A 72,089-nucleotide genomic window follows, 5' to 3' on the forward strand; every position below is an offset into this window, starting at 1 on the left:
CCACCAGCCATATATGCATGTAGTGATAACAGTTATTCTTGTTCGTTGCTCTACAGTGTTATTTTGCCAGCATATTCCATGTGCTGACCCATTTCGGGCTGCAATGCATTATGTTGTAGACTTTTCAAACAAAGAGTAAGGTGCGGTAGGTCGTTGTTTTGCACTCAGCTATGCCGTTGGTGTTGATGGACTCATTTTGCCTTCGAAGCCTTCCGCTGTTATCTTCATTAGATGGCCTTCAGCCATATTATTGTAATAAGTACTCTCTTGAGATATTCAGTATAATAAGTGTGTGATTGCACTCTGTTATAAATCCTTCAAGTACTGTGTGTGTCAGCATTACCGATCCAGGGATGACACTTATGCATAGAGATTTGACCATTTGAGGTCGGATCGCTACAAGATGGTTGATGACACACAAGTATAGGGGATCTATCGTAGTCCTTTCGATAAGTAAGAGTGTCGAACCCAATGAGGAGCAGAAGGAAATGATAAGCACTTTTCAGTAAGGTATTCTCTACAAGCACTGAAATTATCGGTAACAGATAGTTTTGTGATAAGGTAATTTGTAAAAGGTAACAAGTAATAAAAGTAAATAAGGTGCAGCAAGATGGCCCAATCCTTTTTGTAGCAAAGGACAAGCCTGTACAAACTCTTATATAAAGGAAAACGCTCCCGAGGACACATGGGAATTATTGCCAAGCTAGTTTTCATCACGTTCATATGATTCGCGTTCAGTACTTTGATAATTTGATATGTGGGTGGACCGGTGCTTGGGTGCTGCCCTTCCTTGGACAAGCATCCCACTTATGATTAACCCCTGTTGCAACCATCCGCTGCTACAAAAGAAGTATTAAGGTAAACCTAACAATAGCATGGAACATATGGATCCAAATCAGCCCCTTACGAAGCAACTCATAAACTAGGGTTTAAGCTTCTGTCACCCTAGCAACCCATCATCTACTTATTACTTCCCCATGCCTTCCCCTAGGCCCAAACAATGGTGAAGTGTCATGTAGTCGACGTTCACATGACACCACTAGAGGAGAGACAACATACATCTCATCAAAATATCGAACGAATACCAAATTCACATGACTACTTATAGCAAGACTTCTCCCATGTCCTCAGGAACAAATGTAACTACTCACAAATCATATTCATGTTCATAATCAGAGGGGTATTAATATGCATAAAGGATTAGAACTTATGATCTTCCACCGAATAAACCAACTAGCATCAACTACAAGGAATAATCAACACTACTAGCAACCCACACATACCAATCTGAGGTTTTGAGACAAAGATTGGATACAAGAGATGAACTAGGGTTTGAGATGAGATGGTGCTGGTGAAGATGTTGATGGAGATTGACCCCCTCCCGATGAGAGGATCGATGGTCATGACAATGGTGATGATTTCCCCCTCCCGGAGGGATGTTTCCCCAGCAGAACGGCTCCGCCGGAGCCCTAGATTGGTTCCGCCAAGGTTCTGCCTCGTGGCGGCGGAGTTTCGTCCCGTGAGCTTGCTTTTGATTTTTTTTCCAGGGCGAAAGACCTCATATAGCCAAATATGGGAACCGGAGGCCTGCCATGGGGCCCACGAGACAGGGGGCGCACCCAGGGAGTTAGGGCGCTCGCCCACCCTCAAGGCCAGGGTGTGGGCCCCTCTGGTTGATTCTTTCGCCAGTATTTTTTATATATTCCAAAACATGCTCCCGTGAAGTTTTAGGACTTTTGGAGTTGTGCAGAATAGGTCTCTAATATTTTTCTCCTTTTCTAGCCCAGAATGCCAGCTGCCGACATTCTCCCTCTTCATGTAAACCTTGTAAAATAAAAGAGAATAGGCATAAGTATTGTGACATAATGTGTAATAACAGCCCATAATGCAATAAATATCGATATAAAAGCATGATGCAAAATGGACGTATCAACTCCCCCAAGCTTAGACCTCGCTTGTCCTCAAGCGGAAGCCGATGTCAAAAAATATGTCCACATGTTTAGAGATAGAGGTGTCGATAAAATAAAGTACGGACATGAGGGTATCATGATCATTCTTATGACAGCAATATATATATATATATATTGTCATATGATTTCTTATGCTAAAGTAACAATTCATTCACAATTTCAAGTATGAATCAAAAACTTGATTGAAAACTAACAAACTATAATCTCAGTCATTGAAGCAATTGCAATTTATCATAACATTGGAAAGAGCCAATGTAAGAGCTTTTTAGCAAGTCCACATACTCAACAATCATTTAGTCTTTCACAATTGCTAACACTCACGCAATATTTATGGGTATGAAGTTTTAATCGGACACGGAGAAAGATATGGGCTTATAGTTTTGCCTCCCAACCTTTTACCTCAAGGGTAATGTCAGCGGTAATAGTTCATGAAAACTCACATCCAATTAGCTTTATATATCAGGATCTTTCCAACACAAGGTGCTTGCCAAAGGATAAAATGTAAAAATGAAAGGTGAAGATCACCATGACTCTTGTATAAAGTATAAGACAAGGATAAAAGATAGGCCCTTCGTAGAGGGAAGCAGAGGTTGTCATGTGCTTTTATGGTTGGATGCACGAAATCTTAATGCAAAAGAACATCACTTTATATTGCCACTTGTGATATGGACCTTTATTATGCAATCCGTCGCTTTTATTTCTTCCACATCACAAGATCGTATAAAGCTTATTTTCTCCACACTAATAAATCATACATATTTAGAGAGCAATTTTTATTGCTTGCAACAATGACATCTTACCTGAAGGATCTTACTCAGTCCATAGGTAGATATGGTGGACTCTCATGGCAAAACTGGGTTTAAGGATATTTGGAAGCACAAGTAGTATCTCTACTTGGTGCAAAGAATTTGGGCTAGCATGAGAGGGAAAGGCAAGCTAAACATGTTGAATGATCCATGACAACATAATTTATTTCGGATGTAAGAAAACATAACCCATTTGTAAGTGCATCTAGTGCCACCCCTAGTTGGTTTTGGAGTATTGATGGAAAACCTAGTTGAGGGACTAATGTGTTTGTGAGAATTACAGGAAAACACAGGTAGAAGTCCCTCATTGATTCGGTTTTACTACCAGAGATGACCCCTAAAAATGTACGAAGACATTGAAGACAATGGTGGTTTATGAAGATATTCATATTGAAGACAATGACATGAGAAGACTCCCTATGAAGCTTATGGAACTCGAAGACTTAGATCCTTTGTAGTTTTATTTCATTTATGTTGTGTCATAGGAATCACCGTACTGTTAAGTGGGGTCCAAGAGAACCAGTCAAAATGACTGAAGTGATGCCTAATTCAAATCCTATGTCTTCGAGCGAAGACTTTGAGAGAAAATCTTGTCCAGAGTCAGACAAGTCAGCTTTACTTGTAGCCCAAGTAAAGTTGTCGTGTGAGTTCAAAATTCGACCATTGTTACACGTGTCAGTTCCTTAGTGACCCAGGGTCATTTCGGACAGATCAGGTCGGGTTGCCAAGTGGCTATAAATAGTCCACTCCCACAACCATAAACGGTTGGCTTCTCAGATTTCAGTGCACGGCTTTTGTCGTTTGAGAGCAACCCACCTCGAAGCCTTTGAAAGAAAAATTCCTAGTGAGGAGAAAAGCCCTAACCACCCAGAGCCAGAGTAAATTGGGCATCACTTAAGTCTTCGTGTCTGTGTGATCTGAAGACTTATTACACTTGAGGACTGTGCATCCTCCAGACGGTTAGGCGTCGCGTTCTGAGCATCCAAGAGAAATTGTGGATTGCCGGTGAACAAAGTCTGTGAAGGTTTGGGAGTCTACCTTGAAGACTTACCAGAGTGATTGGGCGAGGTCTGTGTGACCTTAGCTCAAGGAGAAAACGGTGAGGACTGGGTGTCTTGGACTAAGTGTCCTTGACTGGGTGTCCGGGACTGTGTGTCCTTTGGTTTAAATACCTAGCCGCTCCAACCAGACGTACAGTTGTCACAGCAACTAGAACTGGTCCAACAAATCATTGTCTTCAACGTGTCACTGGTTTCATCTTCACTTCCTTTTACTTACAGTTATTCATTGTGAAGCCATTGCATGCTTGCTTTATCTTTTGTCTTCACAACATGAATATATGATCTGTTTGGCTTCATAACTTCTTCCTACCTGATCCTTATTACACTGAAGCTGTTTGTCATTGCGCTTTCACTCTATTGAATACATGACCATGGCTGGCCTAGTGTAATCTAACTTCCGCTGCATAGTAATAGGCATAATCTTCACTGTTTGTCTTCATAACTCTCACGTTTTGAAGACTTCCATAAAAATCGCCTATTCACCCCCCCTCTAGTCGATATAACGCACTTTCACCCATTACGTTGTCTTCCTTGTCCAACATCAACTTTTTAGCATGTCATATTTTAATGAGTGCTCACAATCATAAAAATGTACAAGATAGTATATTTATATGTGAGAACCTCTTCTTTATTACTTCCTATTAATTGCAATGATGACCAAAACTATGTTTGTCAACTCTCAACAACTTTTATTCATCATACTCTTTATATGTGAAGTCATTACTCTCCATAAGATCCATATGATCTCTTCATTTCTTTTTATTCTTTCTCTTCTCTTTTATTTTTATTCCCTCCAGATCATGGCAAGATAATCAGGCCCTTGACTCATAACTAATTTTTATTATATATAGCTCATGGACTCGATTACATAGAAGGATCATAAAGTAAAACTCAAAAACTAGATCATACTAAAACTTTTATTCTACTAGATCAAAATATCACTAAAAGGATCGAACTAAGAAAAACAATAAAGATAGGAGTGTGGAGGTGATACGATACCGGGGCACCTCCCCCAAGCTTGGCAGTTGCCAAGGGGAGTGCCCATACTCGTGTATTTATGTCTCCTTCCTCGGAGGTGGTGATGATGGAGTTGTTGATGATGTAGGCTTGTCGTCCATCTTCCAAGGCATAGGCTCACCAGCATAGAAGGAAGATCGAGTCTCCGGAATCCTCGAATCTGCAGCCAAACTCATCCTCTTGAATCTATATTCATACTCACAGTTTGGTTTCACAGGTCATAGATCTGGGCTTGGAGATGCTCGATTTTCTCATGAAGCCTGAAGATGGTCTCCCCGATGTTCCTGGCATCTAGCTTGGTGTTGTTGATGAAATGCATGATCATTATGTGGCTGGCATCAAGTCCATGTTCCACCGTGTCCTGGCACTTGAAAACTTGTTGCTCCACTGCTTCGAGTCTTGTCTACACGCTTCCGGTCCTCCTTGGTCCCTCAACATCGCAGATGTGCAGCAACCCCTCACGCTTCTCAATGGTTTGAGGATGTTGCAGCACTTCCGCGAGGTAGGGGTTGATGACCTTCTCGAAGAACTTATCCTTGGGGGTACTTGGAGATGTCATGGTGATCTAGATCTGTCAGAAAAACAGCTCGAAAAAAAATAGAGGATATTTGCGTGGTACGGTGGTCAAAACCTCCGGGAGATTGTATAGTGAATTTCTATAGACCGAAAGAAGTATCGTGCAAGAAAACGGAGTCCGGAGAGCACACGAGGTGCCCACGAACCAGGGGCGCGCCCTCCACCCTCGTGGAAGCCTCGTGTCCTTCCCGAACAGCTTCTTATTTTCCTATTTTTTTTAAATATTCCAAAACAGAGAAAAATTAATATTAGAACTGTTTTGGAGTCGGTTTATGATACGTCCATTTTGCATCATGCTTTTATATCAATATTTATTGCATTATGGGCTGTTATTACACATTATGTCACAATACTTATGCCTATTCTCTCTTATTTTACAAGGTTTACATAAAGAGGGAGAATGCCGGCAGTTGGGATTCTGGGCTGGAAAAGGAGAAAATATTTGAGACCTATTCTGCATAGCTCCAAAAGTCCTGAAACTTCATGGAAGTCCTTTTCGTAATATATAAGAATTACTGAGCGCAAGAAGTTCCAGAGGGGGGCCACACCCTGCCCACGAGGGTGGGGGTGCGCCCTACCCCCTTGGCATGCCCCCCTGCCTCGTGGGCCCCCTTGTGGCCCTCCGATGCCCATCTTCTGCTATATGGAGTCCTTCGATGAGAAAATAATCATAAGCATGCTTTCGGGACGAGACTCCACCGCCACGAGGCGGAACCTTGGCAGAACCAATCTAGGGCTCTGGCGGAGCTGTTCTTCCGGGGAAACTTCCCTCCAGGAGGGAGAAATCATCGCCATCGTCATCACAAACGATCCTCTCATCGGGAGGGGGTCAATCTCCATCAACATCTTCACCAGCACCATCTCCTCTCAAACCCTAGTTCATCTCTTGTATCAAATTCTTCTCTCTAAGTCTGGGATTGGTACCTATGGGTTGCTAGTAGTGTTGATTACTCCTTGTAGTTGATGCTAGTTCGTTTATTTGGTGGAAGATCATATGTTCAGATCCTATATGCATATTAATACCCCTCTGATTATGAACATGAATATGCTTTGTGAGTAGTTACGTTTGTTCCTGAGGACATGTGAGAAGTTTTGCTATTAGTAGTCATGTGAATTTGGTATTCATTCGATATTTTGATGAGATGTATGTTGTCTCTCCTCTAGTGGTGTTATGTGAACGTCGACTACATGACACTTCACCGTTATTTGGGCCTAGAGGAAGGCATTGGGAAGTAATAAGTAGATGATGGGTTGCTAGAGTGACAGAAGCTTAATGTAACACACCGGATATGATTTACCCAATATGTAATCCAACTCTTGCCGTTTCCGGCGTTAAGTTATTTTATTTTCTCGGGTTAGGTTTTTTGTCTCCGTGTGTTGTTGTTGTTGTTGTCATGCATCTCATATCATGTCATCATGTGCATTGCATTTGCATACGTGTTCGTCTCATGCATCCGAGCATTTTCCCCGTTGTCCGTTTTGCATTCCGCCATTCCGTTCTCCTCCGGTGGTCATTACTACCTTCCTTTCGTGTGTGGGGGTTAAACATTTCCGAATTGGACTGAGACTTGCCAAGCGGCCTTGGTTTACTACCGGTAGACCGCCTATCAAGTTTCGTACCATTTGGACTTCGTTTGATGCTCCAATGGTTAACCAAGGGACCGAAAAGGCCTCGTGTGTGTTGCAGCCCAACACCCCTCCAATTTGGCCCAAAACCCACCAAAACCCTCTCCATCATCTAGAGCGTTCGATCACGATCCCGTGGCCGAAAACCGCACCTCATTTGGACACTCCTAGCTCCCTCTATGCCTATAAATACACCCCCCTCCGAAATTCCCGTTTCCCCTCTCCCGAAACCCTAAATCCACTTCATCCGCCGCCGCCGGACAAAATCGCCGGGCCGGACATTGTCCGACCCGCGCCGCCACCGCCACGTGTTAGCCGTCCGTTGGATTGCGCCGCCGCCCCACTTCATCGCCGCCGCCGGCCCGGGAGGCCCAGGAGGGGCCCCCGAGGCCCATCTTCTCCCGCCGCCGCCCGGGGCCCTCTTCCCCGAGGCCGGCCACATCGCCGGTCGCCCCTCCGCCGCGCTGCCCAACTCCGGCGCGGCTCAGCGCCCAAGCTCCGGCAGGGCCCCGCCGGGCCGCTCCCGCGTCCGGCCGCCGTCCCACTCCGGCCTCCTCCTCCACGCCCGCACCCCCTCCGGCCGGTCTCCTTCGTCTCCGGCGAAGCTCCGGCGTCCTCGGCTTCCGCGCATGAACAGTAACTCCGGCGAGATCCCGATCTGGATCTGAGATCCGAAATCTCGGGGTTGACTTTTTCGTCCCTAACCCTAATTATTTTGCTATGTTCATCGTGTCGTAAATTTGCATCCGTAGATCGGTTTTGGGCATATAGCATATCAAAATGTTCGCCTCAGAGAGCACATCATTTCATCTCATTGCATCATTTTCATTTGAGTTCATCTTGATGCCCGAAATGCTGTTGGAAGAATGCTATTTGAGATAATTGTCAGATCTGCTGCTCCAAATAGCTATTTGTCATTTTTGTCATGATTAATGTGTGCATGATATGCTCATGAGCTCTACATGCGTTTTGTTATATGCTTTGCCATCTTTCCAGAGGTGCTATCCATGTATTTTTGTGATGTGTGTGGTGACTAGCACAAGCTTGCAAAGTGGTGCATTCGTTAATGCTGATTTCAGGGACCTATCAAAGTATCGAACGCGAATCATATGATCGTGATGAAACCTAGCTTGACGATATTCCCATGTGTCCTCGGGAGCGCTTTTCTCTATATAAGAATTTGTCCAGGCTTCTCCCTTGCTACAAAAAGGATTGGGCCACCTTGCTGCACTTTATTTACTTTTGTTACTTGTTGCTCGTTACAAATTATCTTATCACAAAACTATCTATTACCTATAATTTCAGTGCTTGCAGAGAATACCTTGCTGAAAACCGCTTATCATTTCCTTCTGCTCCTCGTTGGGTTCGACACTCTTACTTATCAAAAGGACTACGATAGATTCCCTATACTTGTGGGTCATCAAGACTCTTTTCTGGCGCCGTTGCCGGGGAGTGAAGCGCCTTTGGTAGGTGGAATTTGGTAAGGAAAAAAATTTATATAGTGTGCTGAAATTTACTGTCACTTGTTACTATGGAAAGTAATCCTTTGAGGGGCTTCTTCGGGGTATCTTCATCCCGACCAGTAGAGCATAGAGTTGCTCCTCAACCTACTCAACCTACTGAACCTACTGAAAATGAAAATGTCTGGTTTGAATTTCCTTCGGGTATGATAGAAAAACTGCTAGCTAATCCTTTTGCAGGAGATGGAACACTACATCCTGATGAGCACCTAATATATGTGGATGAAGTTTGTGGATTATTTAAGCTTGCAGGTATGCCCGATGATGTTATGAAGAAGAAGGTCTTCCCTTTATCTTTGGAGGGAGACGCATTGACATGGTATAGGCTATGTGATGATATGGGATCATGGAACTACAAACAATTGAAATTGGAATTTCATCAGAAGTTTTATCCTATGCATCTTGTAAATCGTGATCATAATTATATATATAATTTTTGGCCTCACGAAGGAGAAAGCATCGCTCAAGCTTGGGGGAGGGTTAAGTCAATGTTATATTCAGGCCCCAATCATGAGCTCTCAAGAGAAATGACTATTCAAAAAATTTATGCTGGGCTTTCTGATAACAACCGCACCATGCTCGATACTTCTTGTGTTGGCTCTTTTATGATGAAGACTATTGAATTCAAATGGGATTTATTCGAAATAATTAAACGCAACTCTAAAGATTGGGATCTCGACGAAGGTACGGAGTCAGGTATGACACCTAAGTTTGATTGTTTAAATCTTTTATGGATACTGATGTTTTCCGTAAATTTAGCACTAAATATGGACTTGACTCTGAAATAGTAGCTTCTTTCTGTGAATCTTTTGCTACTCATATTGATCTCCCTAAAGAGAAGTGGTTTAAATATCATCCTCCCATAGAAGTAAAAGTAGCTGCACCTATTAAAGTTGAAGAAAAGACTGTCACTTATAATGGTCCTATTGTTCCTACTGCTTATGTTGAGAAACCACCATTTCCTGTTAGGATAAAAGATCATGCTAAAGCTTCAACAGTGGTTTGTAAAAGCAATATTAGAACCTATACATCTCCTGAGAAAGTTAAAGTTGAACCTAATATTGCTATTGTCAAGGATCTCTTGGCTGATAATATTGATGGGCATGTTATTTATTTTCTGTGATGGAACTGCTAGAATAGCAAAACCTTGTGCTAAAGATAAACATAGACATGTGGTACGCATGCTTATTATTTCTGTTAAAATAGGATATCATTGTTATCATGGCATGTGTGATATGGGTGGTAGTGCTAGTGCAATACCTATTGACATGTACAACGAGATTATGCATGATATTGCACCTGCTGAGTTAGAAGATATTGATGTCACAATTAAACTAGCCAATAGAGATACTATTTCACCAATTGGGATTGTTAGAGATGTTGAAGTCTTGTGTGTGAAAACAAAATATCCTGCTGATTTTCTTGTTCTTAGTTCCCCACAAGATAGCTTTTGTCCCATTATATTTGGTAGACCCTTCTTAAACACTGTTAATGCTAGGATAGAATGCAAGAAGGATGTTATTACTATTGGTTTAGGTGATATGTCTCATGAGTTCAACATTTCTAAATTTCGTAGACAACACCGTGAAGAAGAATTGCCTAGTAAAGATGAAATTATTGGTCTTGCTTCTATTGCTGTACCTCCTAGTGATCGTTTAGAACAATATTTGCTAGACCATGAAAATGATATGTTTATGAATGAAAGAAGGGAAATAGATGAAGTGTTCTTTAAACAGGGACCTATTCTGAAACACAACTTGCCTGTTGAAATCTTAGGGGGTCCTCCTCCACCCAAGGGTGATCCCATGTTTGAGCTTAAACCATTGCCTAATACACTTAAATATTCTTATCTTGATGAAAAGAAGATATATCCTATTATTATTAGTGATAACCTTTCAGAGAAGGAGGAAGAAAGATTATTGAAAACTCTGAAGAAGCACCGTGCTGCTATTGGATATACTCTTGATGATCTTAAGGGCATTAGTCCCACTCTATGTCAACACAAAATAAATTTGGAAAAAGATGCCAAACCAGTTATTGATCACCAACGACGACTGAATCCTAAGATGAAAGAAGTTGTAATAAAAGAGATACTAAAGCTCCTTGAGGCAGGTATAATTTATCCCGTTGCTGATAGTCAGTGGGTAAGTCATGTCCATTGTGTTCCTAAGAAGGGAGGTATTAATGTCGTTCCTAATGATAAAGATGAATTGATTCCGCAAAGAATTATTATAGGTTATAGGATGGTAATTGATTTTCGCAAATTAAATAAGGCTACTCAAAAATATCATTACCACTTACCTTTTATTGATCAAATGCTAGAAAGATTATCCAAACATACATATTTTTTCTTTCTAGATGGTTATTCTGGTTTCTCTCAAATACCTGTGTCAGATGATGATCAATCTAAGACCACTTTTACTTGCCCTTTCGATACTTTTGCTTATAGATGTATGCCTTTTGGTTTATGTAATGCACCTGCTACCTTTGAAAGATGCATGATGGCTATATTTTCTGATTTTTGTGAAAAGATATGTGAGGTATTCATGGATGATTTCTCCATTTATGGATCCTCTTTTGATGATTGCTTAAGAAACCTTGATCGAGTTTTGCAGAGATGTGAAGAAACTAACCTTTTCTTGAATTGGGAGAAATGACACTTTATGGTTAATGACGGTATTGTCTTGGGGCACAAAATTTCTGAAAGTGGCATTGAAGTTGATAAAGCTAAAGTTGATGCTATTGAAAAGATGCCGTGTCCCAAGGACATCAAAGGTATAAGAAGTTTCCTTGGTCATGCCGGTTTTTATAGGAGGTTCATTAAGGACTTCTCAAAAATTTATCGGCCTCTGACTAATTTATTGCAAAAAGATATACCATTCGTCTTTGATGATGATTGTGTAGAAGCCTTTGAAATACTTAAGAAAGCATTAATCTCTGCACCTATTGTTCAGCCACCTGATTGGAATTTACCTTTTGAAATTATGTGTCATGCTAGTGATTATGATGTAGGTGCTGTTCTAGGGCAAAGAGTTGATAAGAAATTACATGTTATTCAATATGCTAGTAAAACTCTAGACAATGCTTAGAGAAATTATGCTACTACTGAAAAAGAATTCTTAGCAATTGTATTGGCCTGTGATAAGTTCAGACCTTATATTGTTGATTCTAAAATAACTATTCACACTGATCATGCTGCTATTAAATATCTTATGGAAAATAAAGATGCTAAACCTAGACTTATTAGATGGGTTCTCTTGCTACAAGAATTTGATTTGCATATTATAGATAGAAAGGGAGCTGAGAACCCCGTTGCAGATAACTTGTCTAGGTTGGAAAAAGTTCTTGATGACCCACTACCAATTGATGATAGCTTTCCTGATGAACAATTAAATGTCATAAATGCTTCTCATACTGCTCCATGGTATGCTGATTATGCTAATTGCATTGTTGCTAAATTTATACCACCTAGTTTCACATACCACCAAAAGAAAATATTTTTCTGTGACTTAAGACATTACTTCTGGGATGATCCACATCTTTATAAAGAAGGAGTAGACTGTGTTATTAGATGTTATGTACCTGAGCATGAACAGGAATAGATCCTACGCAAGTGTCACTCTGAGGCTTATGGAGGACACCATGCTGGAGATAGAACTGCACACAAGGTGTTGCAGTCCGGTTTTTATTGGCCTACTCTCTTCAAGGATGCCCGTAAGTTTGTCATGTCTTGTGATGAATGTCAAAGAATTGGTAATATTAGTAGACGTCAAGAAATGCCTATGAATTATTCACTTGTTATTGAACCATTTGATGTTTGGGGCTTTGATTATATGGGACCTTTTCCTGCCTCTAATGGATATACACATATTTTAGTTGCTGTTGATTACGTTACTAAGTGGGTAGAAGCTATTCCAACTAGTAGTGTTGATCATAACAACTCTATTAAGATTCTTAAAGAAGTTATTTTTCCGAGGTTTGGAGTCCCTAGGTATTTAATGACTGATGGTGGTTCACATTTCACTACTAGGAAAAGGCCTACTAATGGCGCACCAGTTTTGCCTACTAATGGCGCATCACTGGTGCGCCATTACTAGCACGCCATTAGTAATTTTTACTAATGGCGCACCACTGGTGCGCCATTAGTATCTGGTATACTAATGGCGCACCAATGGTGCGCCATTAGTATAGGCCACGGTGCGCCATTAGTACAGGCCACTGGTGCGCCATTAGTATAGGCCATGGTGCGCCATTAGTATTTTTGAATTTTGAAGGCGGGAAAATAGGAGTGGCGCACCGTCTAATCCCCACCGTGCGCCATTGCTATTTTAGAATTTTGAATTTGGATCTGGATCGCGATTTTTTGCCCATTTTTTGCTCATTTTTTGCTCATTTTTGCACGATATTATTTCAAATTTTGTTCCTGTTTTTGGATCTTGTACGTTCTTTTGCCGGAGAGGAGGAGGAGGAGGTGACTGGAGAGGCGCTCGCCTACATCGCCGGAGAGGAGGAGGAGGTCGCCGGAGAGGAGTTCACCGGAGCATCGGAGAGGAGGAAGGAGAAACCATGAGGAGCTCACCGGAGAGGAGGGAGGAGGAGCTCACCGGAGATGAGGGAGGAGGAGCTCACCGGAGATGAGGGAGGAGGAGGTCACCGGAGAGGAGGGAGGAGGAGCTCACCGGAGAGGAGGGAGGAGAAATCGTGAGGGGAGGGGAGGAGAGGAGGGAGGAGGAGGTCGCCGGAGAGGAGGAGGAGGTCACCGGAGAGGAGGAGATGGAGTGGAGGAGAGGAGAGGAGGGGATGGAGTGGAGGAGAGGAGAGGAGGCGGGAAGATACTAATGGCACACCATGGGCAGGTGCGCCATTAGTATCTTTTTTTTATTTTTTTGACTTATTTTGAATTTTGAAGGCGGGAAGATACTAATGGCGCACCATGGGCAGGTGCGCCATTAGTAACTTTTTTTTATTTTGTTGACCTATTTTGAATTTTGAAGGCGGGAAGATACTAATGGCGCACCCTGGGCAGGTGCGCCATTAGTAAGTTTGAATTTTTTTGAATTTTTTTGCCTCTCGAGATCTTAAAAGCCCCATATCTTTTTTTGGTTAGGTTTTTGACGATTTTGAAAATGTTTAACGGGGTTCCCCCAGTTAAATTCGGATGTAACTTTTCGAGTAGATGATTTTTCATATAAAAAACTTTTTCATCCGAGTTAGTATGCAAAAGTTATGCCCATTTTTACAAATTCTCGAGAGATTTTGCAAATGAAGTCGAAAGTCATATTTACAAATTTTCCCAACAACTAGACCACATATCTCATGGGAAACTTATTTTCTTTTATTTTTTGACATTTTCATCATTTTCTTTTATTTTTTTTAAACTGAAAAGGTGATCCAGGGGGGGGGTGCATTCGGTGGAAGTGGTGGCCAAGTTACTAATGGCGCACCGTGGCATGGTGCGCCATTACTAGTTCAACTAGTAATGGCGCACCACTCCGACGGTGCGCCATTAGTAGTTTTGACAAAAAATTAAAAAAAAATAAAAAAAAAATTTTACTAATGGCGCACCGTGGATGTGGTGCGCCATTACTAGTTCAACTAGTAATGGCGCACCACTCCCACGGTGCGCCATTAGTAGTTTTGAAAAAAATAAAAAAAAATTACTAATGGCGCACCGTGGACGTGGTGCGCCATTAGTGTCTACCACACTAATGGCGTACCAACACATGGTGCGCCATTAGTATATAGTAATGGCGCACCACATGTTTGGTGCGCCATTAGTGTCAACTCCATCTATAGCCCTTTTCCTAGTAGTGTTTTATTCATGGTGCTTTCCGTAAAATGCTTAATAAGTATGATGTTAATCATAGAATTGCATCTCCTTATCACCCACAGTCTAGTGGTCATGTAGAATTGAGTAATAGAGAACTCAAATTAATTTTGCAAAATACTGTTAATAGATCTAGAAAGAATTGGTCCAAGAAACTTGATGATGCATTATGGGCCTCTAGAATTGCATATAAAAATCCTATGGGTATGTCTCTGTATAAAATGGTTTGTGGTAAAGCATGTCACTTACCTCTCGAACTAGAACATAAGGCATATTGGGCTATTAAAGAGCTCAATTATGATTTCAAACTTACTGGTGAGAAGAGGTTATTTGACATTAGCTCACTTGATGAATGGAGAACCCAAGCCTATGAGAATGCCAAATTGTTTAAAGAAAAAGTTAAAAGATGGCATGACAAAAGAATACAAAAGCATGAGTTTAATGCAGGTGATTATGTATTGCTATACAACTCTCGTTTAAGATTTTTTTGTAGGAAAGCTTCTTTCTAAATGGGAAGGTCCTTACGTTATCGAGGTCTATCGATCGTTTCGGTGCCATAAAAATCAACAACTTCGAAGGCATAAATCCGAAGGTGGTGAACAGTCACAGAATCAAACATTATATCTCAGGTAATCCTATAAATGTTAAAACCAATGTTATTGAAACCGTAACCCCGGAGGAATACATAAGGGACACTTTCCGGAATGTTTCAGACTCCGAAAAGGAATAGGTATGTGGTACGGTAAGTAAATCGACTCCAAAACAGTTCTAATGGCAATTTTTCTCAGTTTTGGAATATTTAGAAAAATAGAAAAATAAGAAGCAGTCCGGGAAGGACATGAGGGCTCCACGAGGGTGGAGGGCGCGCCCTACCCCCCTGGGCGCGCCCCCTGTCTCGTGGGCACCTTGTGCGCTCTCCGGACTCCGTTTTGTTGCACGATACGTATTTTGGTCGGTAAAAATTCAGTATATAATCTCCCGGAGGTTTTGACTCCTGTATCACGCAAATATCTCTCATCTTTGTTTTGATTTGTTTTTCTGATAGATCTAGGTCGTCATGTCGTCTTGAAGTGCCCCCAAGGACAAGTTTTTCGAGAAGGTCATCAACCCCTACCTCGCGGAAGTGTTCCAACACCCTCAAACCATTGAGATGCATGAGGGGGTGCTACACATCTGTGATGTTGAGGGACCAAGGAGGACCGGAAGCATGGAGACAAGGCTCGAGGCAATGGAGCAACAAGTTTTCAAGTGCCAGGATATGGTGGAATGCGGACTCGACACCAACCATATGATGATCGCGGAGTTCACCAACAACCACAAGCTGGATGCCAAGAACATTGGGGAGACCATCTTCAAGATTCATGAGAAGATCGAGCAACTCCAAGCCGAAATCTATGACCTGCAAAACCAAAACTGTGAGTATGAATATAGATTCAAGAGGATGAGTTTGCCTGCAGATTTGAGGATCCCGGAGACTCGTTCATCCTTCTATGATGGCGAGCCTATGCCTTGGAAGAGGGACGACAAGCCTACATCATCAACAACTCCACCCTCTCCACCAACAAAGAAGAACTGAGTATTTGGTATGGGCACTCCCCTTGGCAACTGCCAAGCTTGGGGGAGTGCCCTGGTATCGTATCCCCATCACTTTTATCTTTACCGTTTTTCTTAGTTCGATCCTTTTGGTAATATCTTGATCTAGTAGCATAAAGTTTTAGTATGATCTAGTTGTGAGTTTTGCTTTATGATCCTTCTATGTAATCGAGTCAGTGAGCTATATAATAAAGATTAGTGTTGAGTTAAGGGCTTGATTATTTTGCCATGATCTTGAGTGAATAAAAGAAAAGAGAAAAGAATAAAAAGAATAAAAGAGATCATATGGATCTTATGGAGAGTAATGAGCTCACATATAAAGGGTATTATGAATTAAAGTTGTTGAGAGTTGACAAACATAGTTTTGGTCAACGTTGCACTTAATAGGAAGTAATAAAGAAAGAGAGGTATTCACATATAAATACACTATCTTGGACATCTTTTATGATTGTGAGAACTCATTAAAATATGACATACTAAAGAGTTGACGTTGGACAAGGAAGACAACGTAATGGGTTATGTTTTCTTACATCTGAGATAAATTATATTTTCATGGATCATCCAACATGATTGAGCTTGCCTTTCCCCCTTATGCTAGCCAAATTCTTTGCACCAAGTAGAGATACTACTTGTGCTTCCAAACACCCTTAAACCAGTTTTGCCATGAGAGTCCACCATACCTACCTATGGATTGAGTAAGATCCCTCAAGTAAGTTGTGGGAGAAAATAAGCTATATACGATCGTGTGATACAGAAGAAATAAAAGCGACGGACTGCATAATAAAGGTCCATATCACAAGTGGCAATATAAAGTGACGTTCTTTCGCATTAAGATTTTGTGCATCCAACCATAACAGCGCATGACAACCTCTGCTTCCCTCTGTGAAGGGCCTATCTTTTACTTTTATCTCCTACCTTGCATAAGAGTCATGGTGATCTTCACCCTTCCTTTTTACATTTTGTCTTGTGGCAAGCACAACATGTTGGAAAGATCCTGGTATATATGGCTAATTGGATGTGAGTTTTCATAAACTACTATTGTTGACATTACCCTTGAGGTAAAACGTTGGGAGGCAAAACTATAAGCCCCTATCTTTCTCTGTGTCCGATTAAAACTCCATACCAATAAGTATTGCGTGAATGTTAGCAATTGTGAAAGACTATATGGTAGTTGAGTATGTGGACTTGCTGAAAAGCTCTTATATTGACTCTTTCCTATGTTATGATAAATTGCAATTGCTCCAATGGCTGAGATTATAGTTTGCTAGTTTTCAATGAAGTTTACGATTCATACTTGAAATTGTGATTGAATTGTTACTCTAGCATAAGAGATCATATGAAAAGAATTATATAAGTTGTTGTTCTAAGAATGATCATGATGCCCTCATGTCCGTATTTTATTTTTATCGACACCTCTATCTCTAAACATGTGGACATATTTTTAGATTTCGGCTTTCGCTTGAGGACAAGCGAGGTCTAAGCTTGGGGGAGTTGATACATCCATTTTGCATCATGCTTTTATATCGATATTTATTGCATTATGGGATGTTATTACACATTATGTCACAATACGTATGCCTATTCTCTCGTATTTTGCAAGGTTTACATAAAGAGGGAGAATGCAGGCAGCTGGGATTCTGGGCTGGAAGAGGAGCAAATATTAGAGACCTATTATGCACAGCTCCAAAAGTCCTGAAACTTCACGAAAGTCATTTTTAGAATATATAAAAAATACTGAGCACAAGAAGTTCCAGAGGGGAGCCACACCCTGCCCATGAGGGTGGGGGCGCGCCCCCTGCCTCATGGGCCCCCTCGTGGCCCTCCGATGCCAATCTTCTGCTATATGGAGTCCTTCGATGAGAAAAAAAATCAGAAGCAAGCTTTCGGGACGAGACTCCGCCGCCACGAGGCGGAACCTTGGCGGAACCAATCTAGGGCTCTGGCGGAGTGGTTCTGTCGGGGAAACTTCCCTCCGGGAGGGGGAAATCATCGCCATCATCATTATCACCAACGATCCTCTCATCGGAAGGGGGTCAATCTCCATCAACATCTTCACCAGCACCATCTCCTCTCAAACCCTAGTTCATCTCTTGTATCCAATTCTTGTCTCTAAGTTTGGGATTGGTACCTATGGGTTGCTAGTAGTGTTGATTACTCCTTGTAGTTGATGCTAGTTGGTTTATTTGGTGGAAGATCATATGTTCAGATCCTATATGCATATTAATACCCCTCTGATTATGAACCTGAATATGCTTTGTGAGTAGTTACATTTGTTCCCGAGGACATGGGAGAAGTCTTGCTATTAGTAGTCCTGTGAATTTGGTATTCGTTTGATATTTTGATGAGATGTATGTTGTCTCTCCTCTAGTGGTGTTATGTGAGTGTCGACTACATGACACTTCACCATTATTTGGGCCTAGAGGAAGGCATTGGGAAGTAATAAGTAGATGATGGGTTGCTAGAGTGACAGAAGCTTAAACCCTAGTTTATGTATTGCTTCATAAGGGGCTGATTTGGATCCACATGTTTCATGCTATGGTTAGGTTTACCTTAATACTTTTGTTGTAGTTGCGGATGCTTGCAATAGAGGTTAATCATAAGGGATGCTTCTCCAAGTAAGGACAGTACCCAAGCACCGGTCCACCCACATATCAGATTATCAAAGTACCGAACGCGAATCATATGACCGTGATGAAACCTAGCTTGACGGTATTCCCATGTGTCCTCGGGAGCGCTTTTCTCTATATAAGAATTTGTCCAGGCTTGTCCTTTGCTACAAAAAGGATTAGGCCACCTTGCTGCACTTTATTTACTTTTGTTATTTGTTGCTCATTACAAATTATCTTATCACAAAACTATCTATTACCTATAATTTCAGTGCTTGCAGAGAATATCTTGCTGAAAACCGCTTATTATTTCCTTCCGCTCCTCGTTGGGTTCGACACTCTTACTTATCGAAAGGACTACGATAGATCCCCTACACTTGTGGGTCATCAGTTTACTTACCGTACCACATACCTATTCCTTTCGGAGTCTGAAACATTCTGGATAGTGTCCCTTATATATTGCTCTGGTGTTACAGTTTCAATAACATTATTTTCAACATTTATAGGATTACCTGAGATATAATGTTTGATTCTTAGACCGTTCACCACCCTCGGATTTGGGCCTTCGAAGTTATTGATTTTTATGGCACCGGAATGATAGACCTCCTCGATAATGTAAGGGCCTTCCCATTTAGAGAGGAGTTTGCCTGCAAAATATCTTAAGCGAGAGTTGTGTAGCAAAACATAATCACCTACATTAAACTCACGCTTTTGTATCCTTTTGTCATGCCATCTCTTAACTTTTTCTCTAAACAGTTTGGCATTTTCATAGGCTTGGGTTCTCCATTCATCAAGTGAGCTAATGTCAAATAACCTCTTCTTACCAGCAAGTTTGAAATCATAATTGAGCTCTTTAATGGCCCAATATGCCTTATGTTCTAGTTCGAGAGGTAAGTGATAAGCTTTTCCATAAACCATTTCATACGGAGACATACCCATAGGATTTTTATATGCAGTTCTATAAGCCCATAATGCATCATCAAGTTTCTTTGACCAATTCTTTCTAGATCTATTAACAGTCTTTTGCAAAATTAAGTTAAGCTCTCTATTACTCAGTACTACTTGACCACTAGACTGCGGGTGATACGGGGATGCAATTCTATGATTAACATCATACTTAGCAAGCATTTTACGAAAAGGGCCATGAATAAAATGTGAACCGCCATCATTCATTAAGTATCTAGGGCCTCCAAACCTCGGAAAAATAACTTTTTTAAGCATCTTAATAGAGGTGTTATGATCAGCACTACTAGTTGGAACAGCTTCTACCCACTTAGTAACGTAATCAGCAACAACTAAAATATGTGTATACCCATTAGAGGAAGGAAATGGTCCCATATAATAAAACCCCAAACATCAAATGGTTCGATAACAAGTGTCGGGGGTTTGGTGCGACATATGCCAAAGGATGGCTTATCATGCATGGTGGGGGCGAGTAGAACGTCGCCGGTGCCTGGAAATGGGATGAGGCGACGACATGCACGCCGGCGAATCTTACCCAGCTTCAGGGCTCTCCGAGGAGATAATACCCCTACTGCTGCTCTGCGGGGTCTCCGCATGATCACTATGGCAAAGTGTTTACACGGTTGCTCCTTGAGTTGTTTCTTGGAGGTAGGATAGGGCAAGGCTAGCTCTCTCCCTTCTATATGATCTGGCCTAGAGCTAATGGGTTCCAACCCCTTGCATGGGTGCCCTGGGGGGTTTATATAGGCCTACCCCCCAGGGGTACAAGGGTAATCCGGCTGGACGCGGGCCCAGTCGTCAGTGCCTCTGACCTCCGTCTTCTCTGCCGACCGCTGGGGCCCGCCGGCTGGCGGGCCCCGCTGACTGGCCTGGTACGGAGCCGACAGGCCACGTCCATCGCGGGCGGGTCTTGCCGGCTGCTGATTACTGTAGCCGTGCTTCTGATGACGCGGGCTTGATCATGAGGTCGTGGCAACAGCCTCGCTGCCTGGCAGGCGATCACTGTTGCCACTCCCCATCACATCTTGATTAATGGCGCGTGGGCCCCGGAGGAGGGCTCGGCCGACTCCCCCGGGCCGACTCCCGACGGGTCCGACTGGTGGTTCTCCTGCCGTCTCCGGAGGTCTCACTAACTGGTGGGGCCTGCTGCCTCTAGGCCGTATAGACAAGCCGTCGTGGGTGCAGGATTCGGCCCTGCGGTGCTGATGCCAGGGCCGACATGGCAACAGTGCCACGCCGCACGGAGATCTTTCGGGGTACGGCGTGCTGTGGCCATGCCTGCCCTTGGTAAGGGGCGGGGGTGGGCTTCGCTGTAGCCACGCCCCTGCCCCGTCCCCTTTGATGAGGTCATGGGGTTTGTTGGAGTCGCAGGCCAACTCCCCAAAGCCGGCTTCTCTGGAAGTCGCTAGTCAGGAGTCGGCTTTCCCTGAAGTCATCCCTGGGACTCGGCCGTGGGTGGTCAGTTGGCCGTCTTGCCGTCGACTCCTCAGGAGGCGGATCTTCGTCCTGGGGTCTTGAGGGGCGCAGCCTGCCATGATGTCTTGAAAGGTTCTGGGGCTCGGGTTGGCCTACCCGTGGCCCATTACTCCGAAAGTAGTCCCCGAAGCTGGTGAGGCGCCGCGGCCGATCGGCCGAGAAGCCTCAGCAGTTTCTCTTTCCGAGTGCTCAACACATGGTCTTTGATGGACTTCTACTGGGCCGACTAGAAGGAGTCGGACTCGCTCGATTCGGACGTACTCAATTCCGACTCGCACTGTATTTCGAACGTCGCGGCGGGATTTAAGTGGCGTGCTAGCTAAGCCTCTAGGCCGCCGCCCGTTCTAGGCCTGTCACACGATGGCACGTGGCTGGGCTGTCCTGCCAGCCTACGCGCGCGACGGGACAGGCCCATAGGCGGGGCCCGCCACCACCGCGCCTCGCCGCCCGAGCGGATCCGCTGCGGCCCTGGTGGACCGTTGGGATTCCCGTGGAGTTACTGTGCGCAGTAACTTTATCGTGGATAGTGGGGGTCGTGGGGCCGTGGGTGCAGTAAATCCCCATGACCGCCCCCTCGGCTTCGCAGCCCACTGGGCTATAAGTAGGGGGAAGAGGGGGGCACGCGCGCCCCTCCTTCCCACCACTCCTCGCTCTCTTCCTTCACACTGCTCCTTGCTCTCCTCCTTCTTCTTCTTCTTCACTCCGCCGCGCGCCCAAGCTCCGGCGACCGCCACGGTGACAGCTCACGATGAGTTCTTCCTCTGCCGCCACGCCTCCCCCGGTGCACTCCGGCACCTGGGACGACTACGAAGTTCATGAAGACCACATCAAGTTCCTCCGCCGGACTCGTCGGCTCCTCGGCAAGGATCGCGTGCAGGTACGTCTTGCGCCGAAGGGGGAGATTTCCCGCGCGCCCTAGGAGGGCGAGCGGGTTATCTTCTGCTCGCACTGCCTGCGCGGGTTGGGGCTGCCGGCGAGCAGTTTCTTCCGATCCTTCCTAGAGTTCTACGGCCTCCAGCCGCACCACCTCACCCACAACGCAGTGGTGCTACTGTCCGCCTTCGTGGCCTTGTGCGAAGGCTTCCTCGGAGTCCTCCCCACCCTCGAGCTCTGGGGGGGAGTTCTTCTTCTCTAAGCTCGGCACCCAGGCTGCGGGCGTGCCGGCTGAGTGCGGCGCTTTTATCGTCGTGCGAAGGTCGGGGGCCGACAATCCCTTCCCCTCCATCTCGCTGATAAAGTCGGTGAAGATGTGGCAGAGATCCTACTTCTACGTCAGGAACGCCTCCGCGATGGGGGACTGGTCCAACCTGCCAGCTTTCGAAGCCGGCCCGCCAGCTGGGCGACTGCCCAACTGGTCATTCCGGGCCAAGTCGCTGACGCCTGCGGGAGCCGGTGCCATCACGCGACTCCTAGTGCTGACGCAGTCGGAGGGTTTGACTGGTCCAGACCTACTGGCCGCCTTTATGGCGCGCCGAGTTCTCCCACTCCAAGGCCGCCCCCACACGATATGCCGGATGAGCGGGCACCATGACCTGAGTCGGATGTGCACCAAGGACATGCCTCACAAAGAGGTGGCCTTCATGGTGAACTACCTCTCGGACAGCAAGCTCCTGGAGGATTGGCGGTTCGGCAAGGAGGCATACTCCCGCGCCAACCCCCCGCCCGTGGTGAGTTGCCTTTCCTTTTTTTCTTTGGAATGTCTTCTTTCTTGCCGAGTTTGTTTTGACCAGTCAGCTTTGGTCAGAATCCCCTCCTCCACCCGCCAGCCGGCACCTCGGGTCCGGCCCGCGAGTTCCTCGCCGACCGGGTAGTGAGCGACATCGACGACCCCGATCTGGGGGCGCGGCTCTGGAAGACGACGCCGAGGGAGGAGGAGGAACAGCAGGCAACTTCAGGCCTTCGGCCACTTTCGCCGACTGGCCTAACAACGACGCCGAGGGAGAAGTCGCCCCTCGCCATCGGCCAGGAGCCAGCCAGCCTGGCGCGGGCTCTTCTGCCGCGCCGGACGCTCCAGGCGGTGGGAAGAAGCGCAGGGCCGTGCCGACCTTGTTCGGCAGTCGGCCAAAGAAGCCCAAGGGCTCGGCTGCAGCGACCCGGCGGGACGAGGCGGCTGCGAAGGCCATCCGCTTCCGTAAGAAAGTGAAGAAGCCGCCATTGGTCTCCGCGTGAGTATTCTATCTCGATGCTTTATTCTTTCTCTGTGGCTTTGCCTGAGTCTTTGCTTGCTTCCCTTTCTTCAGGGCTCCCCTCACTCTTGAGAGGGTCACCGCCGCCTCCGTCATGGGATCAGCGGAGACGTCCGCCACCACTCGGCGGATTGACCCCGCTGCTGACCTCTGGGAGGCGACGGAGTGGAATGCGCAGGAGAGGCGCAACGAAGAAGAGGCCCTTCGCCTGGAGAAGGCGGAGGCCGACAGGGTGGAGGCCTCCACCAAGAAAAAACTGGTGGAGGCCAAAGCCGCCGCCGCGACGAAGCGGCAGGCTGAGGAAGCCGCACGCCGCTAGTGGGCGGTGCTCGTCACCCTGTTGAACTCTGCGCCGCCGCCTCCGGAGTTCACGGGGCAGAATGGGGAAGCCGGCGGGCAGAACCCCGCTGTGGAGAGGGAAGGCGGTGGCCCCTCTACGCCGGACATGAACGTTCCGCCGCCGCCTCCGCCGCCATCTGAAGGTGCGCAAGGCAAGCAGCCAGCGGACCCTCCGGTGCCGCCGACCGAAGACGAGGCCGTGGCGAGGCTACTCCTCCAAGTCGGCTCACCAACGCGCCACCGTCTGGAGAAGGCGACTTTGGCACCCCGCCCCCTGGAAGTCGGCATCGCCAGCTCGGCGATCCCAGACGCCGAAGCGACGAGCGCCGCGCCCATTGGGTGGGTGCGAGGAGGCGGCACAGGCCGCTGAACCAGGCGCTTCTGGACGTCCAGGCGAAGCTTTGTGCCGAGGGCGACGCTCTCCAGAATTGCACCAAGGCGTACCTGGCGTCGCGGGCAGCCGTCTGGGTATGTTTTTCCTTTGGTCTTTGTTTTCTTGTTCCTCTCTGTGGTGGCGCGCCAGCGCACCCACTGGGTGTAGTCCCCGAGTTTCGGGCTGGCTGCTGAGCAGGCGACCCGGAACTCCAATTGATAAACTCTGGCTATTGACTTTTTGTGTGAAATACTTGACACAGGATTACCACAACCTCCGCGTCACTGCCTTCAACCGTAACGTTGAAGAGCTGGGCAAGCGGACTGCCGATTTGTCGGAGAGCCGGAGTAAGTCTTTTTCCTTCTTTGCGGGGGCGTGCTGGCGCACCCGCGGGCTGTAGTCCCCGAGATTCGGGCCGAATGTTAAGCAGTCGGGCCGGATCTCCCCAGCGACCTTCATTACTGACGACTTAACGCCTTGTTTCTTCCTTCTTTTCAGGGGCCAACGCCGCTCTTCAACAGCAGCTGAGCGACGCCAACTCCGCTTTGCGTGCCAAAGAGGAGGAGTGCAGCAAGCTCGCCATGGAGCGCGGCCTACTGGCCACTCAATTGGCAGAGCAGAAGGAGCTGCTTGTGAAGACGCAGAGGGAGGCGGAGGAGACGGAGACCGCCCTCCTGGCCGAGTTCGCGAGCGAGCGCTCCTCCTAGTCTGATAAGGAGGCGCTGCTGGCCTCCGGCTTCCATGAGATCGAAGACATCGTTGATGGTGAGTTTCATTACTTTCTTTCTTCGAGCTGCCGATTTAAGTCATTCCGACTCCCGGTTTCTGACTTGCTTCTTCGTTTCTTCTTGTCTTTGCAGACTTCTTTCCTGGGCACTCGCAGGCCGCCATCCAAGCCCTCGAGGCTGACCGAGAAGGTCGGAAGGCCGAGGGCGCAGAGATTGCCGCCGACGCCCCCCGAACTCTTGACGAGCACATCCTGAGCATCGAGGCTCGCCTTCGGCCGGCTCACCGGATGCTGCGCCGGCTTCAGCGTGTTGGTGCCCAGGCGATTGCCGCCCTGTGGCCGGACATGCAGGCTCCGCGCACCCCTAGCCTGACAGCCGACTGGCTAGAGGTCGTGGCTGGTCGTCTTGAGGCCTGGAAGGGCTCTTCGGCCCGAGCTGGAGGTACATACTGCATCAACTGTAAAATCTTCGGAGGAGATTTGCATTCCATGGCCGCTCTGTCTCCTTGCCGGTGTCGTCCCTCTTGCGTGCTCGGGGCTTCTGAGCGTCAATCAGGTAGTAGGAGTCGTTGCCCAGTACTTTGCTGATGATGAAAGGGCCTTCCCAAGGCACCGACAGCTTGTGTTGGACGGCTGTTCGCTGGATCAGCCGGAGCACAAGATCGCCTTCTTGGAAAGATCTTGGCCTGACCTTCCTGTTGTGTTATCGGCGCAGGCTCTGCTGGTAGATGCTGGACCGGCTGAGTGCCAACAGCTGGCCCTCTTCCAGCAGGTCGACGCCGTCTTGTCGTGCTTCTTCTGCTTCCTCCTCGGTGTACATGGTGACTCGTGGGGAGTCGAACTCTATGTCCGTTGGGATGACGGTTTCGGCACCGTAGACGAGGAAGAAGGGCGTGAAGTCAGTTGACTTGTTTGGAGTCGTGCGCAGACTCTAGAGGACGGCTGGTAGCTCGTCGAGCCAGCAGCCAGCCGAACGCTCCAAAGGCTCGATCAGCCGAGGCTTGATGCCGGACAGGATGAGGCCGTTTGCTCGCTCCACTTGGCCGTTTGACTGTGGATGGGCGACGGACGCTAGTCAGATGCCCTGTGTTGCATAGACACGGGCCAAGGCGCCTTTGGCGAAATTTGTGCTGTTGTCGATGATGATGCTGTGTGGTATGCCGTACCGAATTATGATATCGGAGATGAAAGTTAAGGCAGTCGGACCGTTCAGCTTCTTGATTGGCTTTGCTTCTATCCACTTGGTGAACTTGTCCACTGCGACAAGTAAGTGAGTTAAACCACCTCGTGCTGTCTTGAATGGTCCCACCATGTCTAGACCCCAAACTACGAAAGGCTAGGCAATGGGGATGGTCTTGAGTGTAGAAGCTGGCTGGTGCGGCTTGGAGCTGAACTTCTGGCACCCTTTGCATTTTTGGACCAACTCCTTGGCCTCTTCCAAGGCAGTTGGCTAGAAGAAACTATGTCGAAAGGCTTTGGCGACGAGTGCTCTTGAAGCCGCATGGTGGCCGCACTCGCCTTGATGGATGTCTTTGAGAATTGCTTGGCCTTGCTCTGGCTCTACGCAGCGCTGGTAGACACCTGTGACGCTGCGCCTGACCAGCTCTCTATTGACTATGGTGTAGGCTGCCGCCCGGCGTTGTATTTGCCGAGCTGAGGTCTCATCAGTCGGCAGCTCTTTGTTCACCAGGAATTTGAGGATGGGCTGGGCCCATGAGGGTGCTACTATTTCTTCGACTGCCAAAACTGCGACTTGGACGAGGGCGGTTGGGCTGGGAGGCGGCGGGTTGGAGTCAACAACCACTTGCTGGTTTAATGAAGTCCCCAAGCTGACTGGCGCGGCCCTTGGGTTGAGTTCTGGAGTCTTCAAGTCCGCTGCCGCAGTCCCCGGGCCGGGTTCGACTGTGGCAGCTTTGGAGTCATCCGCCAAAATCCCCGTACCGACTGCCGGAGCTCTAGAGTCGGATCCGACATCTTCGGGAGGAGCTGGCACAAAAATGGAGTCTGATTCTGGTGAAGGCTTGACAGACGGCTTGAGGAGGCGCTGAAGGGCGATGCTAGATGGTATTGCTTGGCGGGTAGAGCCGATTCGTGCCAAGGCATCTGCTTGGTCGTTGTCGTTTCTTGGCACATGGAGGAACTCGCACCCTTCGAAGTACCCGCTGAGTTGTTGCACGAGGAAACGGTAACTCGCCATGTTTGCATCTTTCGCGTCCCAGTCGCCAGATGATTGCTGGAACACTAACTCCGAGTCGCCATAACACAAGATCTGGCGGATGCCAAGTTCTTTGGCAAGCCGGAGCCCGTGAATGAGCGCCTCGTACTCGGCGACGTTGTTGGAGGCGGCAAAGTGGATTTGCAGCGCGTATTTGAGCTTGTCGCCTTTGGGAGAGGTGAGGACGACGCCGGCTCCCAAGCCAGTGCGCATCTTGGAGCCGTCGAAATGCATCCGCCAATGGGTGGAATCAGGCGCTGGAGGTAGGTACTGGGTCTCGGCCCAGTCGATGAGGAAGTCGGCCAGTGCTTGTGACTTGATAGCGGTGCGGGGCTGGTAGTGGATGGTGTAGGGAGCCAGCTCTATGGCCCATTTGGCCACTCGTCCAGAAGCATCTCGGCTACCAATAATCTCGGCAAGCGGGGCCGTGCAGACCACCGTGATTGGATGCTCTTGAACGTAAGGCTTCAATTTCTTGGCAGCAAAGTGTACGCCATAGCACATCTTCTGGTAGTGGGGGTAGTTTTTCTTGGAGGTCAATAGTACCTCGCTCAGGTAATATACCGGTCTTTGGATATGTAGCGCCTTGCCTTCCTCCTTGCCTTCCACTACAATGACCGTGTTGACTACCTGGCTGGTGGCGGCGATGTATAGGAGCATAGGTTCCTTGGGGGTCGGAGCCGCCAGGACGGGTGGAGTAGTCAGCATCTTCTTCAACTGGAGAAAAGCTTCGTCCGCCTTATGGTTCCACTCGAAAAAAGTGGTCTTCTTCACGAGTTGGTATAAGGGGAGAGCTTTCTCGCACAGCCGACTGATGAATCGGCTGATGGACGCCAAGCAGACGGTGAACTTTTACACATCCAGCAGTCGGCTGGGTACCTCCATTCTCTCAATGGCCTTGATATTTACTGGGTTGCATTCTATGCCGCGTTCAGACACCAGGAAGCCTAGGAGCTGGCCGGGTGGTACTCCGAAGACACACTTCTCGGGGTTGAGCTTGATCTGGAATCGGCGCAGGTTCTCAAAGGTCTCCTTGAGGTCTTCCAGCAGTGTTCACCACCACGTCGTCCACGTAGACATGGGCATTCCTGCCGAGCTGCTTGAGGAGGCACTTCTGCATGCAACACTGAAAGGTGGCGCCGGCATTCCTTAAACCGAACGTCATGGTGAGGTAGCAGAAGGCACCAAACGGCGTGATGAAGGCGGTCTTCAGTCTGTCAGCCGGGTTCAACTTGATCTGGTGATATCCTGAGTATGCATCCAAAAAACTCAATAGCTCGCATCCGGCTGTGGAGTCTATCACCTGATCGATTCTTGGTAGAGCAAATGGGTCCTTGGGGCAGGCCTTGTTGAGGCTCGTGTAGTCAATACACATTCGCCACTGCTTGTTCTTCTTCAGTACCAGGACCGGATTTGCTAGCCATTCTGGAAAGAACACTTCCATAATGAAGCCGGCTGCTAGGAGTCGGGCTATCTCTTCTCCGACAACTCTTCTCTTCTCTTCTGACAGGCGGCGCAGGGGCTGCCTGACCAGCTTTGCATCAGATCGGACATGTAACTTGTGCTCGGCGAATTCCGTCGGTACACCTAGCATGTCTTTGGGGGACCATGCGAAGATGTCCCGATTCTCACGGAGGAAATCGACGAGCTCGCCTTCCTATTTGCTATCGAGGTTTGCTCCTACAACGGCGTACCTCTCTGGGTGCTCCGGATCCAAGGGTATCTTCTTTGTCTCTTTGGCCGGCTTGAACGAACCCTCAGCTTCCGACTCTTTTGGGTTGGGCGATACCTCAGGCTGCTTGCCGGCCATCGCCACAACTCTCTCAAAGAGCCGCTTTTCGGCCACGATTACCAGGGACTCGGCCAGCCGACTGCTCTCAGCCGCGCAAGCATACGACTTCCGGTAGTCGCCAGCCACAGTCAGAATTCCCCGGGAACTGGGCATCTTCATCTTGAGGTAGGCGTAGTGGGGGACTGCCATGAACTTGGCCAAGGCGGGTCGGCCAAGTAGCGCATGGTATGGGCTCTCAAGGTCCACCACCTCAAACCAAACAGACTCTCTGCGGAAGTGATCTTTGTCTCCAAAGAGGACGTCCATCAGGATCTTGCCGATTAGCGAGCAGGAAAGCCCAGGAACAATGCCATGGAACACAGTTCAGCTGTTCTGAAGCTGTCTTTGCTTGGTTCCTAACTTCTCCATGGTGTCCTTGTACAGGATATTGATGATGCTGCCTCCGTCTATCAGAACTCACGAGAAACGCGCGGCTCGTCTATCTGTAGCAAAGGTGGCGTCCAGGACCAAGGCATAGGAACCCGGACTCGGCATCACTTCTCGGTGGTCAGCCCTGCTCCAGCTGATGGGCTTCTCGGACCGGTGCCTAAACTCTAGCGTCTCCGACGCTACTGCATTCACCTCTTGTCACTGCAGCCGCCTGCTGCGTCGATCATCAGCCACACTGGTGAACACCAGTATGCTCCGTGATCTTCAGGGTATTCGTCTTGTACCGCGCCGACTGGCCTGACAGTCGGCTGCTGGGGCGGCAGCGGAGGCGGCTGCCCAGCAGGCGGGGGAGGCAGGAGGCCGTCGCCAGTGGCACTTCCGGGTGGTGTGGTTCAACGGCTTCACGCCGCTATGGAACTTGCAAGGTCCATCCAGGGTCTGTTCGTAGGAGAAGGCCGGCAACCAGTTTGGCTTGCCGCCTTTCTGTCGCTTAGGCGGGGGCTGCTCATCTGGCTGCTGGGCTTCAACGGTCGCGACCTGCCGGCTGCTGGAAGCCGGCTGTGGGGCCTTGCGCTTGTGGTCGTCCTGCTATTGTCGCCGGTTGGCGTCTGCCGCCTGAGTTCTTGGAGCTTGAGCAACCACTTTGCCAGTTGTGCTGATTTGAATCTCCGCCTTCATGGAGGAGTCGGCCGTGGCGTACTTGTCCGCTATGATCAGCAGCTTGTCGAGGGTTTCTGGCTCGTCGCAAAGGAGCTTGTGCTTGAGGAGGGTGCCTTCTCTGCACCCGGTTGTGAAGTACTCGATGGCCTGCACCTCGTGCACGCCCTCGCAGGAGTTCCGGAGCTCGGCCCAACGCGTGAGGTAATCGAGAGTCGACTCGTCGGGGCCTTGCACGCACAAGGAGAGCTGACGAGGCTTGGGAGGGCGCTTGTACGTGCTGGTGAAGTTGCGGACGAACACTTCGATGAAGTCGGCCCAGCTGTTGATGCTGCGGGGCTTTAGGCTATTCAGCCATGTCCGGGCCGTGCCCTGGAGCATGAGCGGAATGTACTTTACGGCGACACGCTTGTTGCCGTTCGCTATGCTGACAGCCATGGAGTAGTCGACTAGCCAGTCTTCCGGCTTCACGGAGCCGGTATACTTGGGCGTGTCTCTTAGGAGCGTGAATCCTCTGGGAAAGGGCTCGTCCCGAATGCGGGGCCCAAAACAAGGCGGACCCAGCTCGTCTTCTTCTTCCAGCGCTAAGGATCGGTGAAGTCGGTCGATCCGGTGGCGGGCGTCATTCTCTCCAACTCCCTCTCGGCGGCCAAGGCGGTCGCCGAGAGTCGGATGGTCAACAGGCGGCAGGGAGACTCGCCTCTCCTTGCGGGGAGGGGGAGGCGGACAGTCGTCCCGTCGTTCCACTGCACTTGGGCGGCCATCTCGGTCGCGCTCTATGGTAATGCGAGTCCGACTGTGGCTGACAGCCGGCTCCTTGTCCCTTCTTCCTCGGGCGCCGCCAGTCGGTGTCCGAGACATCGCGCCTTGATCTCAGTGAAGGTCGTCGTTTGGCCGTTGCGGCACCTCCGTGCGGCAGCTGGCCTCGTTCTGCGCGGCGGTCGCGTCGAGGAGCCGCTGGACTCGCTCCATCATGAGGCGGCGTTCTTCGCCCTCGAAATTGTCCAACTCATCCGCCGCTGCCTGGGTGGCTCGGATGTTCTCCGCTAGTGTAGCATACACAGGGCGGCTTGCCCCAAATAGTTTGGCGATGGCTACGCCGCGCTGCTGGATTGCGCCAAGGCGGCTGGGCCCCACCGGGGCCGGCAAGCCGCCGACGGCGCGATCCATCTCCCGCTGGTAGGGGTGACGACAAGACCGGTGGGGGTGCAACCACTGTGCACTCTCCGCCCCGAAGGCCAAGATCGCCGACTCGCCGGATCCACCTCGACAGCGACTCCACCGCGTCATCAGATCCACGAGCTCGTCGCGATCAGCGCCAAGTTCTTCACGAACGACAGCAAGAAGACGCTCGAACTCGCATCGAGCGCCGAAGAGAAGCGCGACGTCAATCGGACCAGCGCGCTGGGCCCTCTGTTGACATGCATGCGCCAGGGGAACCAGGCGACTTGCCGTACGCGGTAGGTTGCCCTGCGTTCACTCGTGACCTGCGGCGAGTCCAGTGGCCCAGCACGAAGAATTTCAAGCCAGACGTTCCAGAGAAGTACGACGGCAAGACGCATCCGTCGGAGTTCCTCAGCATCTACACCATCGCGGTGCAGGCTGCCGGGGGGCGGGACGACAAGATCCTTGCCAACTACTTCCCGCTGGTGCTCAAGCCCAACGTCAGGTCCTGGCTCATGCACTTGCCAGACAACTCCATATCCTCCTGGGCAGACCTATGCCATCAGTTTGTCGGCGCCTTTACAGGCGGCCACAAACCTCATGGCCAAGAGTGTGACCTTCATCTGCTCGCCCAGAAGGAAGGAGAGCCCCTGCGCAAGTACATTCAGAGGTTCAGCCGTGTACAGTACAACATCCCAGATGTCCACCCCGCCGCGGTCATCAGCGCGTTCCATCAGAAGGTGCGTAACCGTAGGATGCGGGAGGAGATGGCAATGTGTAGGATCAGAGACGTCAGTGAGCTGTATGTCCTGGCCGACAAGTGCGCACGTGCTGAGGAAGGGAGGAAACTCCCCGGAGAGAATACCGGAGCAGAAGGATCTGACAGCGAGGATGCTGCCCCGGCAAAGAAAAACCGGCGGCGGAACAGGAAGAAGAAAGGCAAAGATGTGCTAGTCGTTGAGCAGTCCGGCAACGAAGGTGGCGCCAAGAAAGCCAAAGTTGGTAGCTCCGGCAAGGAGATTGCCGCATGCAACAACTGCCAGGCTGTGGCGGTCGCCGACAAGCAGGACGGCACCGACAAGCAGTACTGCAAGATTCACCGCACCAAGGGCCATGACCTCCAGAGCTGCAAGAAAGTCGAGCAGCTTGTTCAGCAGCAAAAGGCTGAATACGAGCGACGCGACAAGGAGAGGGCCCAAGGAGGTGCTGGAGAATCCAGCAAGAAGCGCGCCGGCCAGGGAGGATGCCGCGGCAAGGCCAAGCAGCGGCAAGGAGACAGACCACCCCGCGGCCGCGACAAGGATGAAGATGACGACGACAACGAAGACATGGACGATGTCGAGACCAGTGAGCAGGAGTTCCAGAAAGCCACAGAGGTCTTGTGCGTTGACGGCGGTGCCTCTCTGCATACTTCGCACCGCCAACTTAAGCAGTGGGTGCGGGAAGTCAATGCGGCGGAACCACCTGTCGAGTCACGCAAGCTTCTGAAATGGTCCAGCACACCTATCATCTTTGATACTGAGGACCACCCTGATCGCACAACTGCGGTCGAGTGCTTGCCGATGTTGGTTTCGCCAACTATCCGCAACCTCAAGGTCACTAAGATGCTAGTTGACGGCGGGGCCGGCTTGAACCTGATCTCCTCCGCTGTACTCCAGAAACTCCAGATCCCTGACAGCGAGCTTGAAGAGACCGGCACATTCCAAGGAATCAACCCGGGAAGAAGCAAGCCGAAGGGGAAGGACACGTTTCCAGTAACATTTGGCAGCGAGTTGAACTTCAGGACTGAGAGGGTCACTTTTGACGTTGCCGATATTCCAATGCCTTACAATGGGATACTTGGCCGTCCAGCGCTCACCAAGTTCATGGCAGCCTCTCACTATGCATACAACATGCTGAAGATGCCAGGCCCGATAAGCGTCATCTCTGTCCCTGGCGACAAGAAGGATGCTCTTATCTGTGCCGACAAGATCTACCGGGAAGCGGCAGCCGCAGCAGATCGCAAGTCACTTGCCGTTGAAGCTCCCGGGGGGAAGAAGACCAAGTCCGGCAAGAGTTCTGATGCCCACTCCGGCAAACACACCTCTTCGGAGTGCTGCGCTGCCGTCGAGGGTGCACCATCGAGCTCCACCAGCAAGTGTAAGAAGACAATGGCAGCTCCGCCAGAGACGAAGAAGGTGTCCGCCAAGGGGGACGGCACTGGTGGTACCTTCACCATTAGTGCCACTCTCGACCCTAAATAGGAAAGCGTGCTCATTGCTTTCCTGCGGGCGAATGTCGACGTGTTTGCGTGGCAACCGTCTGACATCCCCGGTGTTCCCAGGAGAGTAATTGAGCACCATCTTGCCGTTTGTCCTCATGCGCGGCCCGTCAAGCAGAAGGTCAGGAAGCAAGCAGTGGAGCGCCAAGAATTCATTGCAGAAGAGATCAAGAAGTTGGAAGCAGCAGGCCTTGTCACAGGAGTGCTCCATCCTACGTGGTTGGCCAATCCTGTAGTCGTGCGCAAGGCGAACGGGAAATGGAGACTTTGTATCGACTTTACCGATGTTAACAAAGCTTGTCCCAAAGACCCATTTCCTTTGCCGCGCATTGACCAGATTGTTGACTCCACAGCCGAATGTGACTTGCTTTCATTTCTTGACGCATACTCAGGATACCATCAGATCTTCATGGTAGAAGAGGATGAGGAGAAGACCGCATTCATTACTCCATGTGGCACGTACTATTTCATACGGATGCCTTTCGGATTGAAAAATGCCGGTTCAACATTTGCAAGAGTAGTCCATGTCGCTCTTGAGCCACAAATACACAGAAATGTGGAAGCCTATATGGATGACATAGTGGTCAAGAGCAAGGACTAGGCAACTCTGATCCAAGATTTAGAAGAGACCTTTGCAAATCTGCGCAAGATCAGCCTCAAGCTCAACCCAGAGAAGTGTGTGTTTGGAGTCCCCTCCGGCAAGCTTCTCGGGTTCTTCGTGTCTCAGCGGGGAATTGAAGCCAATCCCGACAAGATCAAGGCCATTGAGCAGATTGAAGCACCAAAGTGCGTCAAAGATGTACAAAGACTTGCCGGTTGCGTGGCTGCTCTCAGCAGGTTTATCTCTAGGTCTGCTGAGTGCGCCCTGCCATTTTTCAAATTATTGAAAAAGGCAGGTCCAATGAAATGGACTCCGGAAGCAGAGGCTGCGCTGCAAGACTTGAAGAGACACCTGTCCTCCCCTCCAATACTTGCCGCACCTAAGCCACAAGAGAAGTTGCTACTGTATATAGCGGCAACCAATCAAGTGGTTAGTGCTGCGTTAGTAGCGGAGAGGGAGGCAGATGACGAGCCAGCAACCGCGGTAGGCACATCCAGCGACAAGCAGGGGGCTTCCCCGGCAAGCTCTGGTCCCGACAAGGATGGATCTGCGCAGACGCGCGAGGAGATACAGAAGAAAATGGTGCAGCGCCCAGTTTACTTTGTCAGCTCCCTTATGCAGGGAGCTAGGTCAAGGTACTCTGGCGTGCATAAATTGCTTTTCGGCCTTCTCATGGCCTCGAGAAAGCTGCGCCATTACTTCCAAGCACATGAGATCACAGTTGTCACTCGCTTTCCGCTGAAGAGGATACTACAGAATCCAGAAGCGACAGGCAGGATTGTTGAGTGGGCACTGGAACTGTCAAGCTTTAGCCTCAAGTTTGAGAGTACTTCAACTATCCAGAGCAGAGCATTGGCAGAATTTATAGCAGAATGGATGCCAACACCAGATGAAGAAATTCCAGAAACGAGCATCCCCGACGACAAAGCAAGCAAAGAGTGACTGATGTACTTTGATGGTGCCTTTTTGCTGCAAGGCGCCGGCGCTGGCGTGCTTCTTGTCGCACCCGCCGGAGAGCACCTCAAGTACATAGTCCAGATGCACTTTCCCAAGGAGCAAGCAACAAACAATACTGCAGAGTATGAAGGCTTGCTTGCCGGTCTCAGGATCGCGGCAGACCTTGGGATCAAGAAGCTCATCATCAGGGGTGACTCGCAGCTTGTCGTCCGCCAAGTGAACAAGAGCTATAAAAGTCCGTTGATGGAAGCTTACGTCGACGAAGTGAGAAAGCTAGAAGAGCACTTTGACGGCCTACAAATGGAGCATGTTCCAAGAGCTCAGAACGCCATTGCCGATGGCCTGTCAAAGTGCGCTGCACTTAAGTTACCTGTGGAACCAGGGATCTTTGTGCTCAAGCTGACTCAACCGTCTGTAACGCCATCAACTGAACAGAGCAAGAAGAGGAAGTTGATTTCTGGTGACTATTTTCCGGCAGAGCTTCCAGAAGCCGCCGCCAAGAAGGTCCCCAAGATCAACGCCAAAGGCGCTGAGGAGCAGTCTGCTCCGGCAAGCCCTAGGGTTTGTTCCGTTGAAGCAGAAGCTCCCGGCAAGTTTTGCTCCGGCAAGCTTGTCGGGGAACGTCAAGCTCCGGCAGAGCCATAGCTTCTCGCCGTAGAAGCGAATGTTCCCGTAGCAGTCCCCAAGATCAACGCCAAGAGCGCTGAGGAGCACTCTGCTCCGGCAATCCCTAGGGTTTGTTCCGTTGAAGCAGAAGCTCCCGGCAAGTTTTGCTCCGGCAAGCTTGCCGGGGAACGTCAAGCTCCGGTAGAGCCGCAGGTTCTCGCCGTAGAAGCGGATGTTCCCGCAGCAGCAGATTTGCCTTTAGTCCTTATTGTCGAGCCGCAAGCTCCAGCATGGGCGCAGCAGATTGTCCGTTTCCTTCAGACAGGAGAACTTCCCGAAGAGCAAGAAGAAGCGGAAAGAGTAGCCCGGCAGTCAAGTATGTACCAGTTTGTCGACAAGACACTGTACAGAAGAAGACTGAACGGTGTGAAATTGAAGTGTATTCACCGGGAAGACGGACAAAAGCTGTTGGCAGAGATACATGGGGGCATATGTGGTCACCACATTGGCGCAAGAGCACTTGTCGGCAAAGCATTCCGGCAAGGTTTCTTTTGGCCGGCAGCCCTCCAGGATGCAACTGCACAAGTAACCAAGTGTGAAGCGTGCCAGTTCCATTCCAAGCAGATACACCAACCAGCTCAAGCTCTCCAGACGATCCCTTTATCCTGGCCATTTTCGGTCTGGGGGCTCGACATCCTCGGCCCCTTTCCCCGAGCAGTTGGGGGCTTTGAGTACTTGTACGTTGCAATCGACAAGTTCACAAAGTGGCCGGAAGTGGAACCAGTGAGGAAGGTGACAGCACAGTCAGCAGTCAAGTTCTTCAGGTCGATTGTTTGCCGCTTCGGGATCCCTAACAGGATAATCACCGACAACGGTACACAATTCACGAGCCGCACCTTCATGCAGTACGTCCAAGATCTTGGCGCCAAGGTCTGCTTCGCTTCTGTTGCTCACCCCAGAAGCAACGGTCAAGCGGAAAGGGCAAATGCTGAAGTGCTGTGCGGGCTCAAGACCAGAACTTTCGACAGGCTGCACAAGTGCGGAAGAAACTGGATCGAGGAGCTGCCGGTGGTTCTTTGGTCGATCAGGACGAAGCCAAATCGAGCCACTGGCCAGACACCTTTTGCTCTAGTCTATGGAGCAGAGGCAGTTCTCCCCATGGAACTCGTATACGGGTCACCTCGAGTGCTCGCTTATGATGAGCTCGAGCAAGAGCAGCTGCGACAAGATGACGCGCTGCTCCTTGAGAAAGATCGTCTTCAGGCTGCTGTACGAGCTGCTCGCTACCAGCAAGCTTTGCGCCGCTACCATAGCCGCAAAGTTAACGCCAGAAGTCTCGAGGAAGGCAACCTTGTTCTTTGGCGTGCTCAGTCCGCCAAGAATTCCAACAAGTTGACGCCGAAGTGGGAAGGCCCTTATCGGGTGAAACGAGTCACTAGGCCTGGCGCTGTCCGCCTTGAGACCGAAGATGCCATTCCGGTGAGCAACTCCTGGAACATTGAGCATCTTCGTAAGTTTTACCCGTAAGGCGCGGTTGCCGGAACCTGTTCTGACAACCACCTTTTGTACAAGTCTTGCCGCTGTTGCATGTAATCCTTTGTACAAAGCCGGGCGCAGACCCCGTGCATAAGTAAAGCTCATGTGCTCCGCACATCTTGTCAATTTCATGCTTTTTATTTTTTGGGCATATATGATCTGACACCTTGTGCAGCACCTACTCCCCGGTAAGCAATAACGAGCCATAAGGCTCCATATCTTTATTTTCTCTTCTTTCTTTTTTCTCAAGAAAAGGAAGGTTCCCCTCGCCCACAAGTTTGCCGGGGGGGAAAGGAGAAGATAATGGTATGGACCAGGCGTCGTCCAAGAAAGTTTCGCCCTGCCGGGTAGCAAACAACAGAAAAGCTAAGTTGCCAAAGTTTGAGCAATCAGATTTTTTAAAAATTTTAAGTTATCTCCCTTGAACGACCACACTTTGTATGGAAAACCTGTGCGCGGAGGAACCAACTCGTAGCTAGTTGCGCCCTTACTTTGTTTCGAGTCCGCTCAACAACTTAAGTGAGCTGCAAATAGTTGCGACAAGGCTTCTTGTCTGTAGCGGCACCGCCAGCAGGCTGCTGACGTCCCGCACTCAGCGCTCGCGGCTCAGGTGCCTGCACCGGCAAGTTCCCTAAAAGCGTAGGGTAAAAAGACATACAAAGCGAGGAATCAAGTAAAGGGAATAACATTGCAATCATTACCCAGAATAAAGTTATATTACAAAGATAGCTTGTCGCAGCTCTAACAGATTGTTTTCATAACATGACAAACAGCGACAAGAAAAGAAGAAACGGGCGGCCTAGTCTACCCGATCGCCCTCGATCCTCTTGATCCCGCTCACCTTGTCCACAATGGGTGCGACAATGGTCTTGAGCGCCTCCAGATCAGCATCCGGTGGCAGGGTCTTGAGGACGTTGGTGAGGTTGAGGCCCGAATTGCGGAAGGCCACCTTCACCAACACTTTCTGAAGAGCTCCCGCGCAGATCTTGCGCGACTCGTCGGCCAGCTGCTTTGGAATCTTCTCCCGGAGTCGCTGGAGGGCCGTCGCCACGCCTTTGAAGAACAAGACAAGCTTGGCGCTGGGTTGGAGGTTCTCGTCGGAGGGATACCCGAGATCCTCCATCCCCAGCTGCGCCAGCTTCCTGTCAATGTCTGCGGCGACACTCACAAGACTCTCCGTCCAGTGCTCCACAGTCTCCCTGAAAGCATTCTGGGTGGCGGCAGCACTTTCTAGCAGCGCCTTGTCGGCCTTGATCTCCTCCTTCAAGGCCACCTCCTGCTCCTTGGCGCCGTCCAGCATCTTGGTCAAAGTGGTCAGCTTCAACTCAAGATCCACGTTGGAGACCTTGGCGGCGCTGAGCTCTTTGCCCTTCTCGACGAGATCGGCCTCCAGCTGCGCCACCTTCGTCTCCAGCTCCTTCCTGGCGGTCTCGGCGGCTGCGACAGCATCCTCCGCTTGCTTGAGGGCTCTGCCAAATTTTCCCTCGCGCACGGCAAGCTCCTCCTCGTGGGTGTCAAGATTGACCTTCCGCTGCGCCAGCTCGCCCTCCTGCGCAGACAGTTTCTCAGCGGCAAGCCGCTGTTGCTCTCTAACTTCAGCCTTCTCGAGGAGGAAGGCCTTCTGCGCTTCGGCAAGTTGCTCCCGCTCCTCTGCCAAGGACCGGAGAGCTTCTTGGTGAAGACCCCGGAGCTCCTCCACGCGCTTCTCGATGTCTGCTCCCGCCTTCGCGACAAGCGCCTCGCAGGAGTCCAGTTTGGCTTGCCGCGCGCGGTAGATCGACAACAACTTCCGCAGCAGCCGCTCCTCCTCAGGCTCGTTGCTTCTGCTGCTCGGCGCGTCAACCAGCGTCAGCCCCGCGGAGGCGAGCACCTCCCTGTCGAAGATCTCCCCCTCGACCGGCGCCCTGGAGCTTGACGCCCAGGGGAGGTTGATGAAGACGTCATCGCCGGCCTTCAAGTAGACGCTTGGCTGGGGCTCTTCGGAGCCTGGCGCTGCGGCAGGAGCGGACGGGTCGGCGGTCGGTGTAGCGCCTGGCGCTCCTGCGACCTCAGGGCCATCAGTGCGATCGCCAGACCCATCGCCAGTTGCTGCGGCGGCAGCCTTGGCGGCCTCTGCGCCGGCGGGATCACTAGCACCGGCTGCTTCTTCAGCGGCAACCTCGGTCTCCATCGGCTCCATAGCAGATGGGTCTGACAGCCGGAAAGGGGAGAAGAGTCAAGCAAAAATCCAACAAAAAGAAGATCAAGAGAAGAAGAACCCAAGGGAAGTTTTGAAGCGAAAGGGTTACCTGTACCGGGTTCTGCAGTCGTGGTCTCCGCCGTCGGGGGGCCGCTGGTGCTGTCCCTTGCCGGAGAACCCTCCCTTGCCGGAGACTTCTCCTTTACCGGAAAGCCTTCCCTTGCCGGAGAGTTCTCCCTTGTCGGGGGATTCTCCCTTGGCTCCTGGTGGGGCTGCTCTGCTCCTACGCAAAACAGCAGTCAAATATCAGCAAAGACAGAGTATCCATGCGCACCTCACAAGCGGAAGCAAACCATATACTTACGCTGGGGGCTGCTCTAGAGAAAAGTTGCCATGTCCGGCAAGGTTGTCTCGGGCGCACCTCCTGCTGTCGCAGTAGGTTCGTCCTCGATGACAATCACCGGGACCTTGGCCCTCTTTGCTGCTCTCTGGGCCAGAGTCCTAAAGAGGAACAAGTTCAGAGAAAAGCAAATGAGATACAAGACAAACAGCAAGGATTGAAGAACTACAAGTACAACAAGGGAATCTTACTCTTCTTCTTCCACCTCGTCGGAGCTGAACGCGGAGAAGTCGAAGTCTGGCTCACATCTGGCACGAGGAGGCGGAGGAGTAGCTTCCCTTGGCCGCTTGGCGGGAGCAGTGGCGGTGGTCTGAGACGACCCCGCTCCGGCTGGAGTAGAAGCGGTGGTCCGGGAGGGCCCCGCTCCAGTTGCCGTTGCAGCGTGAGATGCTCCCGCGGCAACAGTGCTTGCCTCGGTGGAGCGTGTCGCGCGGCGCGGCGGCTGTTCACTCGCCTGCCGCTCCGCTACGTCACCGGCCTTGCGGAGACGCCTTCTTGGTGGGGATGGAGGCTCTGCTTGCGGCGAGCTGTCTAAAGATGAAGAGGAAGACGAGTTGAACTCCAGCGAGCCGCTCGTATCCTTGGCGGGCTCGCTCGACCCGACGCCATGTCCGGCAAGTTCTTTCTCGCCGGTGGGCTCCCCTCGCTCGGCACGGCTTGCCGCCTCTGCTGCCTCTGCCTCCTCCACGGTGAATCCAAATTCGCCCGCGGCTGCGGCTGCCGCCGCCTCTTATAGCCTAGTGGCGATGAGTGCCATCTCCGCATCCGTGGTGTCGCGGGTGAGGCTATCCTTCTCGTCGGAGTGGATCGGCACTTCTACCAAGTCATCGAAGAACTGTTGCACGACGTCGTCTGCAGGCTCCTGCCAAGTTGGCACAATTCCATGCGAGTCGCATAGCGGCATCATTGCACGGATGTGGTCGAGCGCGGAATTGTTGCACAGCGGAACGAAGCCCCCCGGCAACCTGAACACTTCGGGATGTTGGGGGTCATACTTGAAGAGCTCCTGGAGCATCACGTTGAGCTCCAAAACAGTGAAGTTGAAGTTGAGGCCCGGCCGCAGCCTCATGATATCCGCCGCATTCTTGAACTCCCAAGTGGGTCTCCCCCGCTCCTGCAGGGGGGCGATGCGGCGGTGAAGAAAATCTGCGCCAACAGCGCCTACAGTGAGCCCGGCAAGCCTGAGGCGTAGGATCCGGGTGACAACAATCTTCAGCTTGTCGTCTTCCGGGGCCACGTCACTCCAATCGCTGCCGCGTGCTACTGGGGTTTGGCGCCGGGTGGTGAATGGCTGCGGGTTCTCCTCGTCAATCCAGCACCAGTCTGCTCTCCACTCCTCCCACTTGCCGCGGAATTCTCCCTCCAGATAAGTTTCCTTCTTGCCGGCCCTTGAGATCCAGGCGATTCCGCCGGATAAAGGCTCTCCTCTCTCTACTCGGTGTATGAAGAAATGGCGAAAGAGGGATACACTGGGGTGGACTCCGACAAAGTTTTCGCAGAGATGTGCGAAAACTGCCATGGTCAGAACGGCATTGGGGGTGAAGTCAAGGAGGTGGAATCCGTAGGTATTCATGATGTCGCAGAAGAACTCAGAGAAAGGCGGGCAGAGCCAGCAGTAGAAGAACAAGGCGAAGAAGGGGTATCCATTTGGGGCCTTCTTCCAAGCGGCGGCGGGAAGTACCTTCGTGCGCGGATGCGCTCGTGTCTCCGTCGACCAGAAGAGGTAGTAGTTCTCCCTCAGCTCCCTCACGGCAAGCTTGGGGGGGAAGACTGCCCGCTCCTTTCGCAGCGCCGCAAGCCGCTGCGCCTCGGTCGACTTCACGACCTTCCCCTTGTCGGCTTTTGGAGCCATGGCGAAAGTGGTGGAGGAGGCCGACGGCGTTGGTGGTGCTGGTGGCGATGGGGGGTGGGGCGCTGCTCTCTTTAGGCTTTGGGGAGACGAGGGAGCAGCGGAGATTTCTGAGATTGGAGCAGCAACGGGCGAATGGGCAAACTGTCCCTGTTTCCCCTGCTTATAAAGGGGGAGGGGGCGGACGTTCCGCATTTCCGAATAAATAAACCACCCACGATCTCTCCCACGACGCCGCATTCAACGCGTGCCGTTCGGGGAGGGCGCGGTGGATACGGAGAGAGATATGGCGTAACCTAGGCCGCGCGTGCCCGTGCCCTGTTTTGGGCCTAGCCCAACAGCGCTTGGCACCGTGTATGGCCCAGGCCCGGGGGCTCCTGTCGGTGTACTAGAGTAGGGGTACCCTAGTATCCCGAACTTGTGCACGGGCAGTGGCAGCATCCCGCGGCAAGGCTTGCCGGGTGACCGCCAAGGTCCTCCGTGGTTCCTTTGGAGCCATTCAAGAACAAAGTATCCAAGCCAAGGAGACAAGACCCCGGCAAGAGGAGCTTGCCGGGAAGGCCACCCAAGGCATCTCAAGGAACTTGCCACGACGCGCCACGCGTCCCGGCAAGGCCCGGTGAGCGACAAGCTCCCGGACGCGACAAGACAACGACCGCGGCAAGGCGCTTGCCGCGGCAAGCCACCACCCCGTGCCCGCGCTCCAGCACATCCACCAACGTGTCGCTCTGGGACCCTTCCAGGCATGCGCGGCGGGAGGCTGCGCAGCCAGCGGTGCGCGGTGGCAAGCGGTGCTGACAAGATTGCCATCGTGGCGAGCGGTGGCGTCCCTGACGGTCCCTTTTGCACTGTTTAGGCGACGCGGACGGGCATTTAATGCCCTTGTCCCCTGCCGTCAGGGTTAGGTATGATACACTGTACCAGGTAGCTGTACCTACCGCAGCACCTTTCCATTTTTACCCTTGTCTATGTTGCCACCTGTCGGTGACCCCTTGAGCATATAAAAGGAGGCCCATGCGCAACGTAGAGGGGGTTAGCTAGTTCGGAGAACACTCACGCTCGGTCTTGTTAGCTGCTGGTGCATACTGTAGCACTCCACGCTCCCGAGCAAGAACTCAATACAAACCACAAAGCAGGAGTAGGGTTTTACGCATCCGTGCGGCCCGAACCTAGGTAAACCGCTCGCGTGCTTCGCCTCGATCCGCTCTTCGTGCGACCTCCGCCCCCGCCAAACCGAAAGGGACCCGGTCCGCCGGTCCCATAGGTGCCCGTGGATCAGTACCCTGGCAGAGGCGGACCTCGCCGACAAGTTCGGCCAAGGAGCTAGCTGCGCAGGCGATCTCAACGCTGCTTAGCGCGTCAGTGCAAACTCCGTCTGGCGTGCCTGGCTGGCGGCGCTCGCCAGGGAGGAAAAGGGTTCCTGTCCAGAACAGATCTCAGGACGGCGGTGCACCAGGCCCCACGGTGGGCGCCAAATGTCGGGGGTTTGGTGCGACATATGCCAAAGGATGGCTTATCATGGTGGGGGCGAGTAGAACGTCGCCGGTGCCTGGAAATGGGATGAGGCGAAGACATGCACGCCGGTGAATCTTACCCAGCTTCAGGGCTCTCTAAGGAGATAATACCCCAACTGCTGCTCTACGGGGTCTCCGCATGATCACTATGGCAAAGTGTTTACACGGTTGCTCCTTGAGCTGTTTCTTGGAGATAGGAGAGGGCAAGGCTAGCTCTCTCCCTTCTATATGATCTGGCCTAGAGCTAATGGGTTCCATACCCTTGCATCGGTGCCCTGGGTGTTTATATAGGCCTACCCCAAGGGGTACAAGGGTAATCCGGCTGGACGCGGGCCCAGTCGTCAGCGCCTCTGACCTCCGTCTTCTCTGCCGACCGCTGGGGCCCGCCAGCCTGACTGGCCTGGTACGGAGCTGACAGGCCGCGTCCGCCGCGGGCGGGTCTTGCCGGCTGCTGATTACTATAGTCGTGCTTCTGATGACGCGGGCTTGATCATGAGGTCGTGGCAACAGCCCCGCCGCCTGGCGGGCGATCACTGCTGCCACTCCCCATCACACCTTGATTAATGGCGCGTGGGCCCCGGAGGAGGGCTCAGCCGACTCCCCCAGGCCGACTCCCGACGGGTCCGACTAGTGGTTCTCCTGCCATCTCCTGAGGTCTCACTAACTAGTGGGGCCTGCTGCCTCTAGGCCGTACAGACAAGCCGTCGTGGGTGCAGGATTCGGCCCTGCGGTGCTGATGTCAGGGCCGGCATGGCAACAGTGCCACGCCGCACGGAGATCTTCCGGGGTACAGCATGCTGTGTCCATGCCTGCCCTTGGTAAGGGGCGGGGGTGGGCTTCGTTGTAGCTACGCCCCTGCCCCGTCCCGTTTGATAAGGTCATGGGGTTTGTTGGAGTCGCAGGCCGACTCCCCAAAGCCGGCTTCTCTAGAAGTCGCTAGTCAGGAGTCGGCTTTCCCTGAAGTCATCCCTGGGACTCGGTCGTGGGTGGTCACTCGGCCATCTTGCCGTCGAGTCCTCAGGAGGCGGCTCTTCGTCCTAGGGTCTTGAGGGGCGCAGCCTGCCCCGATGTCTTGAAAGGTTCTGGGGCTCGGGTTGGCCTACCCGTGGCCCATTACTCCGACAACAAGTGAATAATTCATAGACATTTCTTGATTTCTACTAATATTACCAATTGTTTGACATTCATCACAAGACAAGACAAACTTATGGGCATCTTTGAAGAGAGTAGGCCAATAAAAACCGAATTGCAATACCTTATGTGCAGTTCTATCTCCAGCGTGGTGTCCTCCATAAGCCTCAAAGTGACATTTGCGTAGGATCTATCCTTGTTCATGCTCAGGTACACAACGTCTAATGACACCATCTACTCCTTCTTTATAAAGGCGTGGGTCATCCCAGAAGTAATGTCTTAAATCATAGAAACACTTTTTCTTTTGCTGGTATGTGAAACTACATGGTATGAATTTAGCAACAATGTAATTAGCATAATCAGCATACCATGGAGCAGTACGAGAAGCATTTATGATAGCTAATTATTCATCAGGAAAGCTATCATCAATAGGTAGGGGGTCATCAAGAACATTCTCTAACCTAGACAAGTTGTCTGCAACGGGGTTCTCAGCTCCCTTTCTATCAATAATATGCAAATCAAATTCTTATAGCAGGAGAACCCAGGTTTGGCATCTTTCTTTTCCATAATATATTTAATAGCAGCATGATCAGTGTGAACAGTTACCTTAGAATCAACAATATAAGGTCTGAACTTATCACAAGAAAATACAACTGCTAAACATTCTTTTTTAGTAGTAGCATAATTTTTCTGGGAACTGTCTAGAGTTTTAGTAGCATATTGGATAACATTTAATTTATTATCAACTCTTTGTCCTAGAACAACCCCTACAGCATAATCACTAGCATCACACATAATTTCAAAGGGTACATTCCAATCAGGTGGCTGAACAATAGGTGCAGAAATCAAGGCTTTCTTAAGTATTTCAAATTCTTCTACACAATCATCATCAAAGATAAAAGGAACATCTTTTTGTAAGAGATTAGTCAGAGGCCTAGAAATTTTTTAGAAGTCTTTAATGAACCTCCTATAAAAACTGGCATGACCAAGGAAACTTCTTATACCTTTAATGTCCTTAGGACATGGCTGTCGGTGTCAAAACCGGCGGATCTCGGGTAGGGGGTTCCGAACTGTGCGTCTTAGGTCGATGGTAATAGGAGACAGGGGACACGATGTTTACCCAGGTTCAGGCCCTCTCTATGGAGGTAATACCCTACGTCCTGCTTGATTGATATTGATGAATACGAGTATTACAAGAGTTGATCTACCGCGAGATCGTAATGGCTAAACCCTAGAGGTCTAGCTTGTATGGCTATGATAATGAATATCTCCCCCTCCGGACTAAGTCCTCCGGCTTATATAGACACCGGGAGGATCTACGGTTACACAAGGTCGGTTACAAAGAAAGCAATCTATATATTTGGTCGCCAAGCTTACCTTCCACACCAAGGAGAGTCCCATCCGGACACGGGTGCAATCTTCGATCTTCGTATCTTCACAGCCCATCAGTCCGGCACATGGCTAACAGGCCAGACGCCCGAGGACCCCTTAGTCCAGGACTCCCTCAGTAGCCCCCGAACCAGTCTTCAATGATGAGGTTGTCGGCGTCCTAGGACGGGGGTCCCCAGACTTGCCTACCTGCGGCCCGCAGCATGGCTGAGCCAGCAGGCCGTACGGCTCGTCTTCACCAACAAAGCATCCAAGACCCTCGCGAGGGTCCAAGCCTCGTGAGGCGGACGACGCAAGACCTCCTCGGGAGTAGCCTAGCCAGGCAAGCTCACGAGGAGCGGAGATATCAAGGCGGGGCAAACCTCACGAGACCCTCGTGACGTGAGCCATGACGCACGGCACCAGGCGGGCGCCAGCGTGCGCAGCGTCCTTGTTTCCTCTTTGGTGCTAAGGAGTCCAGCGTGGGCGAAGAGTACCGAGGCATTAGGTAAAGGTTGCTATATTGGTGCAACGAGACCAAGACCAGGAGGACGGCAAGATGGAGGTCATCGTGGAGCCCAAGACGGCGTCACCACCAGAGCCTTTGGCACGCGAAGACCACTTTTGTCAGGATAGCTTGTACTAGTTGTCCCCCTTCGAATTAGCCCGCCATTGTTGGCTCCCTTCCCGCTCGATATTTGGGAAGATGGCTAGGGCCTATATAAGTAGAGCTAGCCACCATAGTAGAGGCATCGCATCTTAGCTTGACCCAACCCGATCGAGAGCCTACTCACAAGAACACCTCAACATCAGGAGGTTGTTCTTCCCTTGTACTATTCATCATCAGCCCTAGAGGCAATCCACCACCACCACACTGGAGTAGGGTATTACACCACAACGGTGGCCTGAACTAGTATAAATCTTGTGTCTTTCTGTGTTGCGAGTTCGTCGAGTTCGTCCACGAGATCTTAGCGAGCTAGGGTGCGGATTAGTAGGAGGGAAAGACTTTGTGCGCACCCTAGTGTTCGCACCTTCAGGGTTTGCCGGAACCCCACATCCGACATTTGGCGCGCCAGGTAGGGGTGCTCCATAGCCTCCCTTCCATCAGTTCGTCGCTCCGTCGTCTCCATGGCGGACGCAAGCCGTGCTCGAGGTGAGCGTCGGGCTTCCCTGACCGCCCGCGTCGCTCAGACGGCTCCCGTTGGCGGGCCACATCGCCGTTCTCCGTTCCCCGCCGCCAATGCTGCCACCGGCCTGTCGGGGAACGAGCAGCAGGCATCTTTGCTCCATCCTTCGGTGCGGCAGGACGGCCGCACCGCCACTCCATCGCTGACTCCTGCCGGTTCTTTGTCTCACGCGCACCGCGCTCCCTTGGAGGCACGGGCCACGCTCCTCGCAGCGAACGAGCTCCTGCACTACCGCCCCATCGACGACCTATACGTGGAGTGGCTCGAATGCGTCGCCGAGCTCGTCAGCGCTGCAGGGGGCTCTCCGGCGCCGTCCCACTCTCTGCCTCCCCCTCAACCAGCCGCGGGCGACAGGGCTCATGGCGCGCCTCCACCACCTCAGCCCCAAGACGTCGCCTTAGCACCAAGGTTCACGGCTCCGTGATGTGATCCGTCGCGCCCGGCGCCCGCGCGTGAAGAGAGAAGCTGCCAAGAAATTTCGCGGCCGCGACAAGCTGCACCTGCGCTCCCCACGCCATCTCATCAAGACCGTGTACCACCCGCAGCGGCGCAGCGCGCACCTGGTCAAGACCAAGCTCCACCTCCGAGGCGGTGTAACACCCACGATGCGGCTATATCTCCCACGTGTCGGAGCACGACTTAGAGGCATAACTGCATTGTAGGCATGTCGCAAGAGGGGTAAATGTTACACATCCCATGTACTGAACAAGAAAGGGATAAAGAGTTGGCTTACAATCGCCACTTCACACAATACATAAATATAGCATTACATCATCCAGATACAATCAAGGTCCGACTTTGGAACCAAAATAAAAGAAGACTACCCCTAATGCTACAAATTCCCGATCGCCCCAACTGGGCTCCACTACTGATCGTCTGGAAAAAAACACAGTATCGTCATGAGTCCTCATCGAACTTCCACTTGAGCTCAGTCGCATCTCCTAGAATGGTATCAACAGCACCTGCAACTGGATTTGGAAGTAATCTATGAGTCACGGGGACTCAGCAATCTCACACCCTCGCGATCAAGACTATTTAAGCTTATGGGTAGGGAAAAGGGTAGTGAGGTGGAGCTGCAGCAAGCACTAGCATATATTGTGGCTAGCCTACGCAGATGAGAGCGAGAAGAGAAGGCAAAGCACGGTCGTGAACTAGAAGTGATCAAGAAGTGATCCTGAAACTACTTACGTTCAAGCATAACTCCAACACCGTGTTCACTTCCTGGACTCCGCCGAGAAGAGACCATCACGACTACACACGCGGTTGATGCATTTTAATTAAGTTAAGTTTCAAGTTTTCTACAACCGGACATTAACAAATTCCCATCTGCCCATAACCGCGGGCACGGCTTTTGAAAGTTCAAAACCATCTGTCCCAACTTAGCCCATCACAAGCTCTCATGGTCAACGAAGGATATTCCTTCTCCCAGGAAGACCCGATCAGACTCGGAATCCTGGTTACAAGACATTTCGACAATGGTAAAACAAGACCATCAAGACCACCCGATGCGCCGACATCCTGATAGGAGCTGCACATATCTCGTTCTCAGGGGAACACCGGATGAACACTACATACAGCTAAAACCAACCCTCAAGTTTCACCGAGGTGGCGCCGCAAGTGGCTCTGTTTCGGACCAACACTTAGACAAGCACTGGCCCGGGGGGTTGAAATAAAGATGACCCCTGAGTCTGCAGAACCCAAGGGAAGGTGATAGGTTGTTAGTGCAAATGGTAAAACCAAGGTTGGGCCTTGCTGGAGGAGTTTTATTCAAGGCGAACTGTCAAGGGGTTCCCATTATAACCCGACCGCGTAAGGAACGCAAAATCAAGGAACATAACACTGGTATGACGGAAACTAGGGCGGCAAGAGTGGAACAAAACACCAGGCATAAGGCCGAGCCTTCCACCCTTTACCAAGAATATAGATGCATTAATTAAATAAGAGATATTGGGATATCCCAACAATAAACATGTTCCAACAAGGAACACACTCCAATCTTCACCTGCAACTAACAACGCTATAAGAGGGGCTGAGCAAAGCAGTAACATAGCCAAACAACGGTTTGCTAGGACAAGGTGGGTTAGGGGCTTGACATGGCAACATGGGAGGCATGATATAGAAAGTGGTAGGTATCGCAGCATAGGCATAGCAATAGAGCGAGCAACTAGCAAGCAAAGATAGAAGTGATTTCGAGGGTAAGGTCATCTTGCCTGCAAAGTTCTCCGAGTAGACGAAAGCTTGATCCTCATAAGCGTACTCAACGGGTACCTCGAACACAAAATCGTCTCCCGGCTCTACCCAAGGCAAGAACACAAGCAAAGGAAACAACAATCAACCACGGTGCAATGCGCAAGCAACATGATGCAAAACATGGCATGATATGCGGGATGTGATATGCAATGCATATGCATGCTCCGGAAGTAAAAGATTGAACCAGGCCTCAACTTGGCAAACCAAGTGTGCCACTAGAAAGATGAGTTGATTTCGGTCGAAACCGATATAAAGATCACCGAAATCGGATGCACGGTTTGCAAATGGCAAGCAAAACAACAATGGCACGATTCTGCGATTAACAGCACGAAGCCATCTAGAATGCAACAAGAAACTAAGCTACTGCACTCCAACATAGCAACAAAGTACATGGTAGTTATCCACTCAAGATGCTTGACAAACGATGAACACTGAGCTATAGCTAATTCACACAATAGCAGGTTCAAACAAGCATGGCAAAAGTGCAAAAGATATCAGTTTCACAGACTTAGTGAAAATAACATGTCAGGATTAACATCAGGAAGCAAAGTTTAGAGCAAGATAACAACATGCTACAGGAACATATCATAGCAATATAAGGCATGGCATGAAACTACTCAAAGCATATAACAAAAGTCCCTTACTGACCATAAGCCAAAAAGGATTAGAAGATATGATGGCACCCATGTAAACATAGCAAGTTACGTTAACAGATTCAGACTTAGCAGAAAACTGGACATGGCAAAAACAGAGTTACATAGGCATGTTTGCGAGCTCGATGCACTCACCACAAGGCATTGCATGACAAGCTAAGCATACTACCAGCAAGAAGACATGTTAAAGAAGTTGACCATGGCAAGAACAATCTCATAGCATGCAAGGATCCACTATGACAACCTCGGCAAAATTGCTTAACACATAAACAATCTGCTAGGATCATTTTATAGCAAAAGTAGAGCAAGATTGAGTCATGCTAGGGCACTCCATAATTGCAAACAAAGACATGGATGGATAGAGCATGAAAATATCTCCAAATCATCCTTACTAAACATGCTCAAAAGGGGCATGGATCACTCTGTAGCAACATGAATACATGGCATAAAAATAATATCAGGGAAATGACTTAGTGAAATTCTAAGTCCCTGAAATCAGCAACATCACGAGAGCTACTTTGCATGCTTTTGCTAGTCACCACATTGATCACAAAAATACATGGCATACACCCCTGTAAGGATGCCATGGCCTATAACAAAACACATGTAGAGCTCAAGTTCATAGGAGGCACACATTAAACATGGCAAAAATGACAAATGTCCATAATCTATTAAGAAACAGATTGTAAAATTACATAGCACTCTTGCAACAGCATTTAGGGCATCAATATGAACTCAAACAAGCATTGTTCAATGGAATGAAATGAACAGGACATCCATATGAACAATTTGATATATGGCACGCGCAAAACGGTGCTACGGATGAGGAGTTATGATGCGTTGAACATGGGCATATAATATATGGATCTGGGGACTTAGAGAAAAAACATGGGCGCAGGATAGCTAAAGTGCGCACGCGCGGGGTTTAGAGGGATGGCTCACCATGGGCCTGGCCCGGAATGGAGAGGAGGCGAGGCAGGCCGGGCCTTGCGCAGGATCTGGGTCGGCTGCGGCCTGGCTGGACCTTGTGGCCCACGAGGTCGAGGCACGGTCGCCGGCCTCTCCTCGAAGCCGAGAAGGCGCTGGAAGGCAAAGGCGGCTCGTCGCCGGCGCCGGAGACGAACGACGGCGGCGGGCGTGGATCGGCGCAGAGGTGGCCGGATCCGGTCGCTCCGGCCCCTTTCCCGGCCGGATCCGTTGACAGGGACGCCGGCGGAGCTTGGGGCGGTGGCGCGCCAGCGTAGCAGACGGCGAGGAGGCACGGGACACCGGCGGCGACCGGCGGAGGGCGGGAGGCGGTGGCCGGCGAACGAAGGATGGCAGCGGACGGCGAGGCAGGCAGAGCGGCGAGGCAGACGGAGCGGCGAGGGCGGCGCGTTCCGGATCGGGCGACGGGGACTCGGGCCTGGCCGGGCCCCGGATGGGCTTCGCGGGCCCGGCGGAGAAGTGGGCGCGGTAGGGACATGTGGCGGCCTTCGGTTGGACGAGGGAGCGGCGGCGATGACGTGGCGAGCCCTGATTGGTTGAAACACGTGGTGGCGGTGGACGCGTCCGACGGCGGACGGACATGTCCGGTGCGGAGAGAGTGTTGGATCTAGGGTTAGACTACGCGAATTTTCGGGGAGGCACACATATATATAGGTAGAGGGAGCTAGGAGAGTCCAAATTAGGTGCGGTTTCCGGCCACACGATCTTGATCGAACGACCGAGAGGATGGAGGGGGTTTAGGTGGGTTAGGGGCTACTTTGAAAGGGTGTTGGGCTGCAACATGAACGAGGCCTTTATGATTCCCCGGTTAACCGTTGGAGTATCAAACGAAGTCCAAATGTCACAAAACTTAACATGCGGTCTACCGGTAGTAAACCAAGGCCGCTTGGCAAATCTCGGTCCAATCTGAGAACGTTTAACACCCGCACACGAAAAGAGGCAAAAGGGACACCAGATGACATAGGAGCGCCGGATTGCAAAACGGACAACGGGGAAAATGCTCGGATGCATGAAACAAACATGTATCCAAATGCGATGCACATGATAACATGATATGAAATGCATAACACACAAGCAAATGACAAGGCAATAGCAGCGAATAACTGGAAGACACCTGGCGCAACGGTCTCAGGGCCTTACAGGTGGGCCCCGGCGACCACGGCTAGCTGTCGCACCTTCACTCCCGAGATGCGTAGCGTCGCCTGGCCGGGCAAGTCAAGCCTGATCTGCCTCCTCGCTATGACGGTACCGCCGACCCAGCGTAGTCCCTGCAGCTCTATGAGCTGAGCATCGAAGCGGCCAACGGCGACGAAAAGGTCATGGCGAACTGGTTTCCCATGGCTCTCAAGGATGGAGCTCGCTCCTGGCTCCTGAACCTGCTGCACGGCTCGATCTCCTCCAAGGATGAGATGCGCGACCGCTTCGTCGCCAACTTCCAGGGCACTCGCGACCGTCCACCGGCCACGGGTGACCTGCGCCGCATCAGGCAGCAGCCAGGAGAGACCCTCCAGAAGTACATCCAGCACTTCAACAACACTCGCCTCAAGATCCCCAAGGTCATGGACGAGGCCATCATCACCGCGTTCTCCGACGGCGTCCGTGAAGTCAAGATGAAGGAAGAGCTCGCCATCCACGAGGAGCTCTGCACATCTCAGGAGCTGTTCAACCTGGCGAACAGGTGTGCAAGAGCTGAGGAGGGTCACCTCTCTCTCCTTGTGCCGCAAGCCATGGGCGCGGAGGAGAAGAAGGCCAAGGGCAAGGACGTAAAGCACAAGGAGGTAGCTGTGCTCACAGCGGAGCCCGACATCAAGCGAGGCAGAGATCAGCCCGAGTCATCCAAGAACGGCCGACCATTCTGCGCCTTCCACAACCTAAACACCCACAATACCAGTGACTGTCAAGAGCTCAGAGCCATACGAGAAGGACGCGACGATCGATGCCCTGAGCGCAACGATTGGGGCTATGGCCGCGGAGGAGGACGTGGAGGCGGACGCTGGGACGACCGTGGCCCACGCCAGGAGTGGCGCGACCGACCTCATGAGGACCATTGGCAGGACCAACCTCGTGAGGGCGCCTGGAGGGACCCGCCTCGTGAGGATCACCCCCAGGGCAATGCCGGTCTTGCCCCGCTGCCGCCACTAAGAAGGAACGACGACCACCACCAGGACGAGGGGGCTGGGGGCTTCCAGGAGCCGCGCGCGGTCGCCTGCATTTTGGGCAGCGCCCAGGCCCCAGCCTCCCAGCGCGTCTTCAAGCAGTTTGCTCATGAGGTGAACGCGGCGCTTCCCAAGCTCGAGGCCACGCACCCGCTCAGGTGGTCCCAATGCACCATCACTTTCAACTCGGCGGATGAACTCAAGTGCGTAGCCACCACTGGCACCCTCCCTATGTTGTGTTTTCCAGTCATCAGCAATGTGTAGGTCACCAAGACCCTCATCGACGGTGGCGCAGGGCTCAACATCCTATCCGTTGACACCTTCAACAACCTTCAAGTGCCATATGAGCAGCTCCAGCCCACCAAGCCTTTCTCGGGAGTGACCGACGGCTCCACCACGCCGATAGGGCAGGTCCTCCTGCCTGTCAGCTTCGTGGAGCTCAAGAACTAACGCACCAAGCTCATCGACTTCGACGTCGCACACATCCTCCTGCCGTACAATGCCATCCTCGGGTATCCAGCCCTGGCCAAGTTCTTGACAGTCACTCATCATGGCTACAATGTTCTCAAGATGCCAGGAAGCGGAGGAATCATCACGGTCCCGTGTGAAGAGAGAGATGTGGTGTGCTCGCCTGAGCGCGCCTTTCAAGCCGCTGCAATCGACGACACCGGCAGCAGAAATGAAGGCCCTCTAGAGACCATCCGCAAGAAGAAGCAGCCGTGCCGCGCAAGACCTCAGGAGGACGGCGTCGCGGCAGAAGCCACGTCAGGACCAGCGCCCGCTCAAGGGGCGCCTCCCTCCGTCGCATAGGAAGGCGTGCCCGGCGCCCTCCTCAGGCAGGGCTCGGGGGCTCTCTTCTGGAGGGCCTCAGACCTTGCCAACCCCACAAGGGAGGCGCTCGGGCACCACTTGGAAGCGTGCTTCACGGCACGTGACCCTTAGGAGAGCACCGGGCAACGAGTGCCCACCACCCAGGAGTCGATCACCAAGACCATCCAGGAATTGCAAGAAGCAAGAGCCATGCGCGGCGACGGCGGCCCGCAAGGCGCAGCCCCGCATCCTAGCGAGGATGCTGGGCTGCGTGTCTGCATTGATGTCCCAGGGCTCGACAGGGCCGCATCTCAGGAGCATTTCTGGCTTCGCGTGTGGGCCGCTGCGAGGGCCCGCCCCACAGCTATGTTCGTATGCCCTTTGGCATGCCGAGCATGGCGTCGGCCTATCAGCGCAACATGCAGCGTGTCCTGGCGGCTCAGGAAGCCAGGTACCACGCCGTTCTAGAGGAGATGTAGACGGTCTTCAGGGAACCTCCCGAACCCTTAGAGCCTCCTGAGGCTCAGGGTTCTGGCGGCTCATGAGGAGTCATTTCTTCAACGCACGCCTTCAGCTGCGCCAACTCTACTTCGTCTATAGAACCAGGTGACATTTTCCAAGCTCGTTTAGCTGGGAGCGCCCCTCAGGCCGCATTATTCCCAGGCCGCGTGGGTCCGCCCCTGCGGCATGTACCCCTTTTGCTTATGTCTTCAGCTTACCTTGTTGGGGGCGCCCCTCGGGCTGCATCATCTCCAAGCCGCTCGGGCTGGACCCGGTGGCATGTATCTTCCTGCATTTATCCAAGCTGATCTGCTCTCCATGCTTAACCTGCCAACTGCTATCACCTGCTCGATCATCGTCGCCCCCCCCGGGACCTCCACACGGGCATGGCGCTGGTGCATGGGTCCGTCCCAGCCACGCCGACAAATCTGAGCGGTCAAGCGCTGCCTTGCGGCACGCCCCGCGCACGTCACCTCACCAGGCCCTCATTGCCTTCTCCTCATCCAGAGCAACCAGAGGCAGGCTGACAGCTGTAACGGAAAACCATGTTTCTTCTTGTGCATGTTCATAGGGACCCCGTGGGAAGGATAGCAGGCGGTACCGCGAGTCTCCTTTTCTCTCGTGCAATTCGCTTGCGCATTAAAAGGGGGGCTCCTGAGCATCGCGACACAGGAGCTCTTACTAGCTCTCCAGCCCTCACCTCCTGGCCTTGACCACGGCATCGCCACTTGGCATACCAGCGGCGGCTGAGCTCGCTCGAGGGTCGGGACTTGAGGACGTAGAGCACTAAGGAGAGCATGAGGGGAGGGAAACTCGTATGGGCCAGCCTAGCTATGCCGCACGAGTAGGCGCGCAGCCCTAGCGCAACGTCAGGAGTCGCCACGAGATCAATAAGATAAGTCTCGCACTCGAATTAGCTAAATGTTTGGGCCTAATGGTACCTCACGCCTTGCTGCAGCCTCGTTGCGGCCATGTAAACTCCCTTTCTCACCTTACCATGGCTGCTTGAGCACTAAGGGGGACCTCCTGAGCATCGCGTCTCAGGGGCTCTTACTGGACCTCGGGAGGCACACCTCCTGGCCTTGACCACGACACGCGACCTGGCATACCAGCGACGACTGTAGCCTGCCTGGGGACCGGGACCTGTCGGTGTAGAGCAACAAGATATCGCGAGGAAAGAAAGGGGAGACCGAGCCTTAACGGGACATGCGTTGACCAAATTTTTAGAACATGGAAGATAAGCACAAAAGACATCATGGACCCTTACATGCCCCCACGGGGTAATTCATGATTCATTGCAGGAAACAAAAGCCGATACTAAGGGGAATCCTATCTACATCCTCCCGCGGTGGACGCCATCATCAACAGTGGGCCACGGGAGGCTAGCGCCAACCCCATCCAAATCAGCGGCGACGACGGCCGGACGCCGCAGCTCTGCTCCGAGCAGGGCAAGAGCTCGGGGGCACGTAGCTGTCGTCACTCGTCTCCGGAGTCTCATAGAGCTCATGAGAGCTGCTGCACTCCCAAGGGCTGCTGCTGGAGTGGTCGCGAGCAGGGCGCGCATCAGCCTCGTGCTCCTCTCCGGAGAAGAACTCCAGGCGGCGGCCCTCGGCATCGAAGACCTTGAAGAAGAGCATGGAGACGCTGTCATACTCGAAGTGGATCGCGAGGGCGCCCCTCGCACGTCAGACCCGCGCAATCTCGCCCCAGCCGTGCATCATGAAGATCTTGCCGGTGGGGACCACTTCGATCTCCGCTCTGGTCGCCGGAGCACTACAGTCGGCGTGCTGCGGCCAAAGCTCGAGAGGCTCCCTCGGCGGCATCACGTCGGAGAAGAACTGCGGGAAGTGGATCCAGGAGCTCGGAGGCATCGGCGCCCACAGCACCAACTCGCGCGAGGAGTCCACGACATGAACCCCAGGGGCAACGGTGCGCGTCGCCGAGGTGCGGCGGCCCTGGATGTGGCGTGGGCAGCGCTGCTCATCACTCCGTTCTCCCGAGCCCTTGGCTTGGGCGTACAAGGGCAGCGGGTACCCCGGAGGAGGCCGCTCGCACCAAGGCCTCGACACCACCTGCATCGTAGCCTCATCACGGTGATGGATCGAACTCTTCTTTGGTAGAAGAGGCCCTGGATCATCGCGGGGAGCCTTTCCTTTCTCTTCGGTAGAAAACTTTTTGATGGGCGCCATTGTTGTTGGCAGTGGAGCAAGGAGGAAGAAGCAAGCAAGCGAGGAAGAGATGGGCAACGGGGGCTCTGCCCCCACTCCCCATTTATAGCAAGAGAAGGCCAACCGGCGTCTCCCACGATCGCTGGTAATGATGGTTTTACTTGCATATCGTAGGGACTTGTCAAGTCATGCAGTTTCCGAGACAACATGGGGAAGCGGAGACGCCCACGTCCAATCAACCGCCACGCGTCAATCGAGGCCGTGGGCTTTTGGGGCCCGCGGTGCTCTGAAATTGGCCCTTGGCTTCGCCACGAAGCCAAGCCCGAGAGCACCTTGGGCCCAGGGGCTACTGTCGGCGTCCTGGGAACGGGGGTCCCTAGACTTGCCTGCCTGCGGCCCACAGCGTGGCTGAGCCAGCAGGCCGTACGGCCCGTCTTCACCAACAAAGCATCCAAGACCCTCGCGAGGGTCCAAGCCTCGCGAGGCGGATGACGCAAGACCTCCTCGGAAGTAGCCTAGCTAGGCAGGCTCATGAGGAGTAGAGATATCAAGGCAGGGCAAACCTCACGAGACCCTCATGGCGTGAGCCATGACGCACGGCACCAGGCGGGCGCCAGGAGGGCGCCAGCGCGTGCAGCGTCCTTGTTTCCTCTTTGGTTCTAAGGAGGCCAGCGCGGGCGAAGAGTACCGAGGCATCAGGTAAAGGTTACTATATTGGTGCAACGAGACCAAGACTAGGAGGACGACAAGATGGAGGTCATCATGGAGCCCAAGACGGCATCACCACCAGAGCCTTTGGTAGGCGAAGACCACTTTCGTCAGGATAGCTTGTACTAGTTGTCCCCCTTCAAATTAGCCCGCCATTGTTGGTTCCCTTCCCGCTCGATATTTGGGAAGAGGATCGGGGCCTATATAAGTAGAGCTAGCCACCATAGTAGAGGCACCTCATCTTCGCTTGACCCAACCCGATCGAGAGCATACTCACAAGGACACCTCAACCTCAAGAGGCTGTTCTTCCCTTGTACTGTTCATCATCAGCCCTATAGGCAATCCACCACCACCACACTAGAGTAGGGTATTACACCACAACGGTGGCCCGAACCAGTATAAATCTTGTGTCTTTCTGTGTTGCGAGTTCGTCGAGTTCGTCCGCGAGATCTTAGTGACCTAGGGTGCGTATTGGTAGGAGGGAAAGACTTCGCGTGCACCCCAGTGTTCGAACCTTAAGGGTTTGCCGGAACCCCACATCCGATAGAGGTGTTCGGCACATAGATTATCTTCAGCATTGCAAGGCGGGTTCCTCCACCAATGACTTCCGAGTAGTGTGTTCGGCCTTCCATTTAATGTTGTACTGCTCGGCTTCTGTGCATCAACAACTTCAGTTTCCACATGTCGAGCGAATGCGAGAGGTCAGGGTATTTTTGCATATATATACCACCCCGACCGTACCACAAAGGCGCCTATTTAAAGAGATGAGATCTCAGATCCATTCTACACCCCGTGAAAAATCCTCAGAGCTTGCTAAGAAGAACTATCCCAACATGGCTAGCGCTCCCAGCTCTTCCTCTCGTCCCCATGGCTCCAAAAAGGGTAATTGGGAGAGATGTTCCGTACCCCACAGTCAGCTGGCGAAGCTGCAAACACAGGGCTTTCTTCCCCCCGCAGACTTAGTCCTTATTCGAGCAGGACTGGCCTCCTTTAACCGGCAAAACTCAGGCGGAGGATTTCCCCAATCCGTCTACGGGAGAACGATTGTGCTTCGTCCCCTTCTTATTAAGAGGTTTCGGATTTCCAATCCATCCCTTCCTCTGAGGTCTGCTGGAGTATTATGGCCTCCAACTGCACAATCTCACTCCCGCCTCTATCCTTCATATTGCGGGTTACGTTGCTCTATGTGAGCTATTCCTGGGCTGTGAGGCCCATTTCGATTTATGGAGAAGACTGTTCTGCCTTGTCCCTCGTAATCATGGTGGGTCAATTTTTGAAGTGGGAGGTGCCGAAGTGTGGTGCATCATCGGGACCGGATACCTGTCCGGCACACCGAAGAAAGCTTCCGAAGGGTGGCCTTCCGAATGGTTCTACATCGACGACGTCGCTCTACCCGGCCCCGTCCGTATGGGCCTCCCAGAGTTTTGAAGTGATCCGCTAAAGAAACACCATAGCTGGCGTCCTCGGAGCCTCGAGGAAGAGATCAGCATGCTGCTGGGCAAGATTACGACGCTTGCCCAGTCCGGATTGTCAATAGTCGAGGTAATGGCGACCTCTATAGCGCGGGGGGTCCAGCCACTCCAATATCAGAGGGCTGCCCATGTGGCATTATAACGGGGAAGACGACGCCTCACGCTATGGTCGGAAGGGCCCGAAGACCCCCGCCGCCCTGGCCAAAATACTGGTCGAGCTGCATAAAGGGGAGAAAGAGGAGTTCACCCATCTCCAATATCGAGATGGATTTTTGATGTATAATCCTCCCAGCTGGGTAAGCTTCTGCTCCACTTTTTTACTCCTATCCCTGAATCATTCTTGACAGGAAGTATCTTATCCGCTTATAACAGGAATGGCGAAAGGCTATCGAGGGGATCCATGACCCTGCTCCTCAGCCGAAGAATCACAATCGGGATCTTGACCCCGGATATGAAGAGGATCTAGACATATTTGTGGAGCTCGAGGATGGAATATTCTATCAGATGAGCTATGACGGTACAGATGTACCCATCATCGCCGATTACCCCAGTCTCCTTCCTGCTTCCCATGTAAGTAATCCGGAGATACCTTGTCCAAGAGAGTTTTCTCATTCCTCCTCACCCACCGCACTGTCCTGTGCTCAAAAGGGGAGGCGTTCGGCGCGCCATGCTGCCCCGGGGGCATCTCCGAAGAGAGCGTCCCCCATACCAGGCAAGCCTTCGAAGAGGAAGGCAAATGAAGATACGGCCGAGCCTTCATCAAAGAGGTATGAATTTGCAAATATGCACCTTGGCAGACACATCCAATTGTGACCTTTCCATTTACCCTATATCAGGAAAAAGGTGTGCCGGACTATATCCGGGGGTCCGGCCGGCCATACTTCCCGCAACCAGGATCCAGATCCTGCCATGAAGCAGGGGCTGATGCGGGGATGACGCCGGACTTTCCTCCAGCCAAGGATTCGAATGACGTATCCGTCACCAACTCGGAAGTGGAGAGCACCATGAATCATCGGCGCTGCAGGGCCGTTTTACAAGACCCTGGCTTTTCAGAAGAGGAATTTAACGCCTTCCGCTCGGCTGATGCATATATCCGAGCTGCTCGAGATGGGCTTAACAGAGCCACAAAGCAGCATTTAAAAGATGTGCAAGTAAGTTTACTTTGTCTGACTATGATAACCATATGTCAGTAGCCCCCGAGACTTAAAGTAGTTGGGACAACTGATTTGAGGATCGTTGCATGACCAGGTTCTGTCGAAGAGGAACGACGTGCTAGCCCAAGAGCTAGAAAAGTGCCGGACGCAGTCGAACACAGTGACCGCCGAACTGGAAAAATCCAAAGCGGTGTCCTCCGGTGATATTTCCCTCCATCGAGAAACAGTTATTGCATAGCGACCGTGTTAACACTGCGGCTTTATCTCATAACAGGATCATCGGATCAATTGGAGGAAAAAGAGTCGAAAAGACTGCATGCCGCAGGCGAGCGGGTTTTGACCCGTGTCAGACAGGAGAAAAAAAAACTCCAAGATGCAAACACCCAGCTGGGTGAAGAGCTGAAGGATGTGCGGGCCCAACTAGCCGACTCCGTGAAGGAGAACAAAAAACTATGAGGCGGCATATTCAATATGTAGCTGTATTTATCTTATAACAGTTTGAAAGTAAAAGTAGCTGATATAGCTGTGATTGCAGATATATTGACGGGCCGTCCCGAAGAGGAGGTGTCCGGATCATCAAGTGATCTTCTGCAAGGGCCGTCGCAGTTGCACGAGCAAGCTCGGCTGGCAATGCGGAGTGTAGCCAAGGCCTTATGGCCATCCGACTCGCCTCCAGGGAGTATGGAGAAGCTTGTAGAGATGGTCAAGGGAGCACGGAGGCGTATCCGTCTATGGAAGATATCGGCCTGCCGAGAGGGTGCGCGAGAGGCCTAGGCCAAGGTAAAAACACGATATACCAAGTTGGATCCGAATCACATGGCCCGGGTCGGACCACTAGGGTCAAATGGGGAAGAAATTCCCGTTAGTTTAGTATATGGCCAAGTAGAGGTGGCTGCTAGATACTCCCAACAGGATTGTAAATTAGACCGCCTGTTGGACGATATAGAGGAGGAAGTTTTTGAGTCCTAAGTGACTATGTACTTTCCTTCTAGCTGGATAATAAAAACAATTGTCATGGCCGACCTTTTCGCTTCGACCTCTAGACCCAAAGGTGTGGAGTGTTTCCGAATACCCTACTGGTACAATATACCGGGGTATGAATGGGAACCAGGCGTAGGTGTCATAGTTGCTTGAACAGACAATGTGTATCCGGCTAGTTATGTTATATTACATTATGTAAGAAACATATTCCAGAGAGAATAGTTCCGTTAAGGGTTCCTTTCCCTGTGTGTGCATGCGTTTAATGTGCATGTCCGAACTGTGATTGCAAAAAACGTAGAGTAAGTAACTTCTGGGGTTGCGCAATGGAGTGAATGCGGAAACATCTTTAATTCGCCAACCAAATATTCCCTTAAGAATGCTAGCTTTCGGCTTCACCCAGTCTGAGGTACACATCTGGATGACCCGGCAGTAACAATCACAGAGGTGTTCCCTTTATGCCCTAGCCGAACTAACGGGAATGTAGGGCATAAGCACAGGAGCCAGGCAACCCAGCTTGGCCAAAACTTAAGTCATATCGATGCATATAATGGCGAAGAAAAGGTACATATGGAAAAACGCATATGTGGTGAGCTTGATGCTCAAAGAATAATAGCAAGCTTATGTACGAGAAGCCCCTAGGTATAATGAACGTACATATGTGTAGATGTACGCATAAGGGGAGGACGGTCTAGCCGTACTAAAGTCGTAGGGCTAAAGAGCAAAACGAAAAAAGATAAAAACGAAAAGAGAGAGAAAAAATAACGTTAATAACAGGAGGAAGAAGACGAACACAGAGTTAGGCGCTAGGCATAAAATCATCGGAGTCTGGCCGCGTTCCAGGGGTTCGGCTCCAGGTGATTGTATGACGCATCACGCAGGCGGTACGCTCCTCCGGTGAGGACTTCGTCAATGGTGAAGGGACCCTGCCACTTGGGCTTGAGTTTGTCCGTTTTCTTCTCCGGCAAGCGTAGAACGAGTTCACCAACGTTATAAGTCTTGGCCTGCACTTCTCTGCTTTGATACCTGCGATCCTGCTGTTGATAAAATGCAGAACGGTCTTATGCGACGTCGCGCTCCTCCTCCAGGGCATCTAAGCTATCCTTCCGATCAAGCTCAGCTTCTCTCTCTTCGTACATGTGCACTCGAGGTGAGTCATGAATAATATCGCAGGGTAACACTGCTTCTGCACCGTACACCATGAAGAAAGGTGTATATCCAGTAGTGCGGTTGGGTGTGGTCCGCAGCCCCCAGAGTACGAAGTCAAGTTCCTCCACCCAGTGCTTGTCTGATTCTGTCAAAGACCGCACTAGTCTAGGTTTGATGCTTCTCATAATAAGACCATTAGCCCGTTCGACTTGACCGTTTGTCTGCGGGTAATAGACAGAGGCGTAATCGAGCTTAATGCCCAGATTAGCACACTAGGTTTTCACTTCATCGGCTGTGAAATTAGAGCCGTTATCGGTGATTATGCTATGTGGGACACCATAGCAGTGTACCACGTCGGATATGAAATTTATTACCGGCCCCGCTTCGGCCGTTTTGACTAGTTTGGCCTCTATCCACTTAGTGAATTTATCCACCATGACCAGCAGGTACTTTCTCTTATGGCTTCCTCCTTTAAGGGGTCTGACCATATCGAGTCTGCGGACCACAAAAGGCCAACTGATGGGGATTGTTTGTAAGGTAGTGGGGGCATATGGCTTTGGTTGGCGAAGAGTTGGCATCCGACGCAATGTTGGACAAGGTCATGTGCATCTGCTCGGGCCGTCGGCCAATAAAACCCTGTACGGAAGGCCTTGCTAACAAGGGCCCGAGCTGCGGCGTGGTGACCGCCAAGTCCAGCGTGAATTTCAGCCAACAGTTGCCGCCCCTCTTCCTCAGAGATACATCTTTGAAGAACTCCGGTAGCGCTTTTCTTATAGAGCTCTCCGTCATGAACCTTGTAGGACTTCGAACGCCGGACAATGCAGCGGGCCTCATTCTGGTCCTCAGGAAGCTCCTTCCTGTTAAGGTAGGCAAGGAAGGGTTCGGTCCATGGGGCAATGACTGCCATGATGAGATGCGCCGGCGGTGTTATTTCGATGGCTGAGCCTCCGATGATGTCGGTGTTTTCGGAATCTAGGGTTATGTTCGGATCCGGACTAGTGTTGCCGTTTTCCCCCTGCCACACCACGGATGGCTTAAAATTCCTTTCCAGAAAGATATTAGGTGGAACGGGGTCGCGCTTAGCACCGATACGAGCAAGAACGTCCGCCGCCTGATTACTTTTTCGAGCCACATAGTGGAACTCAAGCCCCTCGAACTAGGACGACATTTTTATGACGGCATTACGATAAGCTGCAATCTTCGGATCTTTGGCGTCGAAGTCTCCATTTATTAGAGATATTGCACGGTTTGAGTCCCCGCGCACTTCTAGGCGTTGTATGCCCATGGAGACAGCCATCCGGAGACAATGCAATAAGGCATCGTATTCGGCTGCATCGTTGGAGCCTATGTATAGTATTTGGAGTACATACTAAATGACGTCTCCAGTTGGTGACGTTAAGACGATGCCCGCCCCTAGCCCTGCCAGTAGTTTGGAGCCATCGAAATACATAACCCAGTTGGAATATGCGCCGTACTCTTTAGGGAGTTCGGCCTCTGTCCATTCAGCGACGAAGTCAGCCAATACATGGGATTTAATAGCTCGACGTGGTTTGTATGTAATATCAAATGGAAGGATCTCAATGGCCCATTTGGCAATTCGGCCCGTGGCATCACGGTTGTTTATAATGTCATTGAGTGGTACTTCGGAAGCCACCGTGACAGAACACTCCTGGAAGTAGTGACGGAGCTTTCGGGATGCCATGAAGACCGTGTATGCTATCTTTTGATAATGGGGGTATCGGGATTTGCATGGTCTAAGGACAATGGATACGTAGTATACTGGCTTCTGAAGTAGGAATTTGTGTCCGTCATGTTCTCGTTCAACGACGAGCACGGCGCTCACCACCTGATGTGTTGTCGATATGTATAATAGCATCGGTTCGCCGATGTTTGGTGCAGCCAGGATTGGGTTGCTCGCAAGAAGGGTTTTTATTTCCTCCAGTCCGGCTGTTGCCGCGTCCGTCCACTCAAAGTGATCGGTTTGCCGTAGAAGGCGATAGAGTGGTAGTGCCTTTTCTCCCAATCTGAAGATAAAGCAGCTTAGAGCTGCCACGCAACCCACGAGCTTTTGGACTTGTTTAAGGTCTGTTGGCGTAGCCAATTGTGACGGAGCTCAGATTTTGGCTGGATTTGCTTCAATTCCTCTGTTGGAAATGATGAAGCCCAGCAGTTTTCCAGCTGGGACGCCGAAAATGCACTTTTCAGGATTGAGCTTAATGTCATACGCGTGGAGTTATCGAGAATGTGAGACGTAAATCGTCTATTAATGTTTCGACGCGCCTAGTTTTGATGATGACGTCGTCCACATAAGCTTCAACTGTCTTGCCAATCTGTTTCTCTAGGCATGTTTGAATCATGCGTTGGTATGTCGCGCCGGCGTTCTTGAGCCCGAAGGGCGTGGTGTTGAAGCAGAATGGCCCATATGGGGTAACGAATGCTGTTGCAGCTTGATTGGACTCCTTCATTTTGATTTGATGGTATCCGGAATATGCATCAAGGAAACACAGTGAGTCGTGTCCTGCGGTAGCATCAATGATTTGATCAATGTGGGGGAGGGGGAGGGGGAAGGGATCCTTAGGGAAAGCCTTATTTGATCAATGATTTGATGTTTGGGTTCGGAAAAGCGCCGCAGTGTTTGCTTGACCGGTTTATATCCCTTTAATATATCGAGGCTGTGTTCGGCCAACTCACGTGGGATTCCTTGCATATCAGAAGGGTGCCAGGCGAATATATCCAAATTCTCGTGCAGGAACTCTCGTAGCGTGGTGTTAACCGTTGGGTCTAGTTGTGCTCCGATGGATGCTGTCTCCTTGGGGTCCGTTGGATGGACTTGGAATTTGACTATTTCTTCTGTTGGTTTGAAGGAGGTGGATTTGGGTCGTTTGTCTAGGACCACATCATCCCTATCCACCGTGGAGTGCAGCGCAGTTAATTCTTCGGCCGCGAGGGCTTCAGATAATGCCTCGAGGGCCAGGGATACGGTTTTATTATCGGCGCGGAGTGCTATGTCCGGATCACTAGGTAGAGTGATTATACCACTGGGCCCAGGCATCTTAAGCTTCATGTATCCATAATGGGGTACCGCTTGGAAGCGCATAAATGCATCTCGCCCTAAGAGGGTGTGATATCCGCTGTTGAAAAGGGCCACTTGGAAGGTTATTTCTTAGGACCAATAATTCTCTGGCGTGCCGACTACCACGTCGAGTGTTATTTTTCCCGCACACCGCGCCTCCCGACTGGGGATAATTCCTTGGAAGGTCGTGCTACTTTGCTCAATGCGGCTCCTGTCTATTTCCATTTTGTGGAGTGTACCTTCGTAGATGAGGTTTAGTCCGCTACCGTCGTCCATGAGGACCTTGGTGAGCTGAAAGGCGGCTGGAGCTCGGACTGTCCTGTATTTTGGTTCGTCGCCGGCATTAAAAGTTATAGCCGTGTCATTCCCAGGGTTTATTGCTGCTATTTGACAGACTTCGGCGAGTCCGCGTAGTGCTCTTTTGTGCCTATTGTTTGAGGCGAATGTCTCGAAGACCGTCAGTACTTTGGGGTCGTTATCCTCTAGGGGGTGTTGTTCTGGGTTATTCTTGGTGAGGATATCCTCGCAGCTCTTGGCCACTTGCCGGAGTATCCAACATGCTCTAAGGCTATGTGTTGGTATGTTATCCGGTGTTGCGTGTATTTTTCATGGCCTATCGAGCAATCCTTCCAGAACGGTTCCGTGCCCCATACTGGACTTGTATTTCTTTGCTATTGAACCGGGCGCGTTGCAAGGGCGCGCCCTTTTCACCTGAATGAGGGGTTGAGTGGGGACCGATGATTCCCAACAAGCTGCTTGAGTTTTCCAGGTGCTTTCCATTGCACTATACTTCTGTACGATAGTTGCCAAGTCAGCGAAATGTAGGATGCGACGACGGTTGATGGCGTTGAGGATTCCTTTGTCCCTGCAATAATTGTTGCAGAACACTTAGATCGCTTCCTCGTCGCGACAATCTTTAATCTTATTTTTGACAAGAAGGAATCTGGCCCAGAAGTGGTGGACCGTTTCCTGAGACTGTTGTTTTATGCTCAGCGCTTGTATTCGGGTGGGTGGGTGGGTGGATTTAAATCTGAACCCTGCCCTAGTTTTGGATCTGGAGTCTAAAGGTCTTCCGAACTTAGCAGATCGGGCTCGGGGATGTCCACTAATTTCTTAGGCCCGTCGTCCGATTCTATGTTCGGAGGGAAGGATGCATCACCTCGCGGGTAGGTGTCCGGCTCTTCGAGACTGGAGATCTGGACATAGTCCGACCTTAATATGGAGGAAGAGTTGTCGACTCGCTCTTCTAATACCGCTATCTGGTGGGTGATCGGGGGAGATTTGATATCTCTCTGATCGGGTTTAAGCCCAATCCGATCGTAGTCTGTAGCGACCCCTAGGGCGTAGATGCGATCTAGGAGCTCATTCAAGGACGAAAGCTCCGCTAGATCCATATGCTTGGAGTTTTTAGAGTCGATACGAAGGGGATTTTCGATTTCCTGAGAGGTCATCGTCGTCTTAATGACCGAACGGGCGGTCATGGTAAAGTCGCCTAGCCGGAGAGTTTGGCCTGGAGCCAGCGTTCCTCCGGTGGTGATATTATCCTTGAGAACAAGGCGAGACATCGATCTTGTTGTCGGTGGCACAGTGAAACTCCCAATTAAAGCATCAATGTCGGTGTCAAAACCGGCAGATCTCGGGTAGGGGGTCCCGACTGTGCGTCTTAGGTCGATGGTAACAGGAGACAAGGTACATGATGTTTACCCAGGTTCAGGCCCTCTCTATAGAGGTAATACCCTACATCCTGCTTGATTGATATTGATGAATACGAGTATTAAAAGAGTTGATCTACCTCGAGATCGTAGTGGCTAAACCCTAGAGGTCTAGCTTGTATGGCTATGATAATGAATATCTCCCCCTCCGGACTAAGTCCTCCGGCTTATATAGTCACTGGGAGGATCTAGGGTTACACAAGGTAGGTTACAAAGAAAGGAATCTACATATTTGGTCGCCAAGCTTGCCTTCCACGCCAAGGAGAGTACCATCCGGACATGGGTGCAGTCTTCGGTCTTCATATCTTCACAGCCCATCAGTCCGGCCCATGGCTAACAGGTCAGACGCCCGAGGACCCCTTAGTCCAGGACTCCCTCAATGGCATCTTTTCAATAGCATCAACTTTAGCTTTATCAACTTCAATACCTTTTTCAGAAATTTTATGCCCCAAGACAATACCTTCATTAACCATAAAGTGGCACTTCTCCCAATTCAAGACAAGATTAGTTTCTTCACATCTCTGCAAAACTCGATCAAGGTTGCTTAAGCAATCATCAAAATAAGTTCCATATACGGAGAAATCATCCATGAAAACATCAACAATCTTTTCACAAAAGTCAGAATATAGCAGTCATGCATCTTTGAAAGGTAGCAGGTGCATTGCATAAACCAAAAGGCATACGTCTATAAGCAAAGGTACCGAAAGGGCAAGTAAAAGTTGTCTTTTCTTGATCCTCTTTTGACACAGGTATTTGAGAGAAACCAGAATAACCATCTAGAAAGTAAAAATGTGTATGTTTGGATAATCGTTCTAGCATTTGATCAATAAAAGGTAAATGGTAATGATCCTTTTTAGTAGCTTTATTTAATTTGCGGAAATCAATTACCATTCTATAACCTGTAACAATTCTTTGTGGGACCAATTCATCTTTATCATTAGGGACAATAGTAATACCTCCCTTCTTAGGGACACAATGGACATGACTTAACCACTGACTACCAGCAACAGGATAAATTATACCTGCCTCCAGAAGCTTTAGTATTTCTTTTCTTACCACTTCTTTCATCTTAGGATTTAACCGTCGTTGGTGATCAACAACCGGTTTTGCGTCTTTCTCCAATTTTATTTTGTGCTGGCATAGAGTGGGACTAATGCCCTTAAGATCATCAAGAGTATATCCAGTAGCAGCACGATGCTTCTTCAGAGTTTCCAATAATTTCTTTTCTTCATGCTCTGAAAGGTTAGCACTAATAATAACAGGATGTGTCTTTTTCTCATCAAGATAAGCATATTTTAGAGTATCAGGTAAAGGTTTAAGCTCAAACACGGGATCACCGTTGGATGGAGGAGGATCACCTAGGATTTCAATAGGAAAGTTGTGTTTCAAAATAGTTCGTTGTTTAAAGAATACTTCATCTATTTCCCTTCTTTCATTCATAAACATATCATTTTCATGGTCAAGAAAATATTGTTTTAAAGTATCATTAGGAGGCACCGCAATAGAAGCAAGACCAATAATTTCATCTTTACTAGGCAATTCTTTATCATGGGGTTGTCTACGAAATTTAGCAAAATCAAACTCATGAGACATATCCCCTAAACCAATAGTAACAACATCCTTTTTGCCATCTATCTTAGCATTACCAGTATTCAAGAAGGGTCTACCAAATATAATGGGACAAAAGTTATGTTGTGGGGAACCAAGAACAAGAAAATCAGCAGGATATTTAACTTTCCCACACAAGACTTCAACATCTCTAACAATCCCAATTGGTGAAATAGTGTCTCTATTGGCAAAATTAATTCTAACATCAATTTCCACTATCTCAGCAGGTGCAATATCGTGCATAATTTCTTTGTATAAGGAATGAGGTATTGCACTTGCACTAGCACCCATATCACATAAGCCATGATAGCATGATCTCCTATTTTAACAGAAATAACAGGCATGCATAAAACAGGTCTATGTTTATTTTTAGTATTGGGTCTAGCAATTCTAGCAGCTTCATCACAATAGTAAATAACATTCCCATCAATATTATCAGACAAGAGATCCTTAACCATAACAATACTAGGTTCAACTTTAATTTTATCAGAGGGTGTAGGTGTTCTAGTATTACTCTTACGAACCACAGTTGAAGCTTTATCATGATCCTTTATTCTAGCAGGGAAAGGGGGTTTCTCAATATAAGCAGTAGGAACAATAGGATCGACATTATAAGTGATAGTATTTTATTCAACTTTAATAGGTGCAACTACTTTTACTTCAATGGGAGGATTATATTTAAACCACTTCTCCTTAGGGAGATCAACATGAGTAGCAAAGGATTCACAGAAAGAAGCTACTATCTCAGAGTCAAGACCATATTTAGTGCTAAATTCACGAAAAAGATCGGTATCCATAAAAGATTTAACACAATCAAACTTGGATGTTATACCTGACTCCTTACCTTTGTCGAGATCCCAATCTTCAGAGTTGCGTTTGATTCTTTCCAATAAATCCCATTTGAATTCAATAGTCTTCATCATAAAAGATCCAGTACAAGAAGTATCAAGCATGGAGCTATTACTGAGAGAAAGCCGAGCATAAAAATTTTGAATAATAATTTCTCTTGAGAGCTCATGATTGGGGCATGAATATAACATTGACTTAAGCCTCCCCCAAGCTTGAGCGATGCTTTCTCCTTTGCGAGGCCAAAAATTATATATATAATTACGATCACGGTGAACAAGATGCATAGGATAAAACTTCTGATGAAATTCCAGTTTCAATCGGTTGTACTTCCATGATCCCATATCATCACATAGCCTAAACCATGTCAATGCCTTTCCCTTCAAAGATAAAGGGAAGACCTTCTTCTTGATAACATCCTTGGGCATACCTGCAAGCTTAAATAGTCCACAAACTTCATAAACATAGATTAGGTGCAAATAGGGATGTAATGTTCCATCACCAATGAAAGGATTAGCTAGCAGTTTCTCTATCATACACGAAGGAATTTCAAAGTAAACATTTTCAATAGGTTTAAGTAGGTTGAGGAGCAACTCTTTGCTCTACTGGTCGGTGTGAAGATACCCCGAACAAGCCCCTCAAAGGATTATGTACCATAGTAACAATTGACAGTAAATTTGAGCACACTATATAAATTTTTCCTTACCAAATTCCACCTAACAAAGGCGCTTCATTCCCCGCCAACGGCGCCAGAAAAGAGTCTTGATGACCGACAAGTATAGGGGATCTATCGTAGTCCTTTCGATAAGTAAGAGTGTCAAACCCAACGAGGAGCAGAAGGAAATGATAAGCAGTTTTCAGTAAGGTATTCTCTGCAAGCACTGAAATTATCGATAACAGATAGTTTTGTGATAAGGTAATTTGTAACGGGTAACAAGTAATAAAAGTAAATAAGGTGCAGCAATATGGCCCAATCCTTTTTGTAGAAAAGGACAAGCCTGGACAAACTCTTATATAAAGAAAAACGCTCCGAGGACACGTGGGAATTATCGTCAAGCTAGTTTTCATCACGTTCATATGATTCACGTTCGGTACTTTGATAATTTGATATGTGGGTGGACCGGTGCTTGGGTGCTGCCCTTCCTTGTACAAGCATCCCACTTATGATTAACCCCTCTTGCAAGCATCCGCAACTACAAAAGAAGTATTAAGGTAAACCTAACCATAGCATGAAACATATGGATTTAAATCAGCCCCTTACGAAGCAACTCATAAACAAGGGTTTAAGCTTCTGTCACTCTAGCAACCCATCATCTACTTATTACTTCCCAATGCCTTCCCCTAGGCCCAAACAATGGTGAAGTGTCATGTAGTCGACGTTCACATGACACCACTAGAGGAGAGACAACATACATCTCATCAAGATATTGAACGAATACCAAATTCACATGACTACTTATAGCAAGACTTCTCCCATGTCCTCAGGAATAAACGTAACTACTCACAAATCATATTCATGTTCATAATCAGAGGGGTATTAATATGCATAAAGGATCTGAACATATTATCTTCCACCGAATAAACCAATTAGCATCAACTACAAGGAGTAATCAACACTACTAGCAACCCACAGGTACCAATCTGAGGTTTTGAGACAAAGATTGGATACAAGAGATGAACTAGGATTTGAGATGAGATGGTGTTGGTGAAGATGTTGATGGAGATTGACCCCCTCCCGATGAGAGGATCGATGGTGATGATTTCCCCCTCCCGGAGGGATGTTTCCCCGGTAGAACAGCTCCGTTGGAGCCCTAGATTGGTTCCGTCAAGGTTCTGCCTCGTGGCGGCAGAGTTTTTTCCAGGGCGAAATACCTCATATAGCCAAAGATGGGCACCGGAGGCCTGCCAGGGGGCCCATGAGACAGGGGCGCGCGCCCAGGGGGGTAGGGCGCGCCCCCACCCTCGTGGCCAGGGTGTGTGCCCCCTCTGGTTGATTCTTTCGCCAGTATTATATATATATTCCAAAAGTGCTCCCGTGAAGTTTCAGGACTTTTGGAGTTGTGCAGAATAGGTCTCTAATATTTGCTCCTTTTCCAGCCCAGCATTCCAGCTACCGGCATTCTCCCTCTTCATGTAAACCTTATAAAATAAGAGAAAATAGGCATAAGTATTGTGACATAATGTGTAATAACAACCCATAATGCAATAAATATCAATATAAAAGCATGATGCAAAATGGACGTATCAATGGTATCAGAGCACACGCTGACTGTAGGACGCGACCACTAAGATAAGCCTTAGGTCACTCTTCTCTACTCATTTCTGACTCTTCTCACTTTCCACTCTATCGATGGCAAACCCAAGGAACAAGTTTGCTCAACCGTATGAAGACACCCCTTTTGGACGACACTCGAAGGAAGCCACCAGATATTTGAACATCGGAATACCAAGCTTCACTGGGACCTACACCGCCACTCTACCTGAAGAAGAGCGTTGGACCATTCGAGTACGTGTCCCAGGAAGGACATTCACCCCAATTACTGAGCCCATAGAGTGTTCCTTTGATGCACCAACCTGGAGTCTAGGAAAGAGCATGGCAGCTCACATCGCCATGGGATGCATCGGCAAGTTTACCACAAGGATCTTAAGGACACAATCTACCAGATATGTGGGTGCCGAGAGGAACAATGGGAGATGATCAGCACCAGGACGGACAAGTCCATTGCAGCGTACATCCAAGAGTTGAACCAACACATTCGCCACCAGGAGAACCAGATGTGCGCCAGCATGATAGACCTGAAGAAGGTGATGACCAGGAACATGTAGCTAGAATAGGAACTCAAGTCTACACGCGATGCATATGAAGAGGAAATTGCAGTACTACTGGAGAAGAATGAAGACCTGAAGAAGAAGCTAGGAGTATTCATGGGAGACCCGGCGCCAGGAGGTGACGACCATCCCGAAGACTACATCATCATAGACGACATTGACTCCAACCCCGATAGTGATGATGACTATGAAGACGAAGCTGGAGCAGATATCATGGAGTCTTCTTCCGGTCAAAATTTCTAGTCGACCACCATATTATCAGTAGTATTTCCCCATGTATATAGAGTAGTTGGAGTATTTTGTAACGGTAGTTTAGATCGATTGTATGCCCTTGTTTGAATTGAGTGGTGTGATATGAATGTGTTTGTATCATGTGCATATGGGTAGTGATTTTCTCCTTAGACCTCACTCTATTCTAATATCTTCCCTCTAAACCCATCAGATGCCTCGGAGACGTGACCCCGGATTTGTCTTCCCACCGGAGCTCACTCAGTTGATCCAGCAGCAGAATGCCTTGATGCAGG

Source organism: Triticum urartu, chromosome 7A (genome assembly GCF_056163025.1).
Source record: "Triticum urartu cultivar PI428250 chromosome 7A, HENAU_Tu73, whole genome shotgun sequence".
Classification (NCBI taxonomy): Eukaryota; Viridiplantae; Streptophyta; class Magnoliopsida; order Poales; family Poaceae; genus Triticum; species Triticum urartu.